At 40.0% G+C, this 70,321-nt stretch overlaps 2 protein-coding genes across 7 annotated transcripts in view; both read right to left on the reverse strand.

The window, feature by feature from the left end:
* Positions 1 to 1,249, reverse strand: part of BCKDHB (branched chain keto acid dehydrogenase E1 subunit beta) — a 111,171-nt gene extending 109,922 nt beyond the window's left edge. Inside the window, exon 1 of one of the 4 annotated variants that reach the window (XM_032443334.1) lies at positions 1,058 to 1,245. In XM_032443334.1, coding sequence (XP_032299225.1) covers positions 1,058 to 1,211 — 154 coding nt within the window. In that variant the 5' untranslated portion in view covers positions 1,212 to 1,245. Of the gene's footprint in view, positions 1 to 1,057 lie in introns of all 4 variants that reach the window. The other 3 variants (XM_032443335.1, XM_032443337.1, XM_032443336.1) reach the window with 3 other exon arrangements.
* Positions 1,250 to 28,321: 27,072 nt separating this feature from the next.
* On the reverse strand, positions 28,322 to 57,191 carry TTK (TTK protein kinase). 3 transcript variants are annotated; one of them, XM_015859027.2, is made up of 23 exons: positions 57,060 to 57,191; positions 53,641 to 53,818; positions 52,708 to 52,855; positions 52,243 to 52,468; positions 50,541 to 50,647; positions 46,203 to 46,346; positions 41,886 to 41,991; positions 41,708 to 41,783; positions 41,531 to 41,628; positions 40,685 to 40,784; positions 39,891 to 40,008; positions 38,548 to 38,729; positions 38,296 to 38,432; positions 36,978 to 37,104; positions 36,146 to 36,238; positions 35,124 to 35,281; positions 34,893 to 35,044; positions 33,851 to 33,975; positions 33,522 to 33,605; positions 31,973 to 32,149; positions 31,171 to 31,261; positions 30,820 to 30,917; positions 28,322 to 29,640 (listed from the first exon to the last, which is right to left on the reverse strand). In XM_015859027.2, exons 3-23 carry the CDS (start codon positions 52,853 to 52,855, stop codon positions 29,551 to 29,553), a joined length of 2,637 nt encoding a protein of 878 aa, XP_015714513.1. In that variant the 5' UTR covers positions 53,641 to 53,818; positions 57,060 to 57,191; the 3' UTR covers positions 28,322 to 29,550. The 3 variants fall into 3 exon arrangements, with proteins under 3 accessions (XP_015714513.1, XP_015714511.1, XP_015714512.1); XM_015859025.2 differs by having other exon boundaries at positions 40,685 to 40,787; XM_015859026.2 differs by lacking the exon at positions 53,641 to 53,818 and having other exon boundaries at positions 40,685 to 40,787; positions 57,060 to 57,179.
* Between the last annotated feature and the right edge of the window lie 13,130 nt (positions 57,192 to 70,321).

The following is a 70,321-nucleotide window of genomic DNA, read 5'->3' on the forward strand; positions in this document are numbered from 1 at the left end:
CCTATTCCTTCAGCCAGCTTCAAATCACTAGCACTGACTGTTCCAACCCGCTGGTCCTGCTTCTAACAGCTTCTGCATCACCCTTTCACAGAATCACAGAATTATCAAGATTGGAAAAGACCTAGAAGATCATCTGGTCCAACCATTACCAATACTTTCCAGCTATCTCATATTCATCAACACAACATCCAAACGTTTCTTGAACACTTCCATGGTCGGTGACTCCACCACCTCCCTGGGCAGTGCATTCCAATGCCTGACTACCTTTTCTGGGAAGTAATACTTCCTAATGTCCAGCCTGAATCTCCCCTGGCGCAGCTTAAAACCATTCCCTCTAGTTCTATCACTGATTACACGAGAGAAGAGGCCAACCCCCAGCTCACTACAGCCTCCCTCCAGGAAGTTATAGAGAGCTATAAGGTCTCCCCTGAGCCTCCTCTTCTACTAGAGTGATCAAAGAGTGATCACTCTTTGAAGGAAAGGAGAAAGTAATTGTGCCCCTCAGGTGTGAGCCATAAAGTTAGGATTAACATCGAGGCCAGAGCAGTACTGTCATTTATTTTCTTTCATTATTTCTCACAGGATCCCACTTCAAAGCCGGAACACCTCATAGAACATCCTGTGCTGGAAGATCCCCCTCAGGAATCACTGAGCCCAACTCCCAGCTCCACGCAGCACCACCCAGAATCCAAAGCCGATGTCTGAAAGCAGTGCACAACCACTCCTTGAACTCCACCGCCCTGTGCTGCAGACCCTGTCCCTGTCCCTCAGCTATCCCTCTGCTGGCGGCTCCATGCCGTTCCCTCGGGCCCTGTTGCTGTCACACAGAGCAGAGCTCAGCGCTGCCCTCCGCTCCATGTGAGGAGCTGCAGCCGCCATGAGGCCTCCATCAGCTCTGCCCTGTGCTGAGCAAACCCACTGACCTCAGCCACGCGGCCGGGCCAAGGCTGAGCCACCCGTGGTTCCGTCGGCCCCGCCCGGCAACTCAGAGAAGCGGCGTGGGGCGGACCCGACAGCAGAGCCCTGCCCGCAGGGAGGACCCCGGCCCCGCTCTCACCGTAGGTGCTGGGTGCCGGGTCCGGCTCGAAAGCGAAGTGTGCAGCGGCCCGACGGGGCTCGGCCGGCAGCGGAGCCGTGCGGCTCCGGAGCGCCCCGCAGCATCGCGTCCTACCCCCATAGCGCCGCAGCACCCGCGCCAGCCCCGCCGCCATCACCAACGCTATCGGGGGGCGCCACGGCCGCTGAGCGCTCTTAGGAGGCGGTGTCCCGGCTGGGGGCTCTCATTGGCCAGCGACGGCGGTGGGTGGGGAAGGTGAGAGGGGAGCGAGGGGAGGGGGAGCCGCACTAGGGAAGTCATCCTGCCCATGTACTCGGCATTGGGGGGGCCTCACCTCGAGTACTGTGTTCAGTTTGGGGCACCTCAGCACAGAAAGGACATGGAGGTACTGGAGCAGGTCCAGAGAATGGCAATGAGCAGCCACAAAGTTAATTATGGTGTTTATCGTTAGTTCTTCCCATTTGCACTCAGTCCACTTCCTTTATCCCATCAAATCACAGAATCACAGAATTATCAAGGTTGGAAAAGACCTAGAAGTTCATCTAGTCCAACCATTACTGATACTTCCCAGCTAAATCATATTCATCAACACAACATCCAAACGTTTCTTGAACACTCCCATGGTCGGTGAATATAAGAATTCAGAGTATATTAGACAGTCTGGACCTCACCGATAGATTGAAGTAATTCAGACTTTTATCTCTACCCTTGTTCTTTCTTCATATTTCAATAAATTCATTGAAGTCCATTAGAAAGAGCGGAGTCTTGTCCTACCTGATTTGTAATTTGCCACTAACGCCATTAGGTGGCAGAGAACAATAATGTTTTTACTCGGTGAAAATCGAAACCTCTTGAAATAAAGATGTGTCCGTCCGCTCTCTCCACCCTTTTTTGTATTAGAATTGTTTCCCACTGTGAACTGTCAAGAGCTCTGTGTAGTTAGTTATTAAATTACTTGCAAACAGAGAGCGCTGCTTTCATCAAGGCTGTTTCAGATTTAATTTCTGTGCCATCCTTTTGTCAAGAAAAACAATAGAAAAAGAAAGAAAAAGAGGGAAAAAAGGATATATTCACCCTAATGGGAGTCCTTCAAAAGCAGTGTCTCACTATAACTGTATCTGTACCTCTATCTCTACTTCTAAACCTAGTCAAGCTAGACCTAACTGCTGGAGATGGACTCTAGGCCAGGATGATTTCACTAGGCATTACTGGGATACAAGGAGTGTAATTACTCTTTTGAGAGCCTTGATTCTAAACTGTCTGAAAGGAATATGTTTTCTTTCTAGATACAAATAGGGGATTTTTCCACAGCATAGATAGGGTGGGGTTGGTGTGGTGCTGCACAGGCAACCAGGCTGACAGATAGATGGGTGGCTGTAAAAAGATAGGGAATTTGTATTGCCAGAAGCCTTTGCTTCTGCCAGTCTAATGTTGATTCAAGGGTTCCAGTGGATGTCAGGGTGAGAGGGTAGGTAGCAGGAATCACAGAACAAGGCATGGCTGCTTGATATCTTACTCAATGATTGGTGCGTAGGAGACTGATTCCACTGCTAGTGACTCAGTAGGAATTAAGGATGCCTACAGTCAGCATTTCCCTGAGATGCAGATTTAAGTCCATAAGAGATTTATCCTTATGTCCTAAAATTCATCCAGTGCTGCTGATAGGAACAGTGCCACAGATTGCTGCATGTGCTTAACTGGAAAATCTCAGTGCAGATTTTTCCACGTGTTTATGTTTGCCTGTGAGTTATAGAATCATGGAATCATAGAATAGCCTGGGTTGAAAAGGACCACAATGATCATCCTGTTTCAACCCCCCTGCTATGTGCAGGGTCACCAGCCACCAGACCAGGCTGCCCAGAGCCACATCCAGCCTGTTCATGTTTTAGACTCATTACCAGAGTAAGAAGTAATACTTCCAGAAAACATAATACAGCTGTTTGCCATAACAGCTTGCTTGCACTGGAAAGAAGCAAAAACATTGGAGAGGTATATTGTTGGCTTATTATTGACTCATCTGATCTGCAGAAAAATTCAGCTCAATGCAGTTTTAACATGAGTTAGAGATAATGAAGAGACTGAAACCCGTTATTCACAGAACAATATGCGGTGGCAGTGCTCAGAAGGACTGCAGGATGACTCCTGATACAGGCAATCATGGCCAATCTAGAAGCTCTTTGTTCCCCCCTTCAGCCAGAGAAAAATGACAGTAAGCACACAAGCTGTTATCTCAGTATCTGTGAGGTCTACAGCATGTCTGGTTTGGTTGGCACTTAAGGTTTTCCATCTTAGTGGCTGAACATCTCTGCAAAGATGAGTTTCAGTCACTGTGTGTCTTCTCAGGCCCGATGTAGGCAATCCTGTGGGCAAATGATGATACTATGAGATGACTTAGGCAACAGTTTCTATTAATGCGGCCTGTGTAAAATCAGCTTCCTTCCAAACAGAAATACTTGCAGTTTGCAGGTATCATAGTCACACAGCTACCACGGCTGCCAGGGAGGAAAGAAGACCATCTTCTACAACCATTTGCTTGCTTTGCAAGCAACTCTCACAGATATAGATTTTGGGAAGCTGCAAAGCAGTATTCAACTTGATTCAGCATGCTACCAGCATGCTACCAGTGTCTGATGGTAGTCTTGCTACTCCAAACAGATTAGCTTTACAATCAATCCATAAGTCACCTTATTCTGTAGGTCATGGAGCTCTCAGAAAAGGTGTATTTTAGCCCTGGAGATCACAGGAGAGGGACTGCGATGTGTTAAGTGACTGAACTCCAAGCCTGTGAAAAACCAAGGAAGGAAGGAAGGAAGGGAAGAAGGAAGGAAGGAAGGAAATGAGTCATTAAACCAATATGTTTCTCTGAGATTTTTGTTCAGTGCTGTTATCTCTGAAGAACTGGCTGCTGGAGGACAGGTAGGTCATGCAATTCAATATGCAGTGCAAGCTGCATGCACATCCTGATTTGCCCCTGCAATCTGCAGCATGTTGTGACCTCTGGCTTGCATTTCACATTAAATGATCTGTGCTTGGAAATACTGATGATGTTGCTCTGCTCTCACAAGGTTGGTGTCTAACAGTACGTTGGTTACAGTTATTGATTTGGTCAGGGAAAGAATGGAAATGTGTGGAAAGAGGAAAGGAGGAGCAGCCATTAAAAAAAAAAAAACAAGTTGATCACTTACAGTGCCTTATGTTTTAAAACTGTGCAGTACAAAATGCTTGGGTCTCCAGAAAGCAATGGGCTTCTCAGTGTGAATGATCCACAGGTATAACAGGATGCCCCCTACCTGGAAGCATTCATGGCCAGGCTGGGTGGGGCTTTGAGCATCCTGGTCTAGAGGGAGGTGTCCCTGCCTATAGCAGAGGGTTAGAAATACATGACCCTAAAGGTCCCTTCCAACCCAAACCATTCCATTATTCTGTGGTTAGTTGTTAATAACTCAGAATTTGAATTGAAAACTTCATATTCACCAGAACAGAATGTTCTAGGTGCCATCCCTCTAGAAATAGAGCACGTAAACAAATCCGAGATAATTTTCAGATTGAGTTTGATAAATTTGAGGAAGTCATCATATAAAAGATCGATAACCACAATGACAGAGCTCAGATTGAGTACTGTATGAGGACCTTCCTGATTCCTAATCTTAAACCCTAATCCTATTTTCCTAATAATGATGCTGTTGACTCATATGTATTGACCAGAACAGGTGCAGACAGACACGTATTTGCCTCACTTGCTTTCCAAGCCAACTAGATGCCACCCACCTCTGGAAACTGTGTAGCTGGAGTGGCCCAGGGCAGTGCCCCAGTTAGTGAAATCTGTACAAATACATGAGTTTCAGATCTGAACTGGCTTGCTTTTGCCTAACTTGGAATGTGGGTGAGGGAATCCACACTTGTCCATACTGTGCTCTCAGAAGGCTGTAAAGTGCTCACGTGTTTGGTGCCTCAGAGGAGTGTGAAAACCACTTAAAGTTGGGACCGCAGAGACTGTAAAACTGGATGTATCAGGGCTGGAGGAACTGAGATTCAAGAAGAAAGGTAGTAGCAATGTTTACCAATTCAGGGGATCATGGCCATATGTTGGGGAGCCATGTGTAACAGCCCTCTGGTCACTTCTGCATGCAGATATGAAGTTCAGTGGCTTTCTCCAGAGATCCCTTCCAAAATCTACAGTTCTTTGATTCTATCATTGTGATCCACCACTGTTATGTATGACGTGTCACCAGGAAAAAAGAGAGTTCTCCCAGTTGTGCTGAGTTCCCGGACAGTGTTGAACAACAAAACTGATGTCTCTGTTACTTTTTTCACAGAAGTACAGTCTCTGTGCTGCAGTGCACCACCATCCATCTACTGCATTGTGTTCCAGTGCATTGAGTGACTGTGGGGACAGGACTAGGGGTAACGGGATGAAATTTCAGCATAGGAAGTTCTGCACGAATGTGCGCAAGAACTTCTTTACAGTGAGGGTGACAGAGCACTGGAACAGGCTGCCCAGGGAGGTGGTGGAGTCTCCTTCTCTGGAGATATTCAAGACCCGCCTGGACGCCTACCTGTGTGACGTGGTGTAGGGAACCTGCTTTGGCAGGGGGATTGGACTCAATGATCTCTAGAGGTCCCTTCCAGCCCCTACAATTCTGTGATTCTGTGATTTGTACAACTGGAAGCAAGTATTTGTACGGTATTGGCAAGTGACAGATTATTCCTAATTGCCAGATCCTGGTGGAAAAACGCTGCTAGATCTTTCACTGCTTCTGCATAAACAATAACTTTCTTTTGCAAACTCCCCTCCTTCTGTTCTCACCGCTGTTTCAGCCGCACTGGATTTCCAACCTGCCCTCCTAGTAAGTATCTGTCTTTGTGTGAATGTGCATGGCTCACACCATTTCCTCCATGACTGAAATGGTATCTTTCCCACGCTACTTGAAACCTGGTGTTTTCTCAGCTCCCTGATATTACCTGCTAGCAGAAAGCTGTGACCGTACCCTTCTTTAGTGAAGAAGTTCTTATCTTATCTGACATGCACAGTGCTTCATCTTGCAACATTTCTGCTACCCCCAGGCAATGTGTGTGTGTGTGTTTGTGGAAAGGAGGTGAGCAGGAAGAATGACAACTTGTACTTTCAAAATCAACCTCACCTAGGACAACAGTTGATAACAAGCCCAAGCAAAACTGAACAACAGCCTCACCCTCTCCTGTCCAAGCCCACTAGAAAAGAGCGAGGATGTCAGTGCAATTGGTAATGCTGCCTTCAGTGAGATCCTTTTTGCCACTAAAACATGTGAGACTATTTTAGCCTCTATCAGCATTATAGAAATTTAACTCCATGGATTTCCCCACTTAGTTAGGCTACTTTGTCAGTGGAGCTATGATAGAAAATGTGGCATATGTTTCCTTCTGTAGTTTTTATATAAAATACAACACCATATTTTCATTTCATACCCTATCATAATCGACTCAGGTGCAAAGAAAACAACATTTAAGATTGAGATTGAATGTGACTCAACAGTTTTCTAACAAAATTGAAATGTTAGGGTTGTTTTTTTTCACAAAACACTTTCATTTCTACAAAAGATCCAACTGAAAAGTCACAGAAGTGTTGACATAGGTAATGGGGATTAGAGATATGAAAGTGAGATGTCCTCTGTGACTTTGAAGTCTGGTATTATTAAACTAAATGGAATACTATTTTCAGGGAGTAGTGGGTCTTCTTATTCCTTTCTGGGAAGGTGAACAAAGTCACTGAATTATCAGTGATCTGTTCTTTATTACAAACACACCTTTAGCTGGAAACATAAATCTAAGAGCAACTGTTTGGAGGAGACTGCAAAGCCAAGCTATGCTAACAATAGAAGAGATTAAAATTAATACTGCACATGCAGACTGGATCCAAATCACCTCTGCATATATCACAAAGGTGGGACTAATCTCATCTTTAACATCTGAAAGTTAAGCACTGAATCTCAAATGGTCAGGTAGGCTCCACAGCTGTGTCACTGGGCAGAGATAAAGCACCTCAGAGTGTGACTCACCCAACCTAAGACAGGCATCTCAGACAAGAGAAGCACAAATCCTTCTGAGCATGCTCAACTTTCTGTACTCCAGAGACTTGCTTGCAAACTGGATCGCACCATAACTAATGGCACATTATTTTTCCCATGGAATCACTGCCTCACTCAATGCTTCCTAAACCATCCGTTTCAGCATCTTGTCTTTTTATCTTCTCCCTATAACATGTAGACCTCTGCCTTATTTTACTATGTGCTATAGAGCATGGCGCAGAACACAGAATTACTCCTTTTTGGAGTGATGTTTTAAGGTGCTCAGGTGCATCATTCACCATAAAGCTAGGTTAATATCTCTACAGATCTGTCACAAAAAGGGCAGTATTATTATTATTATTACTCCTTTGCTTTACAAAGGAGTAATAAAGACAGCAAAGTGGGAGCCATCGAAAGTTTTCCTGAATATCGGCAGCATGAGGACTGACTTTTCAGAGCTTACAACACCATATGGCATTTTGAAAATGTAACACAGATTGTTGCGACCATTATTGCTACTATGGGAGCCCACTGACTTCTGCAAATCACACCTCCCTTCATATTTGCCACTACGAAAAGTTAACTCCCTCTCCCCCCCCCCCAGTCATGAGTGGTGTCCCCCAGGGCTCAGAGCTGGGGCTGCTTCTATTTAACATCTTCACTGATGATCTGGATGAGAGGATTGAGTGCACCCTCAGTAAGTTTGCAGATGACACCAAGTTGGGAAGGAGTGTTGATCTGCCTGAGGTGAGAAAGGCACTACAGAGGGAGTCACCATCCCTGGATATGTTTAAGAGCCGTTTGGATGTGTTGCTCAGAGATATGATTTAGCAGAGGTTTATTAGAGTTAGGGTACTATGGTTAGACTGCAGTTGGACTTGATGATCTTTGAGGTCTTTTCCAACCTGAGTAATTCTGTGATTCTATGAATCTGTGATTCACTGTGGAGAATGAGTCGTCATTTCAGACAGCTGGTTACACAGGGACCAGTTGGGCTTACAGAACAGTAAACATAGTGTTGTCTTCCAGTGAGTTGAGTGATGGGAAGTAATTGGCATTGTGCTTTCCAATTCAGAGCAAGTTGAATTGAAGCCATTGTGTACCTTCAAGTAGCCGAGTCAAAAACCTATAAGGTGATTTCCATAAGAAGCAAAACTAAAACCAGAGACTGTCTGATGTACTCCCAGCAGCCTGAACTTCAGGCTGCTCCTGAGCATTGAACACTGTCCTGCATTCAGGGTGTCGATGAGCTGTTGAACAGGCCTTTGGCTTATAATGATAAGCTGGACAATACACAGAAATTAGACTGGTTAACAAGATCCTTCTGTCCAAACTTCTGCTTTTCTGATCTCCCTTTTTGCTCCTGCCTGTAACCACCCATGATTACTTCCCTTTTCATATGTTTTCCACTCTTTTTTTCCACTATCTGAAGTTCCTCACAGTTCCCACTGAACTGAGGCTGTTTCTTCCTCCCTCCACTCTCTTTCCAACACCAGTGGAAGCCTTCAGATCAGATAAGGGATCTTCTTCAAATTCTCCTTGCAGAAGGTGCATCTTCAGGGACAAGCAGGCTCTGTACCTACAGCCCTTTGCTGCATTGCTATATGCAGACGTGGAACATTAGTGGCATCCAGAATGTATGAGCTGTTGGGCCTTTAGAGGTTTTTGAGTCACTGATTTAGTACTACTCAACAGTTGTTTTTATCATCCTGATGGATGACCAATCAGCATACACATCACTTAATGCCAACCCCAACACGTGCTGTTTCTGCTCCAGACAAACAGACAGGAGATGGCAAGGTGCTGTGTGGGACACGCCATAGCACTCCTGGAGGTGGAGACATGGATATCCTGCAAGTGAGAAATGGAGGAGCAGATTGTACACAGCTGTAGGAAACCACATTTCATCACTTTTGCTGCCCACAGAACAACATCTGCTATCTGTTCGGAGGGAAGATAGGGTAACTGCAGAAGCATGCAGAGCAGGCTGTAGGGGAAATACCTTAAATCTGTAGGAAACTGAGCTACATTAATTCTGCTGCTCATGGCATGATCCGGTAGCTCTCAATCTTCGTTACTCCCATCCTGGAAATGATACAGAGCAATGGCTATTGTCTGCTAAACAGATTTTTGAACCATATGGTTCCATTCCTCAGTCAGGGAAGGAGTGTGTGAATAAGGGGAGCTGGATTTCATACCCACAGTTTAGTGCAAGACTCAGAAAAACAACCTATAGAAAAGGAGTTAGTACAGCGAGTCTCCAGCCAGCTATTACAGCCAATGTCAGAGATTTCAGTTAAACAGAAAATGTAGTCAGAGGACAATCAAATATCCCAAATATCAATATCCCAAACCTATTCTGATCATAAGGATTTATTCTGATTTTACCACTGAGCAGCTTTTTGTGTACAATTTATGTATCTATCCATCTTCAATTGGTGATGCACTGAATACAATTTACTACTGCCTGAAAGGAAAGCTAAAACTGTATAGAATGGTGTTTGAATTGTTATGAAAATACTTACTACAAATAATACAGTTGGACCTAGCACAGCATCAACATTTGCTGGAATAACAGTCTTTGGTTGTGTTAAAGATTTCTGAAAGCACATGGAGTCTTGGAAATGCTTCTAGCTCTCCGCTCCTAGTTCTAAAATTTAGAAGATGATTTCATTAGACAAAAAAAATATATAGCTTACAAAAATGTGAATATAATTTATCTGAAACTTGCTTAACAGTCACAAAATCCTCTCATCTCTTCAAAATTATGTACTTCAGAGCACACAGTTCATCTGTTTTCAAACTCAGCCTGTTTTGATATATAGGAATTTCTATTGCATTTAGTGTAGCCTACCGTAAGGTGAACCTAAAGAAATGCTTTTCAATACCATCTACACCAATGTCTTGAGGAAAGGAGATTAGGTGAAGAATCCAAGCAAACTTGCCTCGACATCCTTTGAATGACATTGAAATATACTTGATCAGAGCTTGCTGAGCTACCTGCTGCAGTGTGTGTACATAGTGAGGGCATTTTAGGGCACAGTATCCTGCCAAAATGAAGTAAAACAATCCTGAGCAAACATTTTAGTTCTGTAGTCTACACAGTTATGGGTTTCTGGCTTTCTAGTTCGTGGTACTGCTCTGCCTAGAGAACAACAAAAATCATCTACATGTAGCTTTTATAAAGATATGCATAGCTCAACAATTTGAATTAGCATTGGGCAGTACTATAAGCAGCACATTAGGATCTAAAATTCCCTCATGTTAAGTTCAACTTTGAAATGGCAATAGGAGATAAGTTTGATGCAGAAGAGAATGTGAACACTGACAGCGTTGTTTATCCACAGCTGAGGTTGTGGTCTGGATAGGTAGAAATACTCCAGCACTGATCTAAATTGGGTAGATTATGTCAACAAGATGGAGGTAGTGGTGTGAAGAAGAGTGCAGGCTGGCAGACCAAAGACCATAAATTTCCATCAAAACAGTAAGAGTAGTCCATTCCCAAGCTGTGCTGTTGCTCCCTGTTGGGACAATCTTACTACTGCTTCCTACTACCCACTACCTGAATCCTAAGCATATATTGACCCCTCTAATCTTGTCTAGCTGAGGTATACCAACAAGCCTAGCTGTACGGCTATACCTACATTTCTGGGAACATCACTGATCTCATAACCCAGAACTGGGCTGCTCTATATCTGATCCTGTCCCTTTTCCAGTTTTACTGGTACTAAAAAGAAATAAACCACATGGAGTAGGAGTACGTGAGGTATTCCATGATCCAGAAAGGATTGTTGCTTCCAGCAGCTCCCTGAAATCCTGTTTGAACCAAGGCCTGCAAAATACTAAGATTTGGCCAAACATCAACCCAAACCTAAGAGGTAAGCTCAAAATGTGTTGAGTGTATGCAGAAGACATTTCCTGAGTTCAGTGGAAAATATTTCTAAACTAGTAAGAATGACCATGAAACAACAGCTGTGCAAATTCATTTGCTGCAAAGCAGGCCAAGGAAGGGTAGCCTGGGCCATATGGAACCCTCAGGTAGCTGCAGTAGCCTGGAGTCATCCAGGTGAGAGCAAGGCTTTGTGAAGATCCCAGCTGCCTCTGGGTCTCCGGGGAATCAGCTGGCAGCAGAAGGCACCGATCCAGAACGTAACACTGCTTTTACTGCCTCTTTCTTCCTTGTTAAGTGAAAATCATATTTTATCCACAGAGATAATAAAAATGCCTGCTTGTTAAACTGTGTAAGCAATTTCAGATGATGGATTTATCCTCTTCTTATCACACAGGATAAAACTGGTGTTTGCTTTCAGCCTAATTCTATTGTGAAGTATTGAGAAAATAACTTTCACTGAGTTCCACTGGTCTGATGTTGAAGTACAGACACTCAGTACTATACAGACCATCTGGATGACATTAAACATTAAGAATCAGAGCTTGAATTCTGTTGGAAATAAATACAAAGACGCTACAGCCTTTGAGCAGCTTATAAACCACTCACTGCAAGAAATACCATGGAACAACTGAAGCCTTCAAGCATCCTTTTGGTTCAGTCCCAAGTATAGCACACTGCTGACAGCACAGCCAGCAGCAGGGATGGCTGTGGAAGGAGTCAGGTCCTGAGCCAGAGTGAGCTGGAGTCAATAAGTCTGTCCATTTACTTTAGACGTCTCATAACTCAGCTCCTAATGACTCACTGCCTCTGTAGTGTTGATCTGGGCCACCTTCTCCCCAAAAAGAGTTTCAGGTTGGCACCAGGTATGAAAGGATGCAACTGCTTGTCTGAGTCTGTTCTGCGACTTCTGTCCTAGCTTTTACATGTAGAAATACCAAAAGCATAAAGAAAGAAAGAATAAAAAGCTATGCACTCTTGGCATAGTATATTATTGCCTTATTAATGACATTCAGATGATGTAGATTGACTTACCTTCTCCAGTGCCCTTGCTCCGGAGGGAGCCTTGTTCACACATCTGAGACATTCCTACCACATAACCGCACACCATCCCTCCTACTGAGGGTGAGGCTGCTGTGTTACTCCTTAACTGAAAATCAGAGACATGGTTAATTCTTTATGACTTAAGATTTGCCTAATAAAATCTACATTAGCTTACAGCTCCAGCTAGCTGCCATATCTTGTTTGAGGAGGATTTTTTCAGTAAATTAGTATTTTTGTAGTATTTTCGGCCCTCAACCCATAGCCTTAATTTGCCTAGTAGGATATCTGGAAGGCTGAAGAGACTTTGTCAGATAGTACAGAAGCTTAAGGACCATCTCACCCAGATTTTTTTACCTTGGTGGCTTACCTTGGGTGCTTCAGGAGGAAAGACAAATACCACGATTGTCAGGAGTATTTTCCTTGTCCTTGTTCCTTTGCAGCTTAGGAACTTACTGAACAAGAATGTTTCAAATCCGAATGCTTATCTGTGCCATCTTGTGCTACATTCAAATCTGAGACTACTATGTCGGAACAGCTCAGTGATGCTGCTCTCACAGAAGATGGGGTGACACAGGAAGATTATTCTTAACTCTTCACCCTATTATGAATTTAAAGCAACAATGCATTTTCACATATGTAAATACATAAATAAACCCAAAGGATTCTCTTGGCTGTATAGAACAAGCAAACAAACCCAGCTGGACTAATGAGATCTTTCCATGATGAACAGTCTGGTGAGATGTAGAACTGGTTTATCCTGCCCCTTGGTAATATAGTGCCTGAGCTTTCTTCTGTAAAGCCACATCAATCAATCATAGAATTGCTCAGGTTGGAAAAGACCTTCAAGATCACCAAGTCCAACCTCAACCTAACCATACTACCCTAACACCCACCACCCAGTCGTATCCCTGGGCGCCCTGGGGGTGTTCAGGGAACGATTGTGTTGTGTTGTGTTGTGTTGTGTTGTGTTGTGTTGTGTTGTGTTGTGTTGTGTTGTGTTGTGTTGTGTTGAGGGGACATGGTTTAGTGGGAGCTATTGGTAATAGGTGAACGGTTGGACTGGATGATCTTTTAGGTCTTTTCCAAGCTTGGTGATTCTATGATTCTATGATCCTGCATGGTTCTGGCCCTCCATGTGCAGTGCATGCTTGCTGCTACTGGGCCATTTCTCCAGGATTAAAGGTAAGGTTTTGTTCAAAGCAGTTCATGGAAAGAGGCATGAATCTGGAGGTTTTATGCTGCCCAGCACCGCAGAAATGGCCTCATACCAGGTAGTGTCAGACACTTCGCTGCAGCCCTTCCACCAGAGAAACAGCTTGTGCAGTCCCCCTTATAAGCACCAGAACAAGAACCATCTATCTTCTTAAATTTGAGAAGATAGACAACTTATTTGCTCATCAAATGCAAAATGCTGAGAAGTAAAGTAGAGAATGGCTACAATTTTTCAAAAGCAAAGCTAAAAGAAAATACTCCTGGGTTAGCAATGCTGTCTTCAGAGTGGCACTGAAAAGGTGACTTTTCCCAGCAGCTCTCTTCTGCTGAAAAGCTGGCTCAAGAGCTGAAAATAGTGGTGGAGAGAAGTGTTTAAACACAATATGGAGCCTGATATTATATTAAACTGAAATCTATCTATCTTGAAGGTAGGTGTCAAATCTAGTGATTAGCATCTCCATATATACCACCAATGGCAGATTAGGTATACGGTGTAAATCTTCATGTTTGTGTTTTCACATTTTACGTACGATAAAATAAGCAAGGTCTTAACAAGCGGTCTGTGGTCCAACAAGATAAATCATTTGCATTTTCATTTCACTTATAGATAAATGAGGTGTGAGTTTCTCACAGAGACAAAGGTGGCTGCAAGATATGGGCACTTCCGTGCCATTGACTGATGGTTTAGAAGACAATCAGATCTTCTTCTTAACCTATTTCTACACCCACAAATGAATGCTTTGCTCAGTCAGTATTGAGATTTTAGCACTGTGAGACTGACTGCTGCTCATCCTGCCACAGAATTATTCTTGTCATTCTGAAAAATTGCTCTGAGGGTTTTTTGCAACTATCATATTTTTTTAAAGGGAATTCTGAATCCTTTTGTCTCATAAAAATCTGCACTTAGATACTTTTTAAAGAATAACGTAAAATTAGACTGATCTTAAAGTAAATCTTTGGGTAATTAGAGTTACAAAGTAGAATTAGGTAATTAGAAATGAAAATGTATACAGTGTACCAGTGTCAAAGCCATTATAAACCAGTGGACCTGAAATCAAGCATGTGCTCCAGTCTCAGCATATAGTTCTCCTTTGGGATCAACAGAATCTGGGACAGCCTGATGTTACTGTGACATATGTCAGTGACTGCTCCTAGCAGACAGTGGATGATGAAGAGTATCTCTCCTAGGCAGACAACTGCAGATCTCAAACCCACCTTGGAAACTAATTGGATGTATGACTCTTTGTCCTTCCACTATCATGGGAAATGTGTTACAGGAGAACTGCCATTGAGAAAGCATCCGATGTCTAGAGCTACGTCTGGGAGGAGCAATGTCTCAACGTTCAACTATTTACTTGAACTTGTGTTCAGTAGGCAAGTGTCATATAAAACGTGCCAAAGGAGTTACAGAATCTAAATCAATCAGCTCAGCTGCAACACAAAGACAGAACACAAAGACACAATTTAAAAGAAAGGCACAAGTCTGCAGAGTGCTTATGTTAGCGTCAAAGAGCCCTTTCACCCTCTGGTTGCTATGACAAGATGCTAAAAGCTTTGTGGCAGTGTCACTGGAGGATACATCCAAGCTTGTGTATGGTGAGGCATTTGTACAGCGATGGTCATTCTGATCTAAATCTCTCCTCCTCTTCCTACTTCCTCCTTCCTCAAGTACTTATTGTTCATTAGATAAAGCAGAAAAAGCTCTAGCACATCCTTCCATAAGGGCAGAGCTTGAAACCTTCTGTTGTGAAGATGGGAATCTGCTATGGACCGTGTGAGGGTTTGTCCTCACTCAGGAAAGCCACAGCCTTTCCCATAATTGGCCAAGACCTCAAAGAAACTCTCAGCTCGTTGCAAGTAGAGCAGAGGAAAGCTCAGAGCCTGGGATACAAATGCTTCATATTAAACCTTGTATTCTGTACATACACATAACTTGTTAATTGTGTTTTATGCAAGATAATAAGCATGGACAACTGACATAGCTTGATCTCATTTGAGACTGGAGCTGATGGCAACCACATATGTGGAGGTGAAAATATTTTCAGGGTTACCTCAAATCATTTCCCATCTCTGTCCTTGGAGAGGCTGCTGGGACAAGACATGCTATGGCAGGACACATCCTGCAGGAGGCCACCTCCTCAGAGATGCATGCTCCTACTGAGTCCTGGGCTCCACCAGACTCCACAGAGTGTCTTTGCAGCTTCATAAAGCTTGAGACAAAGCATCTGTGGAGATAGGAAAATGATCTTGAGATGGTCCACTGATGGGAGAGGACAATGGCAGTGCTCTGAGGGAGGCAAAACCCCTGTCTATGGCTTGGCAGAAGCAGGGTCTCACCAGCTCAAGAATCTCTCCAGGAGCTTTGAGCTTAGGCTTCTGTCATGGTTTGGTTACTGGTATTCCATGTCATAACGTCATGTAGTGCACTGGGAGTTAAAGTGTTAATGCTCGAGTACCAGGTACCTGTCCGGAAGAGAAGAAGAACTTAATCACTTCAGGTGATGACAGGAAAAGGGGAAATGGTTTTGATCTGGAAGAGGGTAGATTGAGACTAGATATCAGGAAGAAATTCCTTATTGTGAAGGTGGTGAGACACTGGAACAGGTTGCTCAGTGAGGTTGTGGATGTTCCCTCCCTGGAGGCATTCAAGGCCAGGCTGGATGGGACTGTGAGCAACCTGATCTAGAGGGAGGTGTCACTGCCTATAGCAGGAGGTTGGAAAAAGATGATCTTAAAGGTCTCTTCCAACCCAAACCATTCTACAATTCTATGATTTTAAGAGGTCTTTGGAAGATCAAACTGTTCTCATTCTGAAAACTGAGAGTGTTTTGATGAAAGTACATGTGCACAAGTACTGATGCGTTCAAACTAAATGACTTACATGGCGTAGAAGCAGCGCATTGTTACAGTTCCCTTTTTATTGCGCTTCTGGCATTTGCAGTGCACACATGAAAGTTATTGGCACAGGCTGCCCAGGGAGGTGGTGGAGTCGCTGTCCCTAGAGTAGGTCAAGTACTGTGTAGATAGATGTGGTGCTGATAGATACAGTTAGTGGGAATGGTGGGAAAGGGTTGGTGGTTGAACTAGATGAGCTTAATGGTCTTTCCAATCTTAATGATTCTGTGATTCAGATGCCACACGGTTACACGTCTGCTTTAGTATCAAGAAAGATAAGGGTGAAAGACAGAGGTCTGTTTGTACTCTTACGTGTTAAAGTTGAACACTGAAATCTACACGAGTGGAGAAATTAGGAAGAACCAAGGGAGCAAAGTGAACAAATATATATATACATATATATCATACATAATATATATATACATATACATTTCTAGCACCAGTGTTCACAAGAAACTGTGCAACAAGTGGTTGGTTTTGGTGTTATCGGCACACCTGACAGTCACATTCATGAACCCAGTCACTCGATGTGACAATGATCTCCAGAGGTCTATTACTTCTTTTCACCCTGACCATCTAAAAGGTAAAGCAAGCTACTTAGACATTATTGCAACACGTAAGGACAGAGAACTAAATGCAGGTTGAATTCACAGATAGAAAGCAACTGATAACAGACAATATTACAACTGACTGTAGTTAACCTTTAATTGGGATCCAACAACAGCATGTGCATGCTGAATGTGTTATTTCAAAAGCAAGCACATACATAATCCCATCTTGTTTATGCAACAAGTAAAATTAATGTAAAATGCTAATCTGACGTGAACACGTTCACATTACGCAGCTGCTCTGAAGTCGGTACCATTTGACACCGAACCTCAAGTAGGATTGCTTTGATTTTGCCTTTATTCACCCTCCATGAAAACAGGCCTTTACATTTGCAAAGACACTAAATAAGTAAATAGAAAGTAATGATTTACTCACACTTGTATTTAAGCACAAGCTGCCCTTTTTAATTAGGTCATAGAGCGTGCTTCATCATGCTTTAGTCCAGTCCAGGGGAGAGCCCAGGGGCAGCTTTCCCCAGCTATCATCACCTATGATTGATCCCTTCTTGCTGCACCTCTCCATGATGTAATTTTGATTTACCGGCTTATATTCACAACAGGCAGAGGGCCCGAGAGCTGTTTATCTTCATCTTTATTGCTAATTTATTGATAATTCATTCACACCTTCACACTGGAACATGTTGCCCAAAGAGGTTGTGGATGCCCCATCCCTGGAGGCATTGAAGGCCAGGCTGGATGTGGCTCTGGGCAGCCTGGTCTGGTGGTTGGTGACCCTGCACATAGCAGGGGGGGTTGAAATGAGGTGATCATTGTGATCCTTTTCAACTCAGGCCACTCTAGGATTCTATGATATGCTCCTGGAGTATGTATTCACAACCCGTAATTGTGACTTCTTTGCTGAACATGAGCTGGCTTAACAAGGGAATGGGATAATGGGCAAGGTAATCTGCAGTGCAGACATCTGAGCTAGGGAGCTGTTTCTATCAGTATTCCATCTCCAAATCATTTAATAAAAAGGAGCTTCTATTCCATGTATTTCCAGAAGAGGACTCACCCTGACTCACACAAGTGAGACTTTCAGCCTGCTGCTTCAGTGCCATGCACTCATCAGTATGACTGGCAGCACCAGCACTTGCAGCCTGGTCAATGGCCTTGCTGGTAAAGCTAAAATCACCAAAAGCAGAGACACAACAGCAAATATGCAGGGAGCAAGCAGCTGACTTACATTATGCTGCCACAAAATGGCTAAGGCCTTTTATCCATAAGGTTAATGAAATAATACAATAAATCAGCTTTGCACATATCAAATATAAGCACGAGCAGCCCTGTTAGCTCAGACTCTTTCATACTGAGTTGGCTACAGCCTTTTAACAGTGTGAAATTTCATCTGTGCTGGAAGAGATGAGTCACTGAGGAAGATAAGGCTCACAGAATGGGGCCATCAATAACAAGAGCGGATCTGGAAGCAACGTCACCCTTGCATTTCAGACCACTGAATCTGCATGCAGTTAAATGCAGCACACAGACAGAGAAGCAGAGGGCTCTCACTATGGCTGTGGAAGAGCTCGGGGCCTGAGGCACTCACCAGAGAAACACACACCTCTTCTGTGCTCCCCCCTAAGTAACAAGCTCAAATGGCAATCTCCTCCAATCTGAAAGAGGTGATCTCATGTAAAATAGAGGGATGTTTGTAGTTTGTTTAAATAAAGCAGCTGTTTGTGACTTTCCTATAAGGGCAGGGAATCGTCCGTCCTAGTTGGATCTCTGTGCTCTCAGCAAGGCGATGGTGCCCTCAGGTGGATGCAAAGTGCTCAGAAATGCATTGCAGTGCCCGCAGTGTATCCCGGTCTTCAGCTCGCAGCAGCTCCAAACCAACAGTCTGATGGACGGGCAGGAGTAATAGAGGTTAACAAACGCACTGGAAAAGATGCAGACCTGCGCATCGTGGCCTTGCGTTGGGCATCCCCAGCCTGTCTTGATGACCAGGGCTTACTCTCCACAGGGGTAGGGTTGGCATTAGACCTCCCTGGATTTCACAGAGTTCCCAATGGCCTGTTCCTCCAGCCTGCGTTGGAAAGGCAGCTCTACCCTTAAGCCCTCATCATTTCCAGATTAACAAGGATGCACTGCATGGCCTCCTCATAGCAACTGATGAAGATGTTGGATGCACTGCAACACTTGGAGGCATGCAAACAGCACAGAACTACAGGAGTCTATGAAGTTCAACTCAGCAGCCCCTGTCCAGAGCCAGTTGGCAAACCTGCGCTTCACCATCTGGATGACCATACAGTTCCTAGTATCCAGGCTTGGACTTTGGATAGCAGTGCCAAAAGTCTTGCTAAAACTGAGGTAGATGTTCTTCCCTTGTTCCCAGATTCAGTCGTTTCCTCATAGAAGGCAATCAGGTTGGTCTAGCATGATTTCATAACTGAGTAGCTTTGGAGAGAGCTGACAATACAAGACCAGAGCTACAACAAAGCTTTATTTATTAGGAGAGTTCCTAGTTATACAGAGAAACTTTGGTAAGTAGGAATCAAAACTACATCCATCTGACACAGCAGGAATACAGCATTCCTTACAAGAGTAAACTAAGTTCAGGAATGGATTCTTAATTTAGCTGTCAAAATTAACTATTTCAGAGACCTCCATATCTAATACTAGAACCAGTCTGCTCAGGGCCCCATCCAACCTGGCCTTGAGCAGGGTATCCACAGCCTCTCTGTGCCAGCACCTTGCTGCTCTCATAGCAAAGAACTTTTGATTTCTAAAATCCGAAAGAGCACGAACAGCAGACATGAAAAGAATGAAAACCTTCTATAACGGCAAAAACTTTTCAAAACCAATTAGTTCTCACCTAAAAGGTAAGTCTGACTTCGCAAAGGCTATTATAAGAAACGGAACAGGATGTTCTGTTATACATAAAAGACAACAGAGAAATGTATGGATTACTAAACTTGCACGTAACTTCACGATAGAAGTTCCAAGAAGAGGATTCATTGCCTTGGTTTTCAGTGAGGGCTATGATGTCTTCAAGGAGCAGAAACAGGACGGCTGCTGACACTGAGCATGGCATTACACAACGCCATCCCTTTGGACTTATACAGCTTCTCATGCACTGAAAGGAAGCTGCTGATCATCACCTCCACAGCATCAGTGCACACTGGCTCTGGGGCATTCCTTCCTTGGCATCCAGTATTGATCAGAGACAAGATATTAGGCTACACGGACCTTGGTTCTGACCTCACATCCCCACTTCTGTAATAGCGAAAGGACTGGCAGATAAGTATAGATGGGGCCATCTCATTTTTAAGGCAAAACATGTCAAAAGCATGCCCAGATTTAGAAGAAAAATACATAATGATGGAGATGCACGTGGAAAGCGATGCAAAATACAGGTTGGGTGTATTTAAATCAGCGCATCCTAAATAATTTCTTTCCTCTTGACAGTTAGGAGATCAGGATAAATCACACACATATTGACAAGTGTCTACTGGCACAGCAGGCTCTTAGCGGTTAAAAAGGGGAAAAGGTAAGGGCAGCTACACGAGCCATTAAGACAGATGACAATATATAGCAGTAATAATGGCCTCATTGAGAAGACAGAAGTGTGGGTAGCTCTGTGCAAAGAAAGCCCAAGTCCAGTTTGCTGAAAAAAGCCCTTCAAAGGTGAAGGATCACAGTTAATATTTTCCTTAGTGACAGAAACAGCCATTCTAAGGAAATTTATTGCTAACCTCTGCTTTACATCAGCCTCAGATCAAGAGCAGGAATTCACATCCACGTGGTAATCTTCTCAGATGGAAATGAGTTGCAATAAACCCAGCAGTACAAAAAGCGGGCCAAGCATCCAGAACCAAATCCAAGGATTTCAGCTGTGCTGGGAGCTCAGCAGCAAATAGCAAGAAAGAAAAAAAGTCATTTTTGATTGGTTATCAGTGACAACTGCTTAAGCCAACAAAAGCGTGTGGCCCAGGGATCGTGCTCAGAAAAGCATTCCCCTGTGACAACCAAATAGTGGTAATATATTCTTCTGAATGGCTCCATCGCCCAGAATAAGAAATGAGGCAAAGGAGGCAGGAAACCAGATGGCTGAGCAAGAACCTGCTGGTCAGACCAAAGGAAAAAAGGGAAAGCACAAGCAGTAGAAGCAGAGGTGTATGGCCTGGGAAGAATACAGAGGTGTTGTTAGGTAAGCAGGGATGGGATCACAAAAGACAAGGTGCAGATGGAATTTAATTTGGCAAGGGATATAAAAAACAACAAGGGTTTCTTTATACCCCCTCTGATAAATGAAAAGGGAAAGCTGGCCCCCTCTGTCTGTCTTGGGAACGGTACTCGTTAATATATTTATCCATGACACAGACAGTAGGATTGAATGTATCCTCAGCGAATTTCTTTTAACATCAACCTGAGTGGTGAAGTTGACACAATAGAAGGAAGGGATGCCATAAAGAGGGGCTTAGGCACACTCAGGAAGTGGGCATACAAGAATCTAATGAGCCTTAACAAGGTCAAGTGCTAAGCACTGCATGTAGATTGAGGCAATCCCAGATATGAGCACAGAATGAGAGAACTCATTGAGAGGCCCTGCAGAGAAGGACTTCAGGGCCCTGATGAGTGAAAAGGTGGACATGAGCCAGCAGAGCATTCTAGCAGCCTGGAAGTCCAACTTCATTCTGAGCTTCAGCAAACAAAAGGTGGCCAGTAAGGAGAGGGAGGGAACTGTCCCCCTCAGCCCTAGTCTTGTGGGAGAATAAGCTTAGATTCTCAGAGGGTAGAGGAGCTGGAACAGTTTGCCTAGAGAAGCTGTAGGCATCCCATCCCTGGAAGAATTCAGAGCTGGGTTATACGGGGCCCTGGGCAGCCCAATATGATAGGTGGCAACCTTGATCATGCTTGGGTGAGGTGGGAGGTGGGGGATGTAGAACAAGATGATCTTTAAGGTTCCCTCCTAGCAAAGCAATTCTATGGCTCTATTAACTGGCATTTCCCCACAAAACCATCACTGGAAAGCTTCCAGTTATTGCCATACAACAGAGAATAAGAGCATGCATATAACAAGTCATGAGGCAATGGGCTGTGGGAAGGCTGAGCATGGGGGAACTGTGAAAGGAAAGGCCAGTTAAACAGGTTTTGCAGGACTGATGGGAGACCTGCCCATGCAGGATGACAAACTGTGCCAAAGTGGTTACTGGAACACAACCAGGTGTAGTGACCAAAGCTGCTGGCAGGAGCTGCTGCCAGTCTACAACATGTGGTCTACTATGGCAGCATGTGGTTACAAAATGAGCTGAGAAAGTTCTAAGTGTATTCGAAGGACCTGAAGATGAACTTTTATTCAACAGATCAAACCCGTAACCTCCTATATAGTACTAAGTGCTACACTTGATTTCCTGCAGCCTTGCTCTCTCATCTTTTATCAGGGCTGAGATCTTCACCCTGTTCCTAGCTTCCAGGTGCCCTACTGGAGGCACAGTGGATGATCTCAGCAGAGAAATTACAAAACTGGCATAATTACTTGAGGTACTGACTCAGAAGTTGAAGGTGGGATGTGAGATAACAGTGAGATAGTCAAGACAACATTGCTAGTATACAGGATACCTGCTATAACATGATTGCTCTTCAGATGATACTAATGCATCTTAATCAAACATTTGAATGCCGCTTACGAAAATTATCATGTTGACAGGCATGGAGATTGAAATCAAGTATCTAGTACCCAAAACACCCCAACCACAGGGCTGCTGTTAAGGAGCCTAAATGTTGCCGAAACAGATCAGAGCAAGAGTCCATACTGTCCGATATCCTCTTTCCAAAAGCAAAGCCTTATAACAAGGTAAGAGATTCCATCTCTGGCAAAACACCCCAGGTGCTTGGGATCAGAGGTTTAAAGGGAATTCCCAAGCCAGAAATCGCAAGCATACCATTTGCACTCAGTGCCAAAGATTATCCAAACTTCCTTGAACATGCCTAATCTTTTTGAACCTGCTTATACTTTTTGGCTTTCACAATAACCTCACTTTAAATGCAACTATTTTTTACATGCAAAAGACAGCATCTTCCTTTCACCTGCTTAAAAATTCTGGCTGACCATTTCATCAAATGAAGCCCAGCATATCTTAAGCCTACACAACGCTGACCTTTCTCTTCCACCATCTTGTCAACAGTCTGCTATTTAACCCTAAGATCATATGGATACATGGATCACCACAGCTCCTTCAACCCACTCTATTGCCACATTCTTTAAGTAAGAATGACCAGCTACTTATCTGGTAGCTTTCTCCTCCCTATTTGCCTGTTGAATGGGGCTTTGAGCAACTTAATCTATTGGAGGTGTCCTTGGTGGAGCCAGATATTCACTGTAAGTCTCATCAAATCCAATTAATTTTGTGATCCTCAAGCAGGTCGTCATAGAGAGAATCATAGAATTGCTCAGGTTGGAAAAGACCTTCAAGATCACCAAGTCCAACCACAACCTAATCATACCACGCTAACAACCCTCTGCTAAATCATGTCCCTGAGCATCACATCCAAACGGCTCTTAAACACGTCCAGGGATGGTGACTCAACCACCTCCCTGGGGAGCCTACTCCAGAGATTAACTACCCTTTCTGCAAAGAAATTTTTCCCAATATCCAACCTAAACTTACCCCAGTGCAACTTGAGGCCGTTTCCCCTCATCCTGTCACCAGTGAGAAGAGACCAACCCCGCTCTCTCTGTAAGCACCTTCCAGATACTGGACGAGAGCAGTAAGGTCTCCCCTCAGCCGCCTCTTGATGGATTAGCTTATTTTCAAGACACTGAAGGACCCTGGTGTTAGCAGCTTTCATAAAATCCAAATACACTGTATATCAATACCACATACTCAGGCTCAGGAGAAAGAACTAAGGTTTTTCTTTCCCTCTATGCAAAAGGTTTACTCAGTATTCATACATTTGTATCCTGAATCTGCTCCCTGGTGTAATTTTCTCTCCCCAATTTATTTATTACTGGAATCCTACTCAGCATTCTAATTCTCCAGCTCCACATTTTTGAAGACCGGAATCATATTTACTGCCTCCCACCTCTACTTATACTACTTATAAGGTTAATTTAAACTCACACAATACACTATTACAGCTACTACTAACTCCTTACCTTTGGTTAACACCACCTGGAATCAGAGATGTTAGTGCCTATAAAAGCTACGTCTGACACTGAATTCAAGTAATTTCTTGAAGTTTTCTCTTACAATGAAAGGTTCTGACATGAAATCTCATGATTCCTTCCGCACTGCATACTGAAGCAGATAACCTACTTTTCTGTAGAACTTCTCTTCCTGAAAAAGATAAACAGCAGGAGCAGCAACAGGGGCTTCTCAAAAATCAAAGCAACATGAGGTATTCCTAGCAGAGTGGTTGATACCTCAAGGTTGTCAGTGTTTAAGAGGCATTCACATAATGTCCTCAGTAACACACTTTAACTTTTGGTTAGTCTTGAAGTGGGCAGGAAGTTGGTCAGGACTTTGTAGATCTCCTCCACTGAACTACTCTAATACGCCAAGATTTCTCTGAATCTTCATCTGCTCTCCCTAAAACTATTATTTGTTAATATTTGCAATGCTCAACATGCATCACTGCAGTTAGGAAACTGCCTTTGAAGCTTTAAGTCTCTGCTAAGAACACCAAAGTCAGATCAGAAAAGATTTAGGCACACATTTGCATTTTGGCTAGGTACCCAAGTTCAGCTCCAGTTTAGAAACTCCAGATCCTTGTTAGTGAGGTACCTTTATCCATAAAACTCACCAACACATACATGCCGGTGAGCACCGCCATCTCAACAGAAGGGAGCAGCTGGCTGCCTTTTACACAAACTACTGGGAAGGTGGAAATGCCATCTCAGCAGTCATGTTCCTTAAATGCCCAGGCTACTAGATATGTCCAAATCGCATAAAGCAGAGGCGGCCTCGGAAGTTTTGCCTCACAGCACAATAGCTAGCGTGTTCATCAGTGAAGTGAAACACGTGGGTTGCAGGCCTTCCCTTCCTCTGCCTGAGGGGTAGATGTTGGTCACTGCTCCCCACTGGATGGCTCTGGAGTCCTTCCATGGCATGGCATTTGCCCAGCACTCTTCATCCACCAAGTGATGGACACGTTTGCCTTCTGCCACACTGAACTGTGTTTGCAGAAATCAGAGACATTAGATTAACATCCAAACACCATACAAACAAGCTACATTCCCTTTTAAGAATATGCCAATCTTGCCTCCAAGTAACCTATACAAAACCACATAGGGAGTATTAATGCCAAGCATTCAAATCATATTTCTGTAAACATACTTGCTATTTAGTTGTATTTTTAATTGTTTAGCTACTATGTAAAACAAGGAAGAAACAACTTGAGATAGACAAAGCAGGTATTTAGTTTATTTGCACTTACCATGTAACAAGCACATCGTTATGAGGATACCAAGACCAGCCAGAGAGATTTTACAATACAGTTAAGAGTTGAGACAAATGGGCTGTTTAAATATTGACTTTCTCCTTGTGTTTATTAAGGGTTCAAAACAGTGGCACCACTATTCCTCCTTAAATTCATAATCTCTTTCATTGCAAAAGCTGCCCGGATTTTAGCAATTCATCTGATTAGAGATGGCGTCTTGGAATTACATCATTGTTTAGCTGCAATTTCACCTGCTAAGGCAAGGAATTGAGGTGAGGAGTCAGATTTTTATCTTGGGTTTCATTGCAGCAACTCCCATGAAAATATATGGATAGGCTGTATAAAGATTCCTGTTCCAATACAGGTCCACAGTTCTATATCCTACAATCATACTACAGTGCCTCCTTCATTTTTCATATCTCTTAGCTTGCATGAGATCTCTTAATTACTTTATGTGGAACAAATGAGCAAAGAAAAGCTTAATGACAAGACAAGGGTTTACAAACTTGGCAGGTAGGAATAAATAATCAAGCTTGGAAGAAATATGTGAATTTAGCAGGAAGAATATACTTGTGCTATTTGTATTTAGCTGAAATAGGATGAAATAGCCATGAAATTATCAACGATAAAGATATAATAAAGCAGCGTTTTCTTCTATCCTTGCTGCTGAGAACCTGTGAAAACTGATGGAACAGTACAGACAACCAGAACAAAGGTGTAGTTAGTTTTCAGCACTTGCTGTATCACCAGCAGCATCACTTGCACCTGTAAGGATTAACCTTTCATCCTTTTCGAGGTACCCAGGAGTAAGATAAACTTCAGAGGTGGACCATAATTCAAATTTACATCAATTTTTCAACTTGTAATTTGTTACTAACTGTTGCTCCCAAAATTAGTCATTTATTTAGGATGGAACTATCAAGTACTTAAAGAAAGAGTGAAAACCCATAAGAGGGACCACAATCTAACAATCATTTGACCATTTACTTTCAGATTAAAACAGATCCCTCTATGCACTCTCTGCTGCTTGAAATGTAATATTCTCCTCCTTCACGTGTCCTTGATCAGCACAGCAAGTAGATAATGCCTTTCAAAAGCCAGGGAAGGAAAAAGGAGCCTGAGCACTGAGCTACTGGGATAGATGCATCTCTCATTCCTTGGAAAAATGTTTTGAGGGCAGAGTTATGCAAGAGAACAGCCCCTTTTTCTTCTCATGTTTTAGAAGGACTCAATTTCATCCATTGGCACACCAAGCAAACCAGAGCCTTCAGAACTTATGCATTAATCCATTTAGATTTGGATTACAACTATGCTTACAGAGAAACTAGTTGAGCTACTCAGGAAGAACAATGCTATGCTAATCCATAAACATACAAGGTATCTTTCTGTAGTTAGGCATATCTTAGTGTTATCTGCTGACTAAAGGCTTTTATTGGATCACAGCATTAGACTTAGAAGAAACTGTAACTGTTCAAACTCATTTTTTTGAGAATTACAAAAAGAAACTTCATGAAATATTCTCATTTATCTGTTCACTCTTCATGTAGTTACAGTACAGCAGTAATAGCTGACATAGCATTACAATACACAGATGTATCCAAGAATGGTGATTGCAAACAGACATGCCATAATCTGGTCTAGAAAACCATCTTCTCCCCCTGCTTTATATATATATATATATATATATATATATATATATATATATATATATACACATATACACACAATATCCTGCAACTGTGGACCTGAGTGTAGGCGGCAGTAATGCAGGATGGCATTTTATAATCTTGAGGAAGCTCCAGGCAACAACCTCTGTTAATCAACATACAGAACATGCTTTTTGCCTTTTACAGAACTGGCTATGCATGAGTAATTTTTAATTCACACACTGAGATCCCAACAGAACCTGAAAAGGGGAGCAGATGGTTGTTAAAAAGAAAACACACCCACCACAATAGGAACGCACTGAGGAACGCACTGAGGGGTAGTAAGGGACAACTGTCAATGTAGGCAGACATTGTAATCTAGCACTGAGGCAGGAAAGGAAGATAAATAAGGAATATAAGTTTATCAAACTTTAAATAAAAAGCATGACTAACAACCTACTGCATCTCATCAGCCCCAGTCCTCTTTCCACAATCTTTCATGCTGTGGTTTCTTTAGCACTGTCTACATGAAAGAAAGGATTGCAAAAGCACATACTCAGGAAAAAAATAACATGGCACACCTCTGCTGCATAGTCAATATTAAGCAGCAGATAAGCAAAGCAGTGGAAGTTTTAACAGCAGTAACAGCTTCTGTTAACAGTTATGCAGAATTTTTTCCAAGTGTAATTCAGAGAAGTAGCTAGGAGACATTTCAATTGCTCTTCACGCAAAAGGAATATTCCACAGAGCAAAAAAGTTTTCTTCCTGAGCACTTTTTCCCCTCTCTTGATAAAGCCAGAGAGAATGTTTCAGTTTGCATGCTCTAAGTAGTTTCCCAAACTACCTACAATAGGAAAGGTAGAGAATGTTATCTTATTTTTCGTTGGTAGCTTCAATCTTTGCAACAAGTTTTCAAGTAAGAGACAAGCAGGGTACATATACACTCATTTTGCTTTAGTACAGGAGTATGAATGTTTGTAATAAACTAAATCAGAAGTAACAGGATCACTGGAGGAAACAAGCCAATAATCCAGAGAGCACCTACTAAGGTAAAAGATGCTGAACAGCCACAGGAACACCACACTCCAAAATAATGTGATCTTCTACAAGCACTCAATGCTGTCACAGCAGGATAGTCTTAACTGGCATAGGAATACAGTGATGACTTGGCTTTAAAACAGGCTTGAAGCAGAGGTCTGAAAGCAACATGAATCTCATTCTTCAAGAGATTTCCTTTTTATTACTAAATCATGAATGACTGTATTGTGGCCAATCATGCTTTTGTTCCTCTAAATCTTGAGTCATGCAAGCAAAAGCAACTGGAAGGTGTCAGTGAAACCTAATGCACCAAAATAAAAATGCAAACAAACTCTGTGAGCCCAGGTAATCTGGAGAAAAATGCTCAACGTGGAGGTTGGTAAATATTAACATGTATGTTTACGGTGAAAGACAATTCTTCCTCAAGTGGAGCCTTTTTTACAGCATTTTATCAACACACTTTGTCCCTGGCAAGTCATCCAAAATTAAGTACAGAATACAAAAGCTGAAAGATGTTCAAATATTTAATACTCATCTGAAGGGAAGTAAACACAAACTCTGTAATTAACACGTAGAAATCATCAAGGAAAGCTTCTCTAATACTGCCTTTCCATTTTTTTCCTTTATTCTTTCCACTGTTCACAGGGCACGATACTCTTAACTCATGAAAATTAACAAGGAAATAGCCACTTCAGCAATGAAACTAGGATCTTTATATGCATAACTTATAAAGAAAAAGGCAAAAACCACAAACTTAAAAACACCTGCTCAAATAAGAGATTCTATAAACTGACAAACGTCATGTTTTCAAAGGACAGTGTAGCAGGTGTCTTTAAGGCAATATTTCCCTCCAGTCTGAAACTTGTAAATATTTAAATGTCTTTCAGTTAAGTAATTTAAAATTCACTCTTGCACCAGAAATATACCTAAGTGACAACAAAATCTGATCAGTCCACTAATAATCATGTATAAAACCAGTCTAGCAACACTCAGTACACTTTATTTACACTGCTTAGTATTAGTGCTCGTAAAAATCCAAATTAAGTGGTTTCTGAGCATCATTACCTTGACAATTCATCTATTTTGAAGTTGTAAAGCATACTGGATTTGCAAAGCAGCTGCATTTTTTTTTTTTTTTCAATATAACATAAGCCTTTTTATTCTCATTACACTTCAAGAGTGATGCTTCCACTACGCCATTTATCAATCAGCAAAAGAACAGCTCAAGAACCAGATGACATTTACATGTAAGCAATCAGTTACACTTCTGGTAGATATAGCAGAGTGCATTTCTCCCTTAGTTTTGGACAAGCCTGGACACAAGAGGTATTTCTTTTACTTGGTGGCAAAGAACAGAACAGTGCAATACTGTTTTCACATTGTAGAACATTTTAAGAGAATTGCATGTTTTACATAGCCACCAATTGGTGTTCTAGAAAGCTTTTTCTTCCTTAAATTAGTTTCAGAATGATAAAGGAGCTTGAAAAGTCTTGTGCAAGTTTTTGTAATTCAAAAACTTTACAGCTTTGATAGAAAACAAAGACCATAGTCACAAACAATCTACTTTCCTTGTTCAATCCAAGTGGAAGGTCAAGATTTACTGTACATAGATACATGTATTTTCTACATTTAGTCTGTAAAACACAAACTTTATGCTGAGTGTCCTTTTAAAAGCGAGCAGCGCTAAATACTCTTTTGAACAGACCAGTTATGTTGCATCCTGAACGGCAGTACATCACTTTGCTGGCCATGACTTTTGACTCCCAGATTTGGCAAATGCTGATACATCAAGACTTTTGCCACTGTTGCATTGTTCATATAAAGTCTGAAAATGAAGAAAAACACAAGTATTCAGGTAAATACAGCTGGTTTCATGTACAGATTAAAACTTAATCATTATAAGAAATGTTACCACTTGAAAGAACTTCTCATTTAAAATACTTTTATTTCTAACTGCACTAAGATTTGTCTCAGAAATTAACAAATAAAGATGCATTTTAGACAGACAGCTTAGTCACAGAAGCTGTAATGCAACAAAGCACCTGCAAGAAAACACATACTGACTTAACAGAGAAAGAAAATAGTGCTTCGCAAGTTTTAAGAGAACTAATTACCAAGACTTAAAGCCATGTTTACTCCATTAATTGTCTCTGATGTGGAAATACCAGCATAGAAAGACAGATACTTATATAAAGTTTGCTCACACTGAGTGAATAAAGAGGCAAACTTCATGTGAGGAAATCAGAAAAAACAGTGGCCACAAACATAGCCTCATCACAATATTATTAGAAGTGTAATCACTTCTTCACACAAAAGTTTCAGGTCACCATTCAGAACCATGAATGGAAGAACCATCTATAGTGATAAATGATCCAACTTCTATAAGGAATATGGGATATATTTTCGTATTTAATTAATTTAGGGTCAATTACGGCCGTTACAGAAAAGTCTGACAGAAAACAACAGAAGCACTGTCCACCAAAAAAATCCCTGTGGTGCCAGAAGTAGAAATTCCCACAGACTGGAATAAAAACTCCTCATGATGCCTGTCTTCTTTCAGAAAGAGATCATGAAAGTTGGGGTTTAGTTTGTCAATTTCTTTAACATACTAACAACAAATTAGCTCAGACAAGTGGAAGATCACAGGCAGTTTCTAACTTACAGTCAGCTTAAAAGAAAAACAGCCCAGTAAGGACTGTTTTGAAGGAGACACAAAGGCCAATCATGGTGGTGGGCAGTGCAAATGAATACATACAACACAGACATACCAGGAGCTGAACGAAAAGAAATGGGGAAAGAATAAACCAAGATAACCACCTTTTGAATCTCCCAATTCAGAAGTGGAGATCACACACCCACAAACAAAAGCATCACAATAAGCTAAGTTTTTGCAGCAGAGGTTAAAGCTCCAATATATGGATCCCTTCATCTTTCACTACCAAACATTTTACTTTATTGCGTTAAACGTGCAATATATAGACCTAGGGAAAGCCACTTTACTTACCCTAGCAGCTCTAGAAATAGAGTTGGGAGAATTCAAGCCAACAAGTTGGCCAAGGATACGCTTTACTTCTTCTGTTGCTCCTTTTGCATTTGCAACTCCTAATAGATAATTTAAAACCGTTAGAGCTGTATACAATTGTGTATTATTAACAACAGGTCTATAAGACACAGACAAAAGGACAGTTCTGAAACCAATAGTTTAAAAATTAATAGTAAGTTTAAGTGAAGTCTTGCATACAACATACGTGGGTACCAAGCAAAACCTACTGCAATACCAGCAAATGTCCACATATAAAAAAGCCTTTTGAATTTTAAGTGTTATTTAACAAATATATTTTAAAAATGGACATACCTGTTTGACATTGGGTTTGAATTTGAACATAGGGATGTATCAGCAACTCTGAAACTGATATTCTTTGTTTAGGATTTCTTACTAAACAGCGCTGCAAATGGAAAAAAAAAAAAAAGAATAATTTACCTCCTAATCAAGAGAATTAGTCTTTATTCCTAAGAATAAAAATTGAAACTGAGGATATTTCAAGACCTAGAAAATTAATGTCAAGTCACTAACTTGAAATGACTAACAACCCAATATAATGGTATATATAAAAATATACCATGAGATGACCCCAATTACTCTGTGAAGATAATTGTTAATGAAGGTAAAGTTGGATATCCTGTTTTACTCTAGCAACAACATTGGAAGAAGTTGTCAGCTCTTGTGCTTAACATCTCTTTATTTTGAAAAGCTCAAAATGTTATCAGAATTTGAAAGCTGGGGATAAGCATTTCTGGACTTCACTTTGTTCCCTCCTCAGCAACACAATTAGGGCTCTTACATAAAACAAATAAATGAAATTTGAAATAAGAGAAGGGGGTGAAGGGTATGAAAAACCCTTAATTTACTTTGGGTGGCTCAAAGGAGTTAAGTAAATGCTTACAGCAGTCTGGCTTGCTGCTGAGCTGAACATGGACTTCTACTACAGAAACCATGATCTAGCTATTTTCAGTCTTTCGGAATAAGGCCTGTTACTATTAGCATCAATTAACATGATTTGTGAAACAAGCTCCTCAGGCACAATTAATTTATTCAATTTAAGAAATAATAAAAGTTGCCATTATTTGAATCAGAATTATTCTTCAGGAACAATTACCTTTAGCACATCTTGAAGATCTTTCTCAGCAATATCTGGGAATTCTATTTCATAATGAGGATCAACAATAGCATACAGTTTTTTACGTGTATTTGTTATATGTTGAAATGGAGTCCTTCCATATGTCATACAATATAAAATGCATCCCAATGACCATACATCACTTTTTGGACTTATCTAACAGAAGGGAAAAAAAAGAAAAATATTTTCTCACTTAAGGAATGTTAACTGTACAGTTCACTTAATAGTTTAGTTCTCTTACACTGGATAACATGATTGACAGACAGTGCACTGTTACCTGTTAATACTGTAGCAGAATGTGACTTTCAGTAATTTTCAATAAGTTTGCTGTGGTTTGTTCTTTTTTAAGTTACCTTTGAAAAAGTCAACTTTAATAACTCAAAAGCCTTTACATTGAATGCTAATTTTGGATTCATTCATAAATCCAAATAAAATATACTGAACTAATTCAGCTCAGAAACCAGTAAGGCATCACAGGTATGTCTTGCATTATCCTGACCTTTTAAGCAAACACGAGGAGTGTTTTACAGCATAATTATTTTCTTACTTCTATTAGAAGATTTCTAAGCCAGAAGTATTTATGCAGACTACTAAAATATAGCTTTAGAAATGCTAGTAACAGAATGAAGAGCTCTATCAATTTTTGGAATAGACAAAGCAGATGGCTACGAGCAGCACAAGAGGCAGTCGAGAAAATGACAAGGGAATGATTCTTTCAGTTGAGTCTTTGGAAGACCCTGATTATAAAGATTCAGATGAAATGCTGAAATGTTAAACTGTGGTACACGTGTCCTTTCTGGAACACAGTGCTCACGTTAACCTTCTGACACAGCAGGATATGGAATAGTTGAGGTTTGTGGTTTACAGCAGCAAAAAGAGAGAGACAAGTGACTCTCCATCTCAGAAGATTTTAGGCTGGAAAGCAGGAAATGGAAAGAAGCCCAACAAAACTTTATCAGGGTTCTTTCAAAGTTAAGTACAAAGAAATCACATAAAAATGAGTCAACAAAAGCACTGAACACAGGACTAAGCCTAAGATAAAGAATATGAGATGTAAGGGCAAAACATCCACAGCCAAAAAGATTAAGAATTTCCAGAACAAATTAGACTGATCATTAAAAAAAAAGAAAAATGTTTCTCTTCATTGTAAATACCATCAGTATTCCTCACTAAACAAAGCAATCAATAAATCAGAAACCCAAACCTCAGAATACAGAGTGACATGCTCCACAAAGCCCAATACAGATCCACTATCACCACTGAACATCATTCATACTGATAGCACAGGAAGATTACTTTATACCATTCCTTAGGGACTGAGACAGTTCTGTTTATTATCAGTTTACATTTAATACTTCGTACTGCTCTCTATCAGCTACATCAACTCCCTCTAGCCCGTGCACCTGTCTAGCTTTCAATTTAATTCAGTTCAGCACTTCTCCAAACACTCTCTGCAGAATGCAGAGTACTTGCCTTCAAACTGAATTACATACTACAAAGGAAATTAGGAGGAAAAAAATTACATTACCTTAGATTGCGATTTCCCATTTTCTCCACAGGAAAAAGACATATCTTGTATTGCTTCAGGTGGCATATAATTCATTGTGCCAACCTAGTAAAAATATTCAAATGAGGCATATTACTTAGTAAGTAGTTTGATTTTTGCCTCAAAGTGCAAACAAGCATATAGAATATTTTCTGCTGAAGGCCACTGTCAGTTTGTTTAAAGAATACATCTACACATGTTTACATATTTAGTTGAAGTCAGAGTACTTATTCAAGTTGTGAGATTAACATAATCAACAAGTACTGCAACATTTTATTGAAAGCCGTACATCAATTTTCCAGAATTGTCACCTGTGAATCTTTAACGATGCTCGTCACATCTGGCTGCATTTGGTTTGCGATGCCAAAGTCAATCAGTTTTAACATTCCATCAACTATCAGAAAGTTCGCTGGTTTCAGATCACTGTGAACAATGCCTGTAAAACAGTTTCAAGTCAATCCAAGTTGTTACTCAAGTACATTCATTGCTCAATTGCTTAACCATTGTACAGAGAAAACACATAGATCACTTGTTTGGTGATAACTAAATTAATCTTTGTAGATTTCATTTGAAGTGTTTCTTTTCTTCTCCTAATCAGCAGTAAGACTGGCATATTAAGTTCATAGTTTGAAGTACTAAAATCTGCAGTAACCCTGAAATAACTCCATGAATCTCAAGCTAAATAGTTTCTCTCAGTAAAGGATAGGCCTTCTAGGGGACATAGACTTATGCTGTAGGTGCATAGCCATTCACTTAAAACAGTCAGCATTTAGCTTCAGATTCCCAAGTCTTCTTTTTGTTATGGCACAGGCAGTAGTTTTTTTAGTATAATTCATATAATCAACTAATTATTCCTTATTTTTTCAATCTTCACCATGTTACACAGAAATAGAATACATGCATTTCAGTTACATAGGTAAGGATAAAAGGAGGCCTGATGAAAAATAAGGAGTGAAAAAGGTGAATTAAGTAAAGGAAGATCTGCGCAGAAACAAAGCAGTCAAAATTTCTTTGGAGAGAATAAGTGGTTTTAATGAGAATTTTATGGAGATCAAGAAGTTCCAGGAGCCTACAGCATAGTCCATTACGGAAATCATTTTCTAGCTGTTGAAAGGAAATAGAAAATGCTATGAAACAGTGATAGTTGTTGATTCCTTTCCTTCGAGTCAAAAGCGAGTCTACCTCAATATTAAGACATGCTCACTTTTGTTTCATTGTCACAAACCAGCAAATACCACCTTTGAGGATCACTAGAAGACTTAAACCAAAACTGAAAGCAGCATCACCTCCATAATTCCAAACACCATACCTGTTCTACAACCTATACAGACTCCTAGAATTATTTAAGAGTACCGTGTTCATGGATTGTGTGAACAGCTTCCAACATATTTTTCCAATAGCTCTTCCGTTCCAATGGATCAATATTCTTTTTCTTTTTCAGCCAGCTATTGAGATCAATGTTTCCACACTCCATTACCATGTAGATATGCTGATCAGTAATTTCACTAAAACAAAATAAATGTTAAAAGTCAAGGCAGCTTTATTGAATCAATAGTGCATGATATGAATAGTAAGTGTACTCACTAGCTATAAAGACGGATTATCTTATCGCTATGCTCTTGTAGTTTACTCAAATGAGCAATTTCATTCTTATAGCTTTCAACAGTCTGCTGATCAGCTTCTTCTAGATTCACATACTTGACTGCATACAGCTGCTTCTTCTCATTCAGTACTTGAAACACCTGAAAAAAACAGTTAAGTCCATTCCATCTTAAGTCCAATTTACTTCATGGTCCTCCATTTCACTACAAACAGAGTTTAAAAAGAAAGATGTACCTTTTAAAAAGGAAAAAGCACAGTAAATTTATAAAAGTTCCTACCGGTTTGCTGAAATGCTGAAATAAAGGTTTTATCAAAATTCATCAGCTATAACAAACAGGCCAGAGAAGAGGAGGCCCAGAGGGAATCTCTATGTCTATAACTACCCAAAGGGAGGATGCTGATAGAGTGGAATCAGGCTCTTTTCAGTGGTACCCATAGATGAGAATAGAGGCAACAGGCACAAATTGAAACACAGGAGGCTCCCTCTCCACATCAGGAAGCATTTATTTACTGTAAATGACAGAGCTCTGGCACAGGTTGCCCAGGAAGGTTGTGCAGTCTGCTCTTTTGAGATTTTCAAAAGACACTTGGACACAGTCCAGGGCACCCTGCATGAGTAGGGGTTGGACCAGATGACATCCAGAGATCCCTAATAATCTCAACCATTCTATGATTTTGGACAATTCTGCAATACTAGGAACTTTAAGACTCTTCATCTTAAATATTATCTTCAGACTGTTGTATGTTCCTAACTTAAGGCCTATGTAGAAAGCAAAACAAGAAAGTGGGCTGCCACCATTATTTACTAATCTAAGAGAAGATTGAGTGATCACTTATTTCTGTAGCTTCTGTTCTGTTTTCTAAGCAAATGCGTTCAGCATTCTCATTTACTGTTTTCTTTATTTCAGCTCAAGAAGTATTAAATAACTACACTACATATATTTATATTAAATACCACTGTGCAAATGAGTGACTACATATAAAAGACTAATGCAGCATCTTACCTTGCTTGAGCCTCCACTACCTATTTGCTTTAATATTGTATAAACTCTTCCTTTAATAGCAATGCTTTCATTTGAAGGTATAGAAGCTGAAACCTGTGTACATACAGAAAAATAAAACAAACTATTGGTACACATGAATCAGAACGTGGTGGAACTCTACTTTTATTATCATTATTTAAGTTGTCTTGATCTTCTTGAACAAGGAAAAGCATAAAAAAGAAACCTCAAATGTCTGTCTGCTAAAGCAGAAGATCCCCATAGCATAGCAAGTTTACTAAGCAGCATTTCAAAAGCTTATCCATCAACATACTGAACAAAGGCCTTGAAAAAGCTTTACAAAACTTTGTAGAGACTGCAGAATAGAAGTCATATCACTCGCTGTACTCCCAAAAAGAAATGGAACTGCCTATGCCCAGCTGAGTAATTCCATCAAAATTTACTACTTACGCAACTGTGGTGGGCTTAAATATTCCACTTTGTTTCACTTCTTTTATTTCAAATCACTCAATCTAACCAGGATTACTATGTGTGTGTGTGTACAGAAATGCACACAGTAAAAACACATACAATATCAGTTCTCCACAGCAACTTACAGGAAAATAGAGCCTAAACTCTGCCTTAAAGTCTCACGCAATTCAAATTAGCCAAAAGATCTAATAAAGAATAAAATAGTTATTTGCAGAATAAAAAAAGACTCTGCTCTTCCCTTACTTACCCACAAATGAGAGTAACAACTTGAAATTAAACATACACGTAATACACACATCTCCCCCTAAAGAAGTCCCCAATGAAAACATGCTAGAAACGGTAGAAGGCAGCTTAAAGTTGTTACCTGCAAGCCCATTTGATTTTGAAATGCAGTTGCTGGAGTATGTGGTAGAAAATATGGGAGCTGACTGTAGGGAGTAGAAATTTGATATCCTGGTGAAAAGTTGTTCCTTACAATTGGTGTTCTGAAACTAAAGGAAATCATTGTTAAGAATATCTGTATTTAATTGGTTTTGGTTTTTTTCTTTTTTTAAATGAAGTTTTCTAAGATAAAAATCTTCATTTCTTCTTGAAAGTTAAACCCCATCAGCAAACGTCCAAACCTCTGCTATATACAACAGTTAGCATTAAGAATTCTTCCAGTTTGCCTTAGAAGTCCTTAGATCTACAGAAGAACTAAAGCACAGAAAACATTTCCTTAAAACAGTAGCAAACTAGCCTCCCTTCTTCAGATAACAGTTGGCACTCTTGCTAAGTTGGAAAGTGAAAGCAACATACAAATAGGACGGCAGCCCATAAGACAAGGCAAGCTACAGTTATTCCCAAGTTTACTATTCTTTGTTTAGAACACTTAAGGATGAAATGATTTTTTTTTTTTCATTGAAAATGAACATAATGCAACAAATCATCAGGACAAACACAAGAAGAAAATGTCATCTATGCTGCATATGAGCAGAAAGTAGAACATATATTTAAGTAAACTAAATATTGTAATAAATCTTTGATACCTTCTGATCTGCCCCCTTCATGTGTCTACCATGTATTTTGTTATATGAACAAATGTTTTCCCCTCTGTCAATTCATTCATTAATGGCACAGGATGAATCATGACTTACAATTAAGTACGTAAAGAAAAACTTGAGCATTACACATATGGCACCAGGCTGCTTCAACCTTGCATTGAATGAGAAGCTATTAGTTTGTCAAACTCTAAGCAGGTTCTTGCAATATTGATTTAGCGTTTCAGAAATGCAAGTCCTTCCATTTTTTAAATAATCTGGACTAAAACACCACTAGCAATAATCTATGAGGGGTTAGTCTGTAAATATCAGAACCGGAAAACAATTTTATACACTTATTACTTGTTTTGTTGAGAGTAAAGTTACAAATTCGACTTTTCAGTCCTTCAATATAGTTGTCAAAGCACAGCTCTCATTGATCATGTAATTACTCAACAATTACCCATTATCTGGTACCTTCACTATGTATTGTGTAAAACAAATCTGATTTTCAGAAGTTTCCAAGTTGTTAAAAGGTGGAAGAAGCGAGCACAATTTCCTTGCAAACCATTTTATTTATTTACTTATTTTAAATTAACCTATACTATGAGATGACATGCCCAAGTGCTGCCCATGACTGTGCAATCAAATGAAGTAGCTTACCACTCCATATAATCTGTACACGTAGAGCTTGGTGTTCCACAAACATACAGTAGATCATTTTTCTTTGAAACAGCATCTGGTGGTGACAGTCTTCTTGAAATGGGATGACCAGACTGCTCAAGACTTGACCGCTTTCCCTAAAGAAAGTAAACGTATTATTCCACACAAGAAGCCACCATTAAAGAAATCATTTTTCACAATATGTGAAAGTAGCTCCAGGTAGGAAGCCATCACATATTCCTGTTACCTCACCTCTCTATAGCAGTTTTGCTGCATCACTTCTTGGCTTGGCCATTTTTTTCGGGAGTTAGGACAGTTCAGTTTTATCTGATCAAATTGCTTTCTATAGCTTTCAGAAGAACTGGACTGTTGCTGTCGACTTTCCAGGCTCCTTGGTTCTGGTATCTTCAGCTCTTGACACTGGAATTTATTTTCTGAATAAATCAGAAAATTAAAAATACTTAATATTCAGTACTTGAAATAGTTCCTGGTAATTTACCTCAATTTCTAGATACATTTCCCTTCATTTTCTACATCAGAATAAATGAGAATCATTGATTTACTGGAACCCAACATCTTTTACAGAAACTGTTGTTTGCAAGGCATTAGTGTAATCTTCAGGGTTAATATTCAGCTCACTGTAGTAACATGGCAACTGTTTAAAGAAAGTTAGAGTATTACTAAAATATAACGCAAACCCGCTGCTGTAAGTAGGCTGTAAATAGCATAGCTTAAGAGTGGTCCTCCGATTGCTTGTGCAGTCTTAGATTCATGTAACTAGAAAGGATATACTAAGCAGAAGTTGGATGACTTCTGACTCAATGTCTTTATTTAGTATAATTGCCATTCAAATGAACCAAGGATTCCAGCAGTATGAGATCATAAATCTGAGTTAACTGAGCATATGGAAAGAATGGTAAAAGACATTGATTGGGTTGGGTTTTTTTCCCCGGTGACCTAAAAGAAAGTAAATAATTGCAGTGATTTTTTTAAAGCTTACTTCGGATAAGGCATCTTAGAATAAACTTCAACACAAGTAATTAGAGCTACGGCATCCACATGACAAACTACAAGCACACACAAGGAAAGCAAGCTAGTATGATTTGAGTGCCAAAATAAAGCCTAAACAGACAACACTCGATGAATATTTTAATCCACAGTTGGAATTGCTGTCAGTCAGCATACACTTTTCCTGTATAAACTATCACTTCTGCTGGCAGCATTTTTCCATGCTCAGGCTGGCAAGTCATAACTTGAAACCCTATACTGATGTTATTTTAATACCTATTTACTTTTTGTTTACAATAAAATTAGGTATATAGTGAATTAGCACTACACGTGGGCATTTTATCCTCAAGCCCAGTCATCCACACACAAGATATTTGACTTTAGACCTGCAACAACTGTTCATTTTCAGCACTTCCACAGATACCACTCATAACTCATTTTAATTAATTGCTCTTAAACTCCAAGCAGATCCTTTTCTCCAATTCTGAATAATGTTTTCTTCAACAGTCTATGTTTAAAACACAGAACAGCAATTTCTCAATATTTATTTAATTCCAACATTCTAGAACATCACATTAATAAGTTACCTTCTCTTTTCATCACAAGACTTGTATCTATTTTGTTCTTCAGAGTGACAGTTGAATGGGTAGCCGTTTCTGAGCTGCTCTCTTCTAACAGCTGCGCAGAACTTTTTTCTTGTAATAACTAAGAAAACAAAAAGCATGTTGAAAAGTAAAATGGTTCCCAAGTATAGTGCCCAAAAGACATTTCCATCTGATAAGAAATGACCAGCGTACCATAGAACAAATAATTTAACAAAAGAGCAGGATACACAGAAATATTACCGATCCTGCTTTTAAATCCATTAACACACTCAATTGCCACCACACAATTTCTTTAACAAAGACCAAATGTTTTCTTTCTGGAAGGACAAGACAAAAATGCAAGACACATCTCAAAATTATACTCCATCAAAAGCCATGATTTACTGCTCCTTAAATCATTTAACAGACTTCAGTGAATTAGCATAATGGAAATACAATACTTCCCAAGACAAAAAATCCTGACTACAGCTGAAAGAGTCTTGTAGTCAAGATGTAATCTCATTTCCTATTTATAAATTATATGAAGGATTTTTAAATCCCCCTCACCCTGTGCTATTTCTCCCAATGGATTTACAGAGAGCTTTTTCTTAACACCTGATCACACATAATGCTTTTAAATTCTGAAAGCTGCAGTGAATATTTCTGTTCACAATTGATTGCTTAACAGAGCAATTCTATTTTATTACTTAATCAGACTTGAAGCGTTATCATTTTTCTAACAACATCGGACAACCATCTAGGGTTCATTCTGTCCATCTGAAAAATGTTTATATTACCTTTGAGTCTGCCAGGTCACACGAATCATTCTCACTAAGTTTTGGTTCAGAGAGTGGAAAAGGTGGAATCAAGGCTGTACATTTGGAGCTAGATATTTGCCTACTGAAAAAATATTGTTAGTTTTATAACATGCAAACATATAACAGTTGCCTTTTGTAATACAGATAGAGACAGTTGTGTGAATTTCAAAAACCATAGGAAAAAGGGTCCACTGATAGCCAAGTGAGAAACTGTACAGAAGTGTTTAACAGTGCCACCATAATCTCATGAAGTGACAGATGACTAATTGGTTGTCTTCTACTACGACAGGTAAAAAAGTACAGCTAGCAAACAATAGGCTTCAAAGTAAGTTTCTAGCTCTTGGACAGACATAACAATGTGGTGTTTAAGTTGGCAGATCCTTCTGCTGCTAAGCAGTTACATTAAAATGAGCATATTCACTTTCATAATAGAACAACGAACATATACATCAGGAGATCTCCATTGTTATGAAAAATTATAGCAGTACTGCTAAAAGAGCATTTAAAATTATTCTGGAAAATAAAACAATTTTTGGAACTAGAATATAAAAATCTCAAGTTACTTTTAACAGAAATTATCTTTTAGTCTGTGCCTCTCTATTGAGGCCATTGATTTGCTAGAACAAGGAACTGATCCATGCTGCTATACAATCTCAGTATTAAGTTAAAAAGATGTTTAATATCTAATCACAATTATGATTATTTGTCAATCTTAAATTTTTAACATTAACACTTTATATTCCCACCGTCTTATAAGAAAAACAAATCCCTATTGAAAAGGAGAATGAAAATCTGCTGCACTGCAGCAAAACCAAGCAACTATACCTTTTCATAACACTAGCTGTATGAGGGACATCCATCTTCTGCACCACGTCATCAAAATCATTTACTAGTTTAACAGGAACCCTCCCAAAAGGGCAGGCCTAGGAGTAAATCACAAGTTATTAAATGCATAAAGTTTTAAAATTTTAATATTTTGAAAGAAAATAATTCATGTTATACCTGGTTAGATTTGTTTAGTGGTCTTAATGGATTGTGGAAGTTAACAACAGCATCAAGTTCTTGTGATTTCTCGTCCCTGAAAGCAAAAAGAAAAATAAAACACCAAAAAAACAAACAGTAGCAAATGGTTTTCTTTCATAAATGCTTTAAGAAATTAAATAAGAAATCAAGTCATTACCCAAGAAGTTTAGCAACAGCAGAAGAATTTTCAGTAGAATCGTTCCTTTTTATATTTCTCTGATTTCCAACTACACTCTGAAGTCCAGACACTTGTATACCTGACGCTGTAGGTAAATTAGTTAGAATTATTCAGACTGTACAACAGGTTCCATTAAGCACTTCTAACCATTTAGAAAGAAATACATCTGCAGTAATCTAATATCAATATATATTAATAACATTATCTATTATAAATCTAGACATATATTTTATACAATTTTAAAAGATTTACAGCCAGAGAGATATCTAGGACAGGCACAAAGTGACACACAACTTCTAAAATATATTAGCTGCTTGATTTCTGCAAAGCTATAATTGTAAACTACTTTAAAACAAAGGGAGATTCAACAAATCCAAAGACTATCCAAGCAATTTAAATTTTCACTTTAAATCCTCAATCACTGGGTTAATGGCTTAAGAAGCTGTTTCTTCCTCATTCCTTGTGATGCAGCTTTCAGAGCAAGTCCATTTTCTAGATCTCCACTCTGAAAATAAGCCTTCACTCCAGAACAGCATTATGTAAAGAATGAATCTGAAGCTTGTCTTATACAGACTCACCTAGAAACATAGAACTGCTCACATATAGACTCAGTTTATTCCATACTCCCGTCTAGATAAACACAATAAATCCTAAATTAAGCATCAAAACCCAGCTTCTCCCAGAGATAGTACCTCTAAGGTACAACAGAATAGACAGATGAATAAATTCCCTACTACTAGTACTAGTGACTCAGTAACTTGTTACCAAAGCTTGTTTGTTGGACCCTTCTCACTTATATGCTAACATCGCACATACAAAAACACTCATATTTCATACCAGGCAAATTAAACTGAATTAGACAAAGTAATTAGCTGGGTGTAAGTGAACTACCTGATTTTGCTCAGGGCAAAGTTGAGAGTGCTCTTACGAGCTGTGTTCTACAACTGCAACTTCACAAAAGATAAGGAAGCCAAAAGCAACAGCTTCAATAGCTCAACCTAACAGAAAATCTCACCCAATTATGGAAGACTTAGCAAAAGTTATCTGAAGTTGTACATTAACCTTCAAACAAAAACGTAAATTCAATTGCTATCATCCAAACTATTTCTGAGTAAAGCTGAAAAATGGAAGGGGAGGTAACTCCTCAGAGATTAACAAATAATCATGATATAACCAGATATATATCATGAAATAACCAGAACACACAATCATAGAATCACAAGAATAGAAAGGACCTACAAGATCATCCAGTCCAGCCATACTCCCATTACCGTCTCTACCACAAGCCACTAAACCATATCTTGTAGCTCCTCATCCTGAAGCCTCATGAACACTGCCAGGGAAGGTGACTCCACCACTTCCCTGGGCAGCCATTCCAGTGCCTGACCACTCTTTGAGAGAAAATAAGTCTTTCCTTATGTCTAACCTAAACCTCCTCTGCTACAGCTTGAGGCCAGTCCTTGGGTCCTGTTTGTTGCCTGGGAGTAGAGGCCAAACCCCCCTCATCACAACCTCCCTTCAGGAAGTTGTAGAGTGCAACAAGGTGTCCCCTGAGCCTCCTCTTCTCCAGACTGAACAACCCCAGCTCCCTCAGCCACCCTTCATAAGACTTGTGCTCCAGACCCCTCACTAGTTTTGTTGCCCTTCTCTGGACATGTTCCAGGGCCTCAACATCTTTCTTGTAGTGAGGGGCCCAAAACTGAACACAATACTCAAGGTGCAGCCTCACCATTGCTGAGTACAGGGGGATGATTACCTCCCTGCTCCTGCCAGACACACTATTTAATACTATCTAATACAAGTTAGGATGTTGTTGGCCCTCTTAGCCACCTGGGCACACTGTCAGCTCACGTTCAGCTGAGCATTAACCAATACCCCCAGGTCCCTTTCTTCTTCACAGTCATCCAGCCACTCAGCCCCAAGCCTACAGTGCTGCATGGGGTTATTGTGGCCAAAGTGCAGGACCCAGCACTTGGCCTTGTTGAATTTCATCCAATTCACCTAAGCCCAGTGATATAGATTACCTAGATCCCTCTATATAGGGCCTCCCTACCCTCAGGCAGGTCAACATCAGTAATACAAAGGTACCTATATCACACCTCAGTAACTTCCTGTGCACATTGTGCATAACTATGTTACAGTATAGACCTCTCCATTTAGGGAACACTGAAATATGAGCTCTTTTAAGAGCCTTAGGTGAATACTAAACCCAACTTCAGTTTATTATCCTGACGAGTCTTATTAAAAGGAAACTACCATCTGATTAGTCAGATAAACAGCTAAGCTGATTTATAACACAAGACCATTTAAAAAAAAAGAAAGAAAAAAATATGCAATATATTATATGCAGTGAACTACTACGGTGTATAGGAAATTGGTAATCACAGCCTGAACCTCTGATTAACCAGCTGAGGCAAGTGTCAGGTCAGCTGTGGGAGCACAGGTGAAGGTGATTCAGCTGTGCTTCCGGAAGGGGTTCATTTAAGGGCTGATGACCACAACAACAGCATCTCTTTTTGGAGATAGTTCCTTTGTGGAGCTTGGGTGACCAGCCTCAGCATTTTTCATCTAGATTGAAGATCTCAGAATTGGTGAGTTTCTCCTATAGATAACCTTTGGCTATCTATTATACCACCATTCTTGTATTATCTCCTACTTTCTTACTTTACATATGGTAAGAGCTTCCTCATCAGGTAGGCCTTGTTTTCCATCATTATAGCTGAGCACATTCATGGTTATCTGCTACTTTCCAAGAAATCCCCAGTTTAAGGACTTTGATTTTTACATACAACTTTGCTTATTGTTTAAATTCTAGAGCAGTTTATCAAAGTTAATTCATTTTTACTTTGAAGCCTCCCATGTCTCTTTCTGTCTTTAGCCAGAAGAAGCTAGACTTCCACCAGATGGACACTGATATTTTAGCTATTTCCATTTGGGTGTTTTTCTTTGTAAACTACTCAAGTCAAATTTTTTGGTCAAATTTTAAAAAATAAGTACTTCAACATATACTTAGAGTTTAACACTGACACTGAGAATGGCTTTGAACTGGCAGTTGACCAATCCGATATCATCATTGCCACACTCCCATAAGTATTTAATATCCAAGTTTACCATTGGACTCTCATATTCAGATGATCTATAATATTTTAATTCCTTCTTGGTTTGAGACAGCCTCTCTCTCATCCTATTCAGAATATATGGTTGTTTGTTTGTTTTTCCTTCCAAATTACCCCCAGTATGTCAGATATTTATATTGCCATCCATGAAAGGAAGAAAGGGAGAGGGAATTAAAAAGCTTCTAGACATCTAGACATGCTGAGGTTGTTATGTTTGTATCATTACTCTATAACTGCATATAACTCATGTCAAAAGCTTTCTGAACAATCTTTTGCTGTGTGAAGAAATGTATTACACAGCATTACTATCTTTAAATAAGTTTCAAAAAGCAGCACTTTAAGTGCAAATATTAAACAGACAAGTCTTAAATGCCTGTAGATTAAGAGATAAACCTTTTTATTGCTCCAGAAGTAACATGAAAAACTAAAGCGAAGCTCAGTCATTTAAGTCATCTACAACCCTGCATTTCAAGTGTGTTTATTGCTTTTCAGAACTTTAAATATTTACACTGAAATGTATCATTTTTCAAGTAATTACTGTTACAAAATAAGGTAAACTAAAACTAGATGAGTCTGCTCTCCTCCTGAATTCACTGATTCCTAAACGGCAGATAAGCATTTTGCACATATTCCTTCATGGGTATACCTTTAAGATTTGCAGTAAGCAAATATTATCAGGTACAAATGGCACAGTCCATGAAGATTAATTTATACTGGGAGACAGTTCATAAGATGTAGAATTGAGATCAGTAAGAAAATAAAGCTTATGAGAAACAAACACCACAACTTAATAATACTGTAAGCATTGTCAAATACTTATTACCCCCTCCATAAGTAGCGCTTCATATTAAGGTCAGCTTAAAAGGAAACAGCAAATCTCTATCATGCTTCTGAAAAAATAGATCCCTTAAAAATGAAATCAGATTTTGCACTAATTCTGTCCATGTTTAAAGCAAAAAAGACACCCTTCACAAAAGAACAGTTTACTTTCTAATGGCACCTGAGAAGAGATGGAACCAAGTACTGAAAGATCAAAATGGAGAATAGACAAATATGCCTGTTTATTGGTCAATAATAGATTTTGAGTTTGTATCTAGAAAGAACAAACACTGAAATGATTTTTCCATTTAGCCATAGAACGTGCTTAAAATCAATCAATATTTTAAGAGATTGCAATTACCTGCAAAGTTCTCCTTTTCCTCATCTGAAAGCAAGTGCTTTTTGTGTGAATTAAAGTTCCGTAGAGCAGTTTCTAACATTTCCAGTGGAACAGCAGAGCACTCCACAGCTTTCTGAAGGAGCTGTTTACACTTCTTCATGTTTCCTAAGAAATAAAGAACAACATTAGAGATGAAGCAAATAAAAACAGTTGCACTACAGCAACATGATCTTTACAGACTTTTTACTTTGGAAGACATAATTATGCTTATAGTGTCATATTAGTTTTCCATCATTCTCTGAAGCCATTTAGTCTGCACATTTCCCCTTTGTTTTCTGCTTTTAGATACTGCCTAGAAGTACTTAAAAATAGATCACATAAGCCATTTTTTCCCCATGAAGTTGAGCCTCAAGTCATAAAACATGACTTACAACTTCAAAACTGCATTCTCAGCATTTCTCTGGTGTTAGAACCACAAGAAAACATAACACAAAAGCTAAAAATCAGTAGGGTTTTCTTTTCCCTCTCTCTGTAACATAAGGGGTTTATGGACTTGCACTTATCTGACAAGACAAAATTATATGTGTATTATAAAATATTTTTAATGCACTAAATAATAATCAAGGTTAAAAGCAGCAGTTGAGTAAAACATCATCAATATAGAATACACTATAATTAAGAAAAGGATGAAAAGGGATAATGAGTACTACTTGCCATAAGCTGAAACAGAACAGATGGGGTGTGTTTTACCAAAGACATGTTAAAGCATTCGTTTCACATGTATGAGTATAGATACGTGTAGCTATAATAACATATCAGACATGAATAAAAAAAAATAAACAGCATGACCAAAATCTTCCCCTTGACTTTTGCTCAGAAAGCGTCAGGAGGAAGTGATGCAACATTGTTACAGCTGTTTATAAGTTCTTTATGTTTTATTCCTCATTTCCAGAGCAACAAAGGGTAAAGTACCTTCAACTATATAGATGTAGCACCTCTAAGAGTAAGTTTTTATTAGGCTCTAACAGAGCTCCACCTCTCTTCTAGCACTCAAAACTCTGCTGATAGACCCCAAAAAAGACTTTTATTTATGGTAATGAACTTTGAGCAATTCACAATAATCTTGCTTTAGGCACCCAACCCAAGGCACAAAAGGAAGAGGCAGCTCCTCATCTGGCCTATTTAAACAAAGTGTCACCTTTGTTACTCCACCGTTTCCAGGTTATGAGCTTTCATTTTATAAGCAAATCAATATCATGGTCACTGTTTCAAAATTTTCACTTAAGCTCTCACTCAAAACAAGGAAGTGAATGTATAAGTTTTTTTATCCTAATGGAAAAGGTTCATTCAGAATAAAGTAGCAGGCCTGCCAATGCACTGCTGAAATGACCAATCCTGTTTGAAGCACTGAGCAGGGAGAATACATTACCAAGTGTCATGTCAACCTGATCAAAGCTAACAGATACAAATCAGAAACCACACAAGAGATAAGACAAAGCCAAACTTGTTAATTCCTGTGGGATTAGGATTTCATTTCAGATTGCCTGCTGTCAAAGTAAAAAGAAAAACAGCCACAATTGCATGAGCACATCCCTTAACCATAGGGTTACTAAGTTCACAAGTCTATTGTGACAGAAGGATGAAATTTAGTTATTAGTAATCGCTTGTAACATTTCTACATTTTAATTAAGTTATACAGTGGGTTTTACACTTGCAATAAGTATTTACCAGTATCTTTGTTATTGCAATACTACCAGTTTATTACCTTAATTACCAAATAATTTGTCTTGTGAGCATTGCATGTAATCAGCTTTCTAACCACCATTTATAAAGCTCAAAATAACAAGCGATACCAAAATATGCTGGTCAGACTAATCTGAGGAAAAAAAAACAACATGGAATTTCAAGTCAGAGATGTAAAAGGTTTATCCGCTCCTTTCAGCTTTGTGGAAATATAAATACTCAGTATTCTTCCCCAGTTATTTTGCAGCAAGCATATCTGAGGGAAATTTCCAAGGCCTTTCCTGTCCCATTACAAATGGGATTTGCTTAAGAAACATATTAGAATTAAGGAAAAAACAAAATCAGGAATTCAAGAAATCAGTATTTACTCACTGATTTAAATGAAATTATTTGATCTATTGGACATACTTCAAATATCTAAGTTGTATCCTAAAGTGATCCTAAAGTGTAGTAAAACAAAAGAACGCTAAACTTATTCTTGACAGACAGCAGTCCTGTGTAAGCAGAAGCAGATGTAAAAAGGAATAGCTAGTAAGGTGCCTTCAGAATCTGGAGTTAAGATTAGTTTTATCCATTGTAGTAAATTCAGTGGAGAATTTCTCATATTCAGTAGTATACACCAGCTTGCATTATGTTGACAAAAGCCATAAAAGTAAAAAGAAACCACAAAAAGAAATACAACAAATATCCACCAAGGCTTCTTTCAAATACAAGTTTTAATGGAATGCCTGTGGCCCAGATCACCAGAAGATAAATTAAGACCAACCCACAAAGACAAGCGTGTTTATAGGTAGTGAAGTTCTACTGCCAAGGACCCAGGTCACCTCCCATACAGACAGTGAGAAATCAACATGTCAGCTTGAGCTCTGTGGACTAGTTAACAGCCCAAAGGATCGGGGATATGTTTTTCTAAATATATTTAAGGCATTGTTTATTTAGTTTTAAGTGGTTTAGTCCTCAGTCATCTTGAAACTGAAGAGGAATCAATCCTAAAAACCATCTAAAACATAAAGACGTTTTCCTGAGTGCCAGGGATTGTCCTTGACCAACAATTAAGCATTAACCAGTCATTCACTCCTCATCCCAAAAGAGTAGAGGAGAGCTAGAAGAGCAAAAGCAAGAAAAAGCCCACAAGTTAAAGGTCAAGATAGTGTCTAATAAACAAAAGAAAAAAGTTGGGAATAAAACTAAGAAACAGGTCACACAAAGCAATCCTCACCTCCTACCAGCAGAATGGTGCCCCATCAGTTTCCAAGCAACTACTGTGAAAGGGCTATCTCCCAGCTTTTTATTACTGAACATATTATTTACCATAGAACACCCCTTTGGAGAGTTTGAATCTACTGTCCTTTTGTCCACTCCCAGCATACTCAGTGTGGTGAGAAATACAGTGAGAGAAAAAGCTTTGAGACCAGGCAAACATTCAGCAACAGCCAAAAGATTGATGTGTTACCAGTATTGTTAAAAAAAAAATAATTCACAAACCTAAAACAAGGCACCTATGAAGAAAAACCTCCACTCAAGCCAGATCCAGTACACCCGGCAACAGTATGAAGTATTTTCAAGAAATCTGCTCTCATGGCAACTAGTCCTACCAGCCACAGACAGTTCAAATAATAAAATCATAAAAATCATAGGGTTGGGCTGAAAAGGACCATAATGATAATCTAGTTTCAAACCCCCTGCCATGGGCAGGGTTGCCAACCACTAGACCAGGCTGCCCAGAGCCACATCCAGCCTAGCTTTGAATGCCTCCAGGGATGGAGCATCCACAACCTCCACTGTTCTTCCATTTTCTTCTTCAGAAATGTTATCACTGTCTTATCAAAATGGCTTGCCTAAAACACTGCAGTAAATCTGACAGAGTACCATTCTAGTTTTGTCAGTGTTTAAAATATCTCCTGCTCCTTGATCAGGCTGGACATTAGGAAATGCTACTTCTTCTCTTAAAGGGTGGTCAGGGAGTGGAATGGGCTGCCCAGAGAGGTGGTGGAGTCACCGACCCTGGAGGTGGTCAAGGAACATTTGGATGTTGTGTTAAGGGACACGATTTAGCGAGAACTACTGGGGATGGATGGATGGTTGGACTGGGTGATCCTGTGGGTCCTCTTCCAACCTTAGTGATTCTATGATTTAGCATGGGGTTGCTAGTTAGGGTATTATGGTTAGGTCATGGTTGGACTCTATGATCTTTAAGGTCTTTTCCAACCTGAGCAATTCTATGATTCTATGACTTGATGGGAAATATGATTTCCATGGCACTGTGAAACAAGTTAGCTTACTACTAGTATTAAGCAACAGAAGATATTTATCTCCACTGTCCCAATACCAACTTTCAACAACAAAACAGGAAACAAAAGCAGTCAAGCTCCTTAAGAACTTAAGCAACAGGAAAGCTTAAATTAACCAGATTGCATTTACAATTCAGAGCCTTGTTATTTTAAGCACAATAAAAGATCTACAGTTGCTCTTCAGACAAAGGTGGTCACCTTCATGAGATGGAAGCATCTAAAGGAATATTACCACCTAGATGTGATGATCATTGTTTTTCACACCATCGTTTAAAAGACAACCTAGAACAATGCAAGACAGAAAAAGGTGGTTGTTGCTACACACCTTGTGACAGCTCAAACTGTGCAAAAGCCACATGCACAAAAGCAAATTTCTTGCAGTTCAGTCTGGCCAGATGAAACTGGTCTCGTGCCTCCTCTGGATCTTGAAGGCTGTAAAGACAGTATGTCACTAATTACAGAGCATACAATCAAACACATACTAACATTCTACATTCTCTCTCTCAGAATCATTCATGAAGTACATATGAGCAAAGAGTCTTTTAAAAAAGACCTAGTAATTAAAATAAATCAAATTGACCCTTTCCAAACAGAAAAACATGCTCAAATACAAAAAGAAAGACTGAGTATTTTGAGGAATAGCATTAATAGTAATAAAGAAAATGTAACCTTCTTCCCCCCAGAGTACCTACCAGCACCTTCCAAGCTGCATGCTGACACCAGACAAAGATCCCCATTATTTAACTACATCCACTTCTACACTAAGGAGGCTGCAAAATGGGATGGAGGGGCAAGGAGGGAAAACGGAGCAATTACTACATTAATGATATTTGATTTTGAATCTTTGGGGGGAGGGGAACCTTCAGGAAGTCTGTGTGGAACAGAAAAAGCATCATATAAATCCTCAAAAAAGTTGAAAAACAACTGAGCACTAAAAAAAAGAGCACTATCTTGCCATATTTTTGAAAATAGGAGGTATTTCTGCAATGTTTTACTCCAACACTTAAACAGAAACCACTTCTGTCTTCTAAATGCTGTGTATTCACAGCAGGATGTTACTCCTGAATCTGCTGTTGATAAACAATCAATAGATAACTAAAACCACACAATGGAAGTGAACACCAGCGCAAAAAAACCCATGCAGATGACAGTACAGAAAAAGAAGTAGACTACATCATACTGCAAGATCAAAACACCTGCTAGAGCACTAATAGGAGGGGTATCATTAACAAATTAAATACTAGCTATATGCATTGAGACCACTTCTACTGTTGAAGATTACTGTGACATTGAAATGCAGCTCTTCAAAAATATACTTCCACAGTATTTAGAGCAACAATAGAACTTCTTACCAAAATTATAATCTCGTATAATATATAATATGTCTGAAACTACCTGAATAATCAGTTTAAATTCTCACTAGTCAAAGCAGTAAACTATAAACAGAACTTGCTTCAAGTTATAAAAGTATAGAATGAAATTCTAAGACACTCTTCCAATCCTAAGGGAGCTATTTAATATGGCTGGGATGTGCCTTTCAGAGTGAGAGAGGAAAAAGAAAAGGCAACAGGAGACCACTGGATTTTGGCTGGATGAATTTGATAATAGCAAGCAGTCTCCCACAAAGCCACAGTGGAGCACTTACACGAGCCAAAGAAATAATCCTGAACTAAGAATGTATGTAGTTTAACAAATGTTAAACTGTAATCTGTGTTAAAGTTCTACATCAGATTTCCTTCAGATAACTTCTTCTGAGCTACAGTATAAATCTGCAATTAGAAAGAGATGTCTCATGCTGCTTTCCCCCATGAACTCTACATATATTGTCCAGAAAGAAGAGCACCAACGTCTTCAAATTGCTCTGAAGAATCATTTTTTCATTAGCAAATACAACAAATGCAAGCACTATGGAGTAACCAAAGCCGCTCAGTTTCAAGGAGTCGCTAACAAGAAAACACCACAACATTTTATCACCATGAAAATCCAGGAGTCATTGATGAGAGTTCTTATACCTAAAGAGTACTTACACTTTCAGCTCTGCAAATCTCACAAGGATGCGGGCATAGTTCTCATCTTCACTGTGCTTTTCAGCAGGTAATGCAGTTACCGCTTGACTGTAGCGACCAATGAGTCTGTTCAGCATACTGAAGTCCATCTGAGGACCACCCTTTTTCTCCAGCCGAAGCAAAAAACACAGCCAATCTTCAGGATTATTTGTTGTCATCATTATGCGATTAACAGTTCCAGAGTTATCTGACAGAAAAATACCAAAGCAGAATAAAACATAGCCAACATGAATAGAAGAAAAAAGTTTCCATGAAACACTAACGTGGGGTTTTTGTTTTCTTTCTCCACCCCTATTTTTCAGAAAGTAAGAAGATTAAATGTATCTTGTGGTCATTAATACTGAAGAAACACTACGTTTTAAAACCTCTGGTTAATAGTTCTTACTTCCTCCAGTTGCATAACTGAAAGATATTACAAACACATACCTGTCGTATCAGCTGATATTTTAGTACAGTTCAATTCATCTGTGATATTGTCTTCATTTCTGTATTTGTTTTTCAAGTCTCTAACTCTACTCATGATTGAAGCAATTCGTGGCAATCCCCTTTCACTTAGATCCTCCTCCTCCTCCATCTGCAAACAGAAGGTGAAACAAGGAAAGTTACTGAAGAGCCCAGTTGTGACTGGCATTAGCTGGAATTAACACAGGAGAGTCCTTCACTTATATTTTGCAAACTAAGACTCGCACTGTTACCAGGAGGGGTAAGTTGATTCTTTCTGATATCTTTCCCTATATCACCTATTTCTCAAATAAAGGCACTGTCACTGCCCTCGTTTGCCCTACATGTGCCATTCCAATGTATCACAGTATCACAGTCTCGTGCAGGTTGGAAGGGACCTTAGAGATCATCAAGTCCAACCCCCGGGATTCGAGCCTCCTGTGCAGCAGAGCGGCACTTCTACCACTTGTGCCAATGTGATACTTAATTACCTCACAGGAATAAGATCATCTCCTTATTGGTAAGATTTTGGTTCCTGTTGCAGTTTTGCCCTTAAATGATACAGAAACTCTCATTCCAGATCTCCTATTTACAGTTGAGAACATTCTTAAAGATCAGTCCTTGAGCTATACCCATTAAGAGTATGGATGAAGTCAACTTCCTGAAGCTAAGCCTTAGGCAACTTTAAACATCAAGAACACCAAAAGAAATATATATCATATATCCCAGTACTATGATTTTTCATTAGAACTATAATTACTAATGATTCCCAGATAGATTTTTTTTAAACACAGTATTTCTGTTTTCCTCATCCACACTAAGGTTTAATTTTTCTAGTAACAGGCTGTCATAAGTGGCAGACAAAGAAAATAGTAACTTTCTACATAAACCTGACCTTAAGTCAGTTGCCAGACTTACATTTCTGGTATGTGGCTTCTTAACTGACAAAAGGTTCAATATGTACAATGTAAAGAAAACTTCTGAAGAACTGATATGCTTTGTCAAAAAGTTGAAGCAGATGAGGGTCGGATTACTTCAGATGATCCCCAGAGTCCAGCAACAGCAAGAAATGTAGGCCTTCATCCTGAAGAAGTTCCTGAGTATCAAAAACCAAACGATTCAGAAGCACGCAGGTATCAATATGTACTGTAAGCCTTCTGCATATACATATCACAAAAACAGAGTTTTCATTAAAGTGTTGGACTAGATGATCTTGTAGGCCTTTACCAGCTCTATAATTTCCTTCTATGATCCTCTGATTCTATAGTCCTGATACATTACAATGTTTATGAACATTAAAAGACACGTATGCCATCCCATTACCTAGATGTTACTTACACTCACAGACTACTGTGATGACAGCTATTATTTTAAATGTATGTCCAGCTCTGTTCTAAAGCCCTGATTCTAATAAGATACTATATGGTGAATAACAAAGTCAAATCCTTTGTGCAGAAGAGAAAAATCGCCACCTACATCACCAAATCAGGAACTCTTTTGTGGTTCTTCAGGCAGTTTTCCCCTTATGTTTCAGCTGCTACCTTGCCCTCTTATAGGCAGAAAAATCATGCACAAACAAGAAGGCGAAAGAGAACACAACCTTCCTCTTCTACAGCTTTTACATTATTTTTTTCATGGACTCTCTTCAATATTTCAGATTTGCTTGCTGCTTAAGCGCATACTTGTTGGTAGGACAGAAAATTGCGGCCATTACAGGAAGCAGAGCAATACTATATTATAATATATTGGGGGTTGGACTCGATGATCTCTAGAGGTCCCTTCCAACCCCTACAATTCTGTGATTCTGTGATCAACACTGCTTAAACACAACAGCAGTGATACAGATTCTAACATTACTAAAGCATCTTATACTAGTGAATAAAAACCCCTCAAGACTTTGCCATTTGTGTTCAAGGCGAGAAAGAACAGAAGTATGTACCAACACATGGCCTGTCATCAGAAATGCTTGGCATTATCTGTCACTCCACCTAGTCTGCAGGTACTGTAACAGGAACCAGTCTTTATTATAACTCTGAAGGAGCACACAAGCTTAAAAACTACTGGAGTTTGTTTAAAGAATGGGAAAAGTTACGAAAGCAGAGAGCTCGCTTGATTAAAAAAATAAAATAAAAAATAAAACAATAAAAATAGAAAGCAATTTTACAGGTTTAAGTCAGAAGAACAAATTGCAATGACAGGAATAGGAAAGAAGTTCTGTGTGCCCCGGTAGCGCAGTGGTTAAAGACGCCGCCTTGCAACACTGGGGCCCGGAGTTCGAAACCCCCCTGTGGCGCAAGTGGTAGAAGTGCCGCTCTGCTACACAGAGGCTCGAATCCCGGGGGCTGGACTCGATGATCTCTAAGGTCCCTTCCAACTCGCACGAAACTATTAAACTATGAAACTTTTAGCCTGGAAAGATTTTAAAAGATGTTCTTCCTAGAAAGCAGTGAGCTTAGTAGGTAGCTGCTCATGGAACAAAACCTGTTATCCAACAAGTTGCATTAACCTCACAAATCCTCTCCAGCTTCAGTTCCCTTCACATCCTGCATGATACCCTGATTACAAGACCTGTTACAAGATTTTGTTAGCTATCCAACTAGATAAACCTAATAACTTGCTTCTGGCCTATTCCCTAGTGTAGCCACCAAGTCCCTCCTTTACCTAGCCACTAATTTCCCCAAAATATAATCAGAGATTCATTAAGGTTGGAAGAGAGCACCAAGATAATCTCTTTAGACCAACCATCAACACATCACCACCATGTCAACTAAACAAACCATATTCCTCAATGCCAAATCTACCCTTCTCTTGAACACCTCCAGGGATGCTGACTCCACCATTTCACTGAGCAGCCTGTTCCAATGGGCTACCACTGTGAGTGGTAGTGTTTCCTAATATCCAACCTGAACCTCCTCTGGCACTGCTTAAGCCCCTTACCTCCTGTCATATTGTTAGTTACGAGGGAGAAGAGACCACCTCTACTTCACCACAACCTCCCCTAACTTAATTGCAGATGCAGACAGTGATATGGTCTCCCCTGAGCCTCCTCTTCTCTAGACTAAGCAATCCCAGTTCAGTCAGGTGCTCCCCAAATATCTTATTTTCCAAACCCTTCACCAGCTTTGTTGCTTTTTCTTTCAGCACATTCCAGGGCCTCAGTGTCTTCCTTGTAGTGAGAGGCCCAAAAGTGAGCACAAGTACCCGAGGTGGGGCCTCACCAGCAGAAGTACAGTGAAACACAGTAACAAAGCTTCTCCACAGATGGAAGAGAATGTATGTACATATGCAATCGTTTGCCTTCACCTACAAACACTGAAACCTAAATCATGATTTCCTGAAAGAGAAACCCAACCTCCAAAAAAACCACCACTCAAAGGAAGAATCAGCAACATTAACTCCAAGTAGGAAATAGAGAAACTGTTGGCTACAAGATACAAAAGGGTTCAGGAAGTTATGGGATAGCGCTAATCGGGAAAAGGCTCAGCACCAGTGATGCAGGTGAGCTGCTACAGCACAACAAACCTGCAACCTGCGTGGTGTGTGAGAGCTCCCAGCAGGCAGGGGAGAACCGAGCAGCAACAAAGGAGCAGCAACAAAGGCACCGAGGCAGAGCTTTCAATTCTAAAGGCTCACAGAATCACGGAATGACCCGGGTTGGAAGGGACCTCAAAGATCATGTAGTTCCAACCCCCCTGCCTGGCAGGGCCACCAAACATACACCTTTACTAGATCAGGTTGCCCAGGGCCCCGTCCAACCTGGTCTTGAACACCTCCAAGGACGGGGCATCCACAACCTCCCTGGGCAGCCTGTTCCAGGGCCTAACCACTCTCCTAGTGAAGAACTTCCCCCTAACATCCAACCTAAATCTTCCCTCTTTCAACTTAAAACCATTTCCCCGTGTCCTGCTATTGTCAGCGTGGACAACGATGCAGCCTAGCAGCAACAGGACACCCTGACATAATACTGCTATACTGGGATACTGCTTCAGGAGAAGGAGCCATGGCGTTCCCACCTGCACCAGCCAGAGCTGAACCGAGCACACAAAATACATCCCTTTCCTCCCTCCCAGCCCATAGGCAAGGAGTTCGCCCAACTATCAGCACGCACTGCTACAAAGTTCCCAAGAGGCCGCAGGCCCCCACCCACCACTCACTACCCTCATGCCGCCCCACTACCACCCGCACGGACCCCACGGAGCAGCACCCGCCTCCCTCCCGCGGCACGGAGCTGAGGGTGGGGCCGGCTGGAGGCCAACCCTGCAGGCAGCACGGCTGCACAAGGCCCATAGCCCGCACCGTTCGGGTACCCGTTACGATGGCCCATGCTCCGCACTCACCGTGGCTCCGCGCTCAGCGCCGCCCGTGAGGGCCGGGATCGGGCCGCGCTCGGGCCAGACCAAACTAGGCCGCGAACCTCTCCGAGTTTGAAAATCCCCCTCCAACACAACGCCTGCGCTGATTGGCCGAGAGAGTAAAGGCGTAAAGAAACCGCCTTCTAATTGGAGGAGCGGCACGGTGGTACCGCCCCCACAGCAGTCACGGGTCTTTACCTGCTTCTCTATTGGTGTTTCGTGAAGGAGGGGAGGGAGGTTGTGCGCAGGCGCAATGAGGGAGCGGGCTGGCCGTGGGGCCGTTACCCGCCCCGGGGCTGTTTACATTCAGCTGGGACTTATTGAGACAGCTGAAAGACACGAGTCTAATCCGGATCTGTTTTTATTCAAGTTCATAGTATTCTGTTAGCAGGAGCGTTGTCTGCATCTTAATCACAGAATTATCAAGGTTGGAAAAGACCTAGAAGATCATCTAGTCCAACCATTACCAATACTTCCCAGCTAAATCATATTATCATAAGTAGATGAGATTTCCTTGGAGGTGTTCAAAACCAGGTTGGACGGGGCCCTGGGCAACCTGATCTAGTACATGTGTATGTTTGGTGGCCCTGCCAGGCAGGGGGGTTGGAACTACATGATCCTTGAGGTCCCTTCCAACCCGGGTCATTCTGTGATTCTGCATTTGGCTACTTCAAAACTAATGTATAATTGATTGAGAACCATTGTGACTGGCTTCTGTGTGTTGTCTGATAGGTACCGTTTTGCATGTAAAGTCAGTAAAATGTGCAGAAATACCATGACAGTCTGGTTCTAACTGTGTCATATTTTGAGTAATATGTGTTTACAGGGAAATTATGTAAGGAATAAAAAAATACTTCACTGATATTTGAAGGGGAATCTTTTGGAAAGGAAGCCTTCTGTGAAGAGTGATCCTACATGACCCAATGCATGTACATAACTGTGTTAGTGATAAGGCCACATATGAGATCTCATAGGTAATGGTACCATACATGGCAGACTTGGATACAGACTTATCAAAACTGGACACAGTGGAAAAAATGAGATTAGAGGGGGGTTCTGTATTTGGAAAGAGACCATAACAGAGAAAGAGGAGATGCAAGAGTGGACAAAAAGAAAGCAGAAAAAAAAGTAATAGAGAAAGAGTTGGAAAAGATCTGGAATGAAACACATTCATTCTGCTTTTGGCATCTCCAAGAGAATTCTTGTAGCAAGTTGTATTTAAGCAGAACTTCTTAAGATCAATATTCAGGGCTACTACGTAAAAATTTCTAATCTGTGCTAAGAAGAGATCAGTCTGGATAATCCAATGGTCCTTTCCACCTTGAACGGTGTGAATCCATAAGTCTCAGGAGAGACATCCATGGTGTTCAAGAGCTGTTCATCATTCTTTATTGCTTGGAAAATATGGGTCTTATCTTCCAAAGTTTGTTTCAGTTTTGTTTGTTCAAAGCACCTGCTTCCTAGGGAATCAGATAAATATTTCTGGTGTGTCTTCTTACACCTTATATAAGTCTTAATGTTTTGTTCTTACATTTTTTTGCTCTTTTTTTTGTTTGTTTGCTCTTTGTTTTCTTCCTTCAATGCTGGTCAAATAATATTCTAGCACTGTCAAACAAGTTACTTAATCTGGATGTAAAACTTTGTTACTTGCCAGGAAACAGCTAGCCACTGCGCAAGCAAGAGCCACGTTGAAGATGGAGTTAATTGTACTGCTTTTATAGTAAATAAATTTGGTACATATCTTTACTCATTTGGTGGTGCAATGTTTAATTGTTATTGCAGTTTCAAATAAATGCTAGCATTAAGCTTTTGGCTACTGTTAAGAACATAAAAACCAGAAGGGCAGGGTTAATTCACTTCCTTTGAGCTATCTAAAAGACCAATAGTTACTCAAAGCTAGTATAGAATCACCTGTGTTGAAAATGACCACAATGGTCATCTAGTTTCAACCCTCCTGCTATGTTCAGGGTCGCCAACCACCAGACCAGGCTGCCCAGAACCACATCCAGCCTGGCCTTGAATGCCTCCAGGGATGGGGCATTTACAGACAGCCTCCTTGGGAAACCTGTTCCAGTGTTTTAACAACCTTCTGTGTGAAAAACTTCCTCCTAATACTGATGTGCTTTTTGCTCTTCAGTACCTAACCTAAACCTCCCCTGTCTCAGTTTAAAACCATTCCCCCTTGTCCTATCACTGTCTACTCTCAGCTGTTCCCCCTCCTGTTTACATGCTCCTTTCAAGTACTGGAAGGCCACAGTGAGGTCTCCCTGCACCCTTCTCTTCTCCAAGCTAAACAAGCCCAGTTCCCTCAGCCTTTCCTCATAGGAGAGGTGCTCCAGCCCTCTGCTCATCTTAGTGGTCCTCCTCTGGACCTGCTTCAAGAGCTCCATGCCCTTCCTGTACTGGGGCCCCCAGGTCTGGATGCAGTACTGCAGATGGGGCCTCACAAGAGCTGAGTAGAGGGGGACAATCACCTCCCTCTCCCTGCTGACCACCCCTTTTTAATGCAACCCAGAACACAGTTGACCTTCTGGGTTGCAAGTGCACACTGCTGGCTTATGTCCACCAGCTTCTCATCCACCATGAGCCCCAAGTCCTTCTCTGCAGGGCTGCTCTCAAGGAGAACTTCCCCCATTCTGTTCAAATATCTGGGATTGCCCCTGCCCAAGTGTTCCATGTTCCCTCTGAAGCCATTGAAGGGGAGGCTGCCTAATCCCAGTCTTCCCACTTTGAATATGAAATAAAGGACATTCGGGACATTCATTCCTTTCTGTTGACTGTTGATTAAATGTCTACGTTTATTTTTGTCTAAATGCAAAACTCGCAGTCAGTTAAATAAGGCAAAGCAAACTCTTTCTGAACTGCTTTCCTCTCCTCATCCTGTCCTCTGCTGCATCTCCTAGCTTAATTTGTTACTCGCCTTCTGCCTTTGTGGATATACTTTTTCACAGTGTTTGTTTTTAAGCTAAAGGTGGAATGGCTTTAATTCAGTTTCTAGCGCACTTCTAGATCTTAACTTACTCCCCTTGGAAATAAAAAGGCAGCCTGTTTTTCACAGTGATAAATTGCTACGCAGGCTAAATGTGCATTCTTATCCTGTCAACGACAGTTCATTTTCAGATGCTTTTCTATGCATTGCCATCTCATGAGAAGACCTTGAAAATATCAGATTTTGTTTTCAACACCTATGTAAGGCTGAGAGTTATTATCCACGATTTATACTAGAAAACTAAGGCATGGGAAAATAGCCAGAGTACCTCATGTCATACAGGGTGCTCTAAAGACATTGAGACCTCAGTCCCAGAGATCCTGATAACAATCCCAGAACTTTAATTACTTTCTTATTTAAGAATTTATTTGGTAATCACTGGCTGCAATAATCAATGAGAAAAGGTGCATTATTACACATACTCACTTCAAATAGTGGTAATTATTGAGCCATTAAAGTATCCGCTTCTATAGGTTGTCACTAGCTACAATAAATATTAGGTGATTACTTGTCTGCATGCTGGATAATTACTAATCTGCCTTGGATGACTTTTCAAGTGGAGTTCTTCTATATTTTGTTCTGTTATACATCTAATACAAATTGTGTGTGAGGCCACACAGGAAATTGGTGATGATATGTGAGTTGTGGTACCTTCAGTGGGAGGATAATATTCATCTGTGCACATCTATTTCATCAGATCCAGCTGGTGCTGTTGAGCAGCTTACATCATATTTGACCAGACTGAGTTACAGATTTATGTGGGCTGGAAATAAGTGGAAAACAACAAAATTGAGAAATAGGGTGAACAATTATTGTGCAGATTCTGAGCTTTGGGTCATGCTGGACCCACAGGTTCTATTGAAAGTCTGTGTAAAAAGAACAGAAGAAAACACATTTGTGTGGGTTCACTTGTGTGTGTTGGAAATTTTCAGAACATGGTGGACAACATGGTACAATTCGGCCACCTACCAGTGTTAAACCACCACATCTACAGACTTAATAGCTGTAGACAGTTATAGTTGTTAGAAGACTCCTTTAATAACTCCTTTGCTGCAGCCAGTGAAAACAAAAATAGATACCACATATAATTTTGACCTGTCTTGAAAAAGTGATGGTAAAATCTAGATCCAGGTAACCCTAATTTTTCAGTTGCTTGTAACTGAAAGAGCATGGAATGACTTTAAATATTTAACCAAGAATTCATTTCATATCACACTAGATTCATACACTGCTCCTACAAAAATTATGATATTTAATTTCAGAAGAAATAAAAGGACCCCTCCTAACTCACATTTTGCTAAGTCTCTGGGCTTTGCATTCTCTCCTCTTTCTTACTTATGAAAAGTGATTACAATGATATGTTTTTAATTATAGTAGATCTGCATGTGAAAGATACTACTATAAGCATGCAAATGTAGCTATTGTCATCATTACATAAATAATAATATATTTGTTCTGGAATGTAGTGCCCTCTCATGACTGGAAAAATAGGATTCGGAATTTACTTAGGCAGCCAATCATTAGTGCTCCACCCTCTGAATTGTCAGTACATCCAAGCCATGTATTGTTACGCTACAGAGATTGTATTCTGACCAATCTTTATCCTTAATGGTGACCTTAAGAAGGTAAAGAATAAAATATTATACTGGTTCACCTCTTATCTCAGTAATATAATCAAAACATTCAGTTCAGTTACTCTCAAAATCATATCCTATCCCTGTTAATGGGTAGATTCATCCCTATCTTCGAAATTCTCACTGTGTTTGTCAATAATCTTGTGAGAACAACTCAAATATTGACAATATGCAGCATTTGGTATTTGTCTCACATTCGTGGGAGGCTCCAACTAGTCTAAGCATTTATCTGTTCACTTGTGTAGGATTTTGATGTGATAGATGAACTGTGAACATACATGATCTGTAAGTATGCAGCAAAATAATGATCTATTACCAGAGAAGCATGTAATTTTACCCAGGACAGCAGGGACACAAATTCCTTTGCTGCCAAAACTAGCAGAGAGATCAGACTTGTCTATTTTCTTCTTCTTAACAGCTCTAGATAGGCTGCATCAAAAAGATTCTTGCTCCTTCTCTTTATTACATTTACAAATCACTTGCAAATTGGAAATCATTCAGCAAAGCATTAAAAAATCAGAGTTGGTTAAAAAAAATATTGTGGGATTAAAACTGAATGAATGTTATTAGTAAAGATTCAAGTGCTGTGTAGATGGGTCAGGTTTGTGTTGCATCATCTTGATGATAACATCTTGAGCTGTGGAGGTACACAGTAATTACTACTCATTAGTATGGTTGAGAAAGTGGACCCTGTTATTTCTAATCATATACTGAATACAGATTAATCAGACCTTGTCAGAGAGCAAACTGTTCTGAAACATACACTCTGTGGGTCTGTCTCAGAAAAATACCTGCTTGTAGGTACTGCTTAAACTGAAGGAATGTTTGTTGGCTTTTAATTCTCAGTACAGACAAATAATCTCATTGTTTCACTTCACAACGTGCACAGAGAAAACTGATCAACTAGAGAGCAAACATTTAATGGAACTAAAAGCTTTCTTGGTTATTTCTGGAATATCTTCCATTAAACAGAAATAAAGAGCATTTTATTTGGACAATATGGGAACCATGTAAACTGTGAAGAGCTGAAATCAAATACTGCTTGTATTTACACTGTTGGAATTAAAATACTTGAGCAAAAGGAATGGAAGCTGAAAAAGCAGAATTGCTTCAGATGCTGTTTCTGTAAAGCATTAAAATACAAGCTCAAGTAAAACGTCTGGTCTCCAATAACGACTTATTAAAAGGTTTGAAATCGTGATTCTGGATTGTATTTTCCCATAAAAAGGCCTGATTCTCCCAGCCGAAAAACGTGGTTCAAGCTGACACAATGAAACAAAGATAGCGGAAGCTGCTGCTAGGCAGATTGCCCAGAACTGGGCCTCAGGAGCTTCTTAAAAGAAAAAAAAATAAATAAACTAAGCCTGCCAAAACTGAGGTGCTTTTTAAGATCTTATTACTAGGAATAAATATGTAACTGATTTTTATCACAGGTTTAAATAGTGGCAAGAGAGCCAGAACATCCACCTCAGGACATCGTTTTTAGAGCTCTTAATTTTAGCTCATCTTAATTGAGCTAACCTGGTTATTGAAAGCAGTCCAAGGGCAGCAATAGAGAGCAGAACTATTGAGCCGTGAGGCTGTGTACTATCAAGAAAGGTTACTCAGGAAGTAACCCACAGATAAATAGTACAAAGGAATCAACCACCAAGAATGATTTTTAATGGAGAGCCTGAGAGTTAAAATCAACAATTAGAAGACGTCCAGGCACATTGCACTCATAAAAAGAAATTAGAAGGTTTTATCCTCCCTGCTTTCAGTGCGAGCATGAGCAGCCTTGAATAGACATGCATGACTTAGCTATAATTTAATCAGTAGAGGTAAAATTAGCTGTTAAGACATGAGCATCACAGTGTGAGCAAATAATCAATGTATTTTGTTTTCATTGCATAATTCCTGCTATTGCTGGTGTTAGTTATCACTGCTACAGTTAACTGAGCTGGACAGATTACACCCTACATGTAATGTTTACTGGTGCTGTCACGGTGCATCCCGTTTGTTGGCAGACATGAAAAGGCCATCTGAGATATTAGGGTCTGCAACACAGGGGGCTAAACCTGGGTTTAGCAAAGCAAATTAAGTATCCAGGCATAAGACAAATCTAACCTCATTTATTTATTTGTTTAATCAAAACATGAGAATAATCAGTTATTCAGTACTGAAGGACTTTCATCACAAGAGGATTTTTCGCCAGGAAGAAAAATAGAGGAACAGAAGTAAAAGGAGCCATCATGGCAGTACAGATTTCTGATGCTATCTAGGGGGAAAACATTCCAGCTGTCATTTTTTTTTATTATTAATAATAATAATTTATTTATTAACTCATGCACTGGAAATGCTGAAATTCAAAGATTAAGAGACCTCGGGGGAACTTAAGTGATCTTGAAACTTCTAATATTATGTCTGTCAAAACTGAAGTACCATCTAAGGTAGGTAAGGCAAAGTGGTTAACATTTTGATCTTACCTATGCCAGCCATTTCCTATAGAGGAGGAGAAATTGGTGATTAGCGCAGTAGCCACTTGATGGGACGTTAGCACTTGGCTTCATTCTCAGTTAAGCATTACTTGCACTGATGTTGCCAAAGGAAGCTGTAGAGTATGCTTATGCAGACTGCTTTATAACTAGTTTGTAAAGCTTGTGCCTCTTCACTATAGAAAGAAGGGAATTTAATTATGACAAAATGAAATACCTTGATTGTCACAAAGGAAGATGCTCTCAGACGAACAAAGCAATGAAAGGTCTGTCTTCTGAATAAAGACACATCAGAAAAATTTTAAGCTTAACACTTGTAAGAGGCCATGCTTTTTACAATATTGTCTCAAAAGTTTGCTGAAATGGACAAGTTCAGGCAAGTCCTGGCCAAGGTTCCAGGACTCCCTTTGTCTGAGACACACAGGAACCGAGGTTGGAGAAATCCCTTTGTTTAAGAGATGTACGGGAGCTACGAAAGGGAGATAAGATGCTGATTAATGGCCCTTAAGTGGTCTTTTTGTGTTGGCCTATCTCAAGGAAGATGGCCATCTCCGAGGAATTCACATGACTCTGACCCGAGCCTTCCAGAAATGTCTCGAAGGCAGGAAAGAAGGATAAAAAGGGCACGGACGAATTTGAGGTTTTCTGACACCAGATGCCTCCCTACAGAAACAAAGAGGTTTTCTGTCATCAGATGCCTCTCTGCATGCTGCAGAAGATGCCTGTATGCTGAAGAACCTTTTAGGTTTTCTGACCTCAGATTCCTCCACCGTCATCCTACTGCTGCCAACTGTTTCTCTCCTGGGATTGCTGCTCGAGACTTCGCTTCTTGAGACCTCGCTACTCTGACCACCTGCTCTGCGCTGCACCGATCTGCTTGCGGCCCGCCACTCTGCTGCTGCTCTCCCCTACGTCTTTTTTGCCCCGGATCAACGAAACAACGTGCAACAGGACGCTGCTGCATCCAGGTGGTGACTATCCCTGCTTTTAAGCAATTCTTGCCTCTTTTCCTACTTTTTCTATCGCCCACTTTCCCGTCCCCATCACCCTAATTTTGGTATTTGCCGCCCTCCTTTCCCCATCCCCTCTGCTGTCTATTATTTCTAATAAACTGGTCAGATCAACATTTGAATGCTTTTCTTCTTAATCTCACGCCGGGCATAACATATCAAAAGAACCTTGCATCACTCCTAAATTGGAGCGAGACAACACTGTATTATGAAAGTTGTTGGAAAATTTAAACTGTTAGTGTCTGAAAATCCACTTTATGTTAAGAGAACATTGAACCCTCTGAAGATAGGCTGGGTGTTGATAAGGCATCAGCAAAGACTGAGGACTGAGCTAGAAGAGGAGATGACTGAGATATGTTTGAATCAGCATTTAATCTGACCCATCAATGAGTGATGTAAAATGTGACTACCCCACAGATATTAAAGGTGGTTTCAGCAGATGATCTCTATCATTTCTGTGAACCGAGATAAAATGTAAATCCTTGGTGTTTACAGGTACTCCTACTTATAAAGCCACTAACCAATACAGGCAAGTCTCAAAACTTTCTACTAACTCCTTCACATAGAACTGCCTAACAATACTTTCAAGATGCCTTGGAAAGACAGTTTACAAGTAAATTTGTGCTAGGAACCAATGTTATTCATTCCAAAAAAATAAATGATAAAATAACAGAAGATAAATTAGAAAGACTTTTCAGAGCATGAATATTAATTATTCACTTCACCCTTTAAATCCAACATACTCAAAGGAGCTGGGGTTTCTTGTTGATGAAAATCTGGGCATGAGTCAACAGTGTTTGCTTGCAGCCCAGAAGGCCAACAGTACCCTGGGTTACACAAAAAGAGGAGTGGCCTGCAGGGTGAGAGAGGTGATAGTCCTCTACTCTGCCTTTGTGAGGCCTAATATGTGATACTGCATCCAGACCTGGTGCTCCCAGCACAAGAGGGATGTGGAACAATTGAAGGGGGTCCAGAGGAGGGCTACAGAACTAGTCAGAGGGCTGGAGCACCTCTCCTTACAATGAAAGGCTGTGAGAGCCTGACTTTTTCAAGCTGGAGAAGAAAGGCTCCTGAGACACCTCACAGCAGCCTTCCAATATTTAGAAGGAGATTATGAACAGAGTTGAAACTTGCTTTTTGCACAGCCCAATAGTGGTAGGACAAGGGGAAATGGTATTGAACTGAAAGAGGGGAGATTTAGATTCGATGTTAGGAGGAAATTTTTTTGCTCAGTGGGTAACGAGGCACTGGCACATGTTGCCCAGTGAAGCTGTGGATGCTTCATCCCTGAACAAGTTCAAGGCCAGATTGGATGGGGCCCTTGGGCAACCTGAACTAATGATTGAAAGGCAGGGGTTGGAACTGAATGTCCTTTTTAAGGTCCCTTCCAATACATGTCGTTCTATGATTCTATGAAAATAGATAAAGAGGTAAATATTTATTCTTTGTGCTAAACAGAAAAAAACAAAACAAAACAAAAAAACATTCCTGGTGGAACAAATCTAGTGCATTGCACTTTGTATTATTCTGTGAGCTCTGTCTGTGAAAGTTTCATATTTCCTATTTCATCCTCTAAAAATCAGTTGTCTTCCTGAAGTTTATGGCAGATGAGTACTTGGTTTATACCACTTTTTCCTTGAAACCATGAAGTACCTTAAAAAAGTCTGCTCTGAGTTCTCACCCAACTTTAGACAGATCTACTACATTTCTCTCACATACTACGCTGTTACACTCTGTGTTGACTATTAGATTGGAATCTGGATTACCACGCCTAAAAATCCCAAAATATTTTAGACTGTCAGAGCATCCAATAATATCACTTTTTTTTTTTCCCTTAGTTTTTATCTTACATGTTTTCTGAAAAGAAACCAAGTGTGGTCTCATATTAATACCAGGCAGCCTAATTGAAGACACAAACTTATCAGACACCTGCTGTAAGGTATGCATTTATGACAACTCAGCTCTTCCATAATTGCCTGCATTACTACCTGGTTTAATCTCTGAAAAATGTGGCAAATATATCACCCGTCAGCAAGCTCCCTTTTATCATGAGGTTTGAATGAGCATATAAGCAGATGCCAATGACCTATTGACATAAAGGCAGGTCAAATCCCTCAATTACCACCTGGTAATTTGTTCACCTGTGGTTATCCTAAATAGGATTGCTTATGGGTAACAAACAGTAATTGCATTTGAGAAAAGTAATTATCTTCATTCAGGAAATCTAGGCAATTGGACTAGGTGATCTTCAGAGGTTTCTGACCTCTACAATGCTGTGATTCTGCAAACAGTGATTTGAAAGTACCCTAGCACTACAAACTAATTACCATTTACAAGACAAGAACATAGTTCACTGTATGAAATATGAGCAGAAGTTGGAGAAACAAGTGTGGTAAGGCTCTGGAGCAGACTGCCGAGAGAAGTTGTGGATCAAGGCTTGGTTGGATGGGGCTTCTAATAGTCTGGTCTAGTGGAAAGTATCCTTGCACATGACAAGGAAGCTGGAACTAAATGACTTTTAAGATCTCTTCCAAACTATTCCATTCTTTTCTATGATTCTGCAAAATTCTACGTGTGTTATTACCTCAAATATGATTCAATTATATAAATTGCAGAGGATGGCAAAAGACAAAAGATCCAAAAAGTAGTGGAGATTTCTTTTGGGATCCAAGGAGTCTACTCTGGCTCTGCTGTGGAACAAGTGATGATCAATTGATAGTGGACAGAAATAAAGTATCAGTCATTCTGGCTATATAAAGTGCTCTTAAATGAGCCTGATGCCCTTTGATGAACAGTTATTTATTAATAAGTGCATAAATATAATGTACCTGCAATTTATATTTTCATTGACTAATGCATGTCATCATGATAAAAAGAAGTAGCACTGAAGGATGACAGTGAGAGTTTCCCATAATCTCTAGTGGGTTTCTTTGTGAATTGACGTAATCTGTTAAGATCAGTGTTGTAGATTGTCATTGGAACACAGATTAATGTGGAGATGATGGAAAGGTCACCAAAGTGATGAATAAAGGTGTAGTGTAGGACATTCACACATACAGTAATCTGGATTGCATAGTAAACTAAATGAGACAGTTAGACACAAGAAAAACAGTCTTTACTTTGTCTTGTAACTACAAACCTTTGCTGTATCTTTTAAAACTCTGAAATTTGTGTGTGTTTTAAGGACAGAAAGCTCCAAGCAGTGATTTTACTGCAGAAGGAAATTATTAAAGCCACATGTAAAAACAAGGTGATTAGGATGTAGAAGTTGATAGACCATTTTATTTGCATATACGGTGCTGGTAGATCTCAGACAAAAGAATGTTCATTAAAAGAAAGATCATTAAAATTCACAAAAGAATCACAATAGTACTTCAGATATGAAAATAATGCTTTTTTAATTATTTAAAGGTAAGGCAAAGAGATGAGACTTGGGAGGTAACTTGGTTATTTTGTGCATGTAGCTTCATTGGGAACAAAAAGTAGGCACTGCAGTTGTCTCTAATGTTATAAAAAGTTAAAAGGAAATAATATCTGAAAGAAAAATGGATGTATCTGAAACGGAAACAGGGCATGACATGAGCATTAACACTGAACTAAAGCCTTCAGAAGTGGTGAATAATTATCTTTTAGTCAAATTCTTCTGAAAATATGTTTCAGTAAAAAATGCATTTTGCTCTGTATAAGTGTAATAAAATGCAGTACCGTGATTCACCAGATGTCACCACAGATTTTCATTTTGTTGTCCCACATGACTTAAAACTCTGTAAAATAATTAATTTCAGATTTCCTGACAGTGAGTTGAAAGGCCAAATGTAATGTGGGACAGCAAAAAATACTGTGTATGCTGGTCAGCTGCACACCTGAACAACTCCAAAAAGGCTAAGGGTGATTCTGGTCACCGTTGAAGCATGATATCAAAATTACACTGGTACTGAAAACCTGCAACATAATGAAAGACAGATCACAAAAACTATCAGGTAAACAGAAATCCATTTAAGCAGAAGGAGAAGAGATTCCACTGAACACTGAACATTTTGGAACTCCTACTCAACAGTATTCAAAACTACTTCTTGTGCTAATGAAATTGCCATGGAATTATGCCAATTTTTATCAAAATCAGCTCATTATCTCTTTTAGTACCTTACTCCATTTTCATCTCAATGCAGCATTAACTATATAGTGAATTTTGTTGCAAACAAATGTTCTGGAGCTATAAAATATGTGACCATGTTTATTTTACTTCTTGTCATTAAGACCTGAACAGAAAGATCCTCATCTTTCCACATCCACATCAGTCTTTTTATTTGCATCAAGATCTAGCCCTACAGCCATAATACATCATTGTTATTGCCTCTTTTAATTCATTTGTTAGTTATACCATGTGAAGTCAGTAAAAATGGCATTGAAATGACACATCTGAGTTGCAGAAAAAATCTTCAGATATGTTTGAAATAGCAGCTATTTGAAACTGGATTTACTAAGCTCTCTATGTACTCTGGGGTACTCGTCTCCATTGGAAGAACCCATGGAAGGTCTATAACCGAAAATGCTATTTCACCATTCTCACATTGTGTTTAACATGCTTATGTGTGTGTCTGTGCAAATGCATGTATGCATATATAAGAAGTGTAGGCACAGATACAAATTTTCATCTTGATGAAGAACATTTCCATTTCTCTTCTGGAAAAACAAGAGTCTTACCAATCTACCGTCAATAATGCATGTGCTTTCACCATTGCTTCAAGGAATCCCATTGACCTGCTCCTACCATGATGCCAAGTGATTGCAGTATGATAAACGAATGTGCAGGCTGTCATTACTTAAGGAAACACCTGAATGCTTTCCTGGCCATATCATTGCAGTGTGCTGCAGCTTATGCAGTGAGCACCTACATACTTCTTACATTATCCTCTCATTACCTGAGGAGATAATGGCAGGCTCAGGATACATGTAGCTCGTAGATCTGGTACAGACAGAAATCGTATCTCCTCCCTCTGAGGCTAAGGGGAGGCAATCAGGGAAAATAAGAGATGCCTCATGCTCCCACATACTTTATTGCAGTGTGATGCAGTGTGGCTCAGGAATGAAAGAATGCCAGGCAAACACGGGGCATGTGGGGTGCCTATCTTATTTTCTA

The sequence above is a fragment of the Coturnix japonica genome, chromosome 3 (assembly GCF_001577835.2).
Source record: "Coturnix japonica isolate 7356 chromosome 3, Coturnix japonica 2.1, whole genome shotgun sequence".
Lineage (NCBI taxonomy): Eukaryota > Metazoa > Chordata > Aves > Galliformes > Phasianidae > Coturnix > Coturnix japonica.

What these genes read in the sequence shown, in the direction of transcription:
- TTK (XM_015859025.2), bottom strand. Translation starts at nt 52,855, where the DNA reads ATGGAGGAGGAGGAGGATCTAAGTGAAAGGGGATTGCCACGAATTGCT. An exon ending in AATATCAGCTGATACGACAG is followed by an intron (nt 52,469 to 52,707) that starts GTATGTGTTTGT and finishes TTTTTCTGTCAG; the next exon opens with ATAACTCTGGAACTGTTAAT. An exon ending in GCTGTTGCTAAACTTCTTGG is followed by an intron (nt 41,784 to 41,885) that starts GTAATGACTTGA and finishes TTTTGCTTTCAG; the next exon opens with GGACGAGAAATCACAAGAAC.